Source organism: Ixodes scapularis, unplaced genomic scaffold (assembly GCF_016920785.2).
Source record: "Ixodes scapularis isolate PalLabHiFi unplaced genomic scaffold, ASM1692078v2 PGA_scaffold9__187_contigs__length_104089568, whole genome shotgun sequence".
NCBI lineage: Eukaryota > Metazoa > Arthropoda > Arachnida > Ixodida > Ixodidae > Ixodes > Ixodes scapularis.
In genome coordinates this window covers 88,087,096-88,157,984 of record NW_024609884.1, presented here as the reverse complement: position 1 = coordinate 88,157,984, position 70,889 = coordinate 88,087,096, and the positions used below count along the sequence as shown (strand labels likewise).

At 47.1% G+C, this 70,889-nt stretch overlaps 3 protein-coding genes and 1 non-coding gene across 7 annotated transcripts; 1 reads left to right on the top strand and 3 right to left on the bottom strand.

The window, feature by feature from the left end:
• Nucleotides 1-11,943: 11,943 nt before the first annotated feature.
• On the bottom strand, nucleotides 11,944-12,016 carry Trnas-gga. The gene has a single exon. It is a non-coding gene; the product is annotated as a tRNA-Ser (tRNA).
• Nucleotides 12,017-16,665: 4,649 nt separating this feature from the next.
• On the bottom strand, nucleotides 16,666-19,514 carry LOC8032696 (histone-lysine N-methyltransferase SETD1B-A). Its single transcript, XM_029989107.4, has one exon. The coding sequence runs from the start codon at nucleotides 18,671-18,673 to the stop codon at nucleotides 16,757-16,759; it is 1,917 nt and encodes a 638-aa protein (XP_029844967.1). The 5' UTR covers nucleotides 18,674-19,514; the 3' UTR covers nucleotides 16,666-16,756.
• Nucleotides 19,515-19,663: 149 nt separating this feature from the next.
• On the top strand, nucleotides 19,664-24,516 carry LOC115328039. 3 transcript variants are annotated; one of them, XM_040205321.2, is made up of 4 exons: nucleotides 19,671-19,875; nucleotides 20,999-21,108; nucleotides 23,330-23,502; nucleotides 23,791-24,516. In XM_040205321.2, exons 2-4 carry the CDS (start codon nucleotides 21,087-21,089, stop codon nucleotides 24,307-24,309), a joined length of 714 nt encoding a protein of 237 aa, XP_040061255.1. In that variant the 5' UTR covers nucleotides 19,671-19,875; nucleotides 20,999-21,086; the 3' UTR covers nucleotides 24,310-24,516. The 3 variants fall into 3 exon arrangements, 2 of the variants coding, with proteins under 2 accessions (XP_040061255.1, XP_040061254.1); XM_040205320.2 differs by having other exon boundaries at nucleotides 20,934-21,108; XR_005797877.2 differs by lacking the exon at nucleotides 23,330-23,502 and having other exon boundaries at nucleotides 19,664-19,875.
• Nucleotides 24,517-34,172: 9,656 nt separating this feature from the next.
• Nucleotides 34,173-63,688, bottom strand: LOC8032695 (succinate--CoA ligase [ADP/GDP-forming] subunit alpha, mitochondrial). Of its 2 annotated transcripts, XM_002399475.3 has the most exons (8): nucleotides 63,570-63,688; nucleotides 62,290-62,390; nucleotides 61,220-61,336; nucleotides 55,592-55,804; nucleotides 52,103-52,322; nucleotides 49,448-49,521; nucleotides 46,412-46,600; nucleotides 34,173-34,320 (listed from the first exon to the last, which is right to left on the bottom strand). In XM_002399475.3, exons 1-8 carry the CDS (start codon nucleotides 63,604-63,606, stop codon nucleotides 34,294-34,296), a joined length of 978 nt encoding a protein of 325 aa, XP_002399517.2. In that variant the 5' UTR covers nucleotides 63,607-63,688; the 3' UTR covers nucleotides 34,173-34,293. The 2 variants fall into 2 exon arrangements, with proteins under 2 accessions (XP_002399517.2, XP_042143457.1); XM_042287523.1 differs by lacking the exons at nucleotides 34,173-34,320; nucleotides 46,412-46,600 and adding an exon at nucleotides 48,906-49,118.
• Nucleotides 63,689-70,889: the final 7,201 nt, after the last annotated feature.

Here is a 70,889-nt window from a genome sequence, read left to right as displayed (position 1 = left end):
CGAAAGTGAAAAAAAAAAAAAACTAAAACAAATCTTAGTAAAAATAAATTGGCACAGCTGAATACTGAACTTGACCTCAAAGTTAAATCAGTTAAGCATACATTTTTCAGTGTAACACTTCAGTCGTTCATTAAATCGTCACCTTGCAAAATCTGGAGTCGCATTCACCATAAAACTAAGTCCCACCTAGAATCACTTTCAAATGATAAGGCCAATCTTGTAAAAACGTTTAACGTGTGTTTTCTTTCTGCATTTACTACGGATAATGGTAATACACCTTCTTTTGTTTCTTGTTCAGCTCTGGCCACATTAGGCGATGTAGTGGTTACCGAACAAAAGGTGTCCTGTAACTCCTATTTAACCTCGATATTAAAAAGAGTGCTGGCCCTGACATATACCCCATGAATTTTCAAAAAGGTACGCGGAATGGATAGCAAAGTACCTCGCACTCATCTTTAGACATTCCCTCAACACAGGAGAAATTCCCAAGGACCGGAAATTGGCTAAAGTTATCCCCATATATATATATATATATATATATATATATATATATATATATATATATATGGGAACAAAACCGAGTTTACTAATTACAGGCTTATATCTCTCACCTCAACTTGTAAAATACTCGAGCACCATTATCCTAAAACACATTTCAACCTTTGTCGAGCACAATAATATAATAAACCCTTTCCAGCACGACTAAGATCAGGCGCCAGTTCTCGACTGTTACTCAGCTGACCGAAAGCATTCATGACTTTTATACTGTAATTAACAGCAGGGGCCAGGTCGACGTCATTTTTCATGGATCTATCGAAAGCCCTCGACAGAATATACCCCGTAGAAGACTACTATTTAAGCTAGAATCTATTCTGGGAGCACGTAAAATACTTAATTGGATAAGAAACTACCTTTCTGATCGCTATCAGTTTGTGACAGTAAACGCCCATTCATCGTCGAAGGGAAAGGTTTCATCAGGTGTTCCGCAGGGATCGGTACTGGCACCTTTCCTGTTTCTGATTTACATTAATGGCATAGTTAATGTAAAAGTCTGTCTTTTTGCTGACGACTGTATGCTCTATTCACAAACCAACAACGAACAGGATCAAATCGACCTCATCAATGCACGTAAATGCATTGTACAATGGTGTCACGATTGGCAGGCGTTATTAAATTTAGATCAAACTGTATATATGACATTAACTAACATAAAGCAACCCAAAACGTTTTCCTGTATCACATAAACAATAAACCCCTGGAGCAAGTCACGGAGTACAATTGTACCTTGGCTTACATATAAGCCAAGACCTCTGTAGGGACTTACACATTGGCCCTATAACTCAAAAAGCGCTAAACAAACTTAATTTTCTAAAAAACAAACTTCAAAAAGTAGATTAACTGAGACGAAATTATTATCCTACAAAACACTAGTCAGCCCTATGCTTGAGTACGCCAACGCCGTCTGGTTCCCATACACGGCCTCTGAATTAGCAAGTTAGAAAGGATACAAAGAATGGCTGCAAGGTTTATATGTAACAAATATGCTTGGCATGATTCCCTCTCCGAGCTATGTAAGCAAGTGGAACTGTTGTCACTTTGGGAAAAGGGGCGAAAATTGCAAGGCTCACGTTTCCATATGAATTAGCTAACAACTTCAATATTCCGACAAAAAAATTATATAACCCCTACTTGTAAACGGCTAATAAAGTATAACCATGGTAAACTGTGCGCAGAACTTCCAACCCACAATAATTGCTTCAAAAATTCATCCCCCCCCCCCCCCCCCCCCGAGCTATGAACGAATGGAATCACTTGCCGCGAAGCATCGTACATTCCACTAGAATAGAACATTTTATCATTAACTTGGAAGCGCACCTGTCGACATAGCTTGCATACCATTAGTATATTCATGTGTGTATTTAAAATAAAAAAAAAAATAAAAAACTTTCTCGATGATTTATTACACTACAACAATCCCGAGTTGGATTAGTAGTGTTGGAAATAAATAAATAAATAAAACTTTCTTTGTCCGGGTAAATGAGAGATCTAGGCTTCCTACATCTATTCCTTTTAGAAATTTAAATCCCACGTCCGATTGTTGAAGGATTGTTTTTTTCGGAGCGAAACCCAATCTGTGTTCGTCCATACCAACGCCCTTTTTGTTTTTTGTTTTATTTATTCACTCAATACTGTCAGCTGCCGTTCGGTAGCCAGGGCAGGAGTGGTTACATGCAGTTCTTTCTCTATACATGTGACATCTCTTGACACGAACAAAAGCATCAGAAAGAGAGACCAATATACAGTACGTACCACTGATAGAATGATGCCTCCCGTAGTCTACGCCTATGCCACCTATGTTGCTGTACGTTCCGATAGGTCCTGCGGAAGGGGTGGCGGTGTTGCTTTATTTTTTAGGTCTGGTATTCGTTTTTTAGTCCTTCCCAGCTTACCAAACACTGAGTCACTTTGGTGCAAGTTCATGTCGATAAATTTGTTGTTATTGGGGCCGTTTACAGAGCTCGCTCCCGGTACTACCCCTCAGGTTATTTTCCGTTTCACGATTACATTTTTAAGCATAATCTTGGCAGCAGCAAATTCGTCTTGGCGAGAAATTTTAACGCACCTGACATTAATTGGGAAACACTAACGGTTGGTAGTAAAATTAAATGTGATACCCTTGTTGACACTGCTGTGCCATTCGATTTAGATCAAGTTGTTAGCGTCTACAAAAAATAATTCAATTATTGACCTTGCTTTTGTTAAACATAACATATACGGAGTCTGGTTACGATTGTAAGGTAAAGTCTTTCAGACCACAGAGCTGTTGTATAATATTCGTGCCTTACACTCAAACTCCAAAATTGTTAGCGTTTTAGACTTTAATAGAGCTACTGACGTCTCTGTTCTTCATTAGCTTAGTTTTGGCTTTGATGATTTCGAAGCCCTAAGTCGTGAATCTGGTGTTGATATGTTGCTTAACAAACTTTGTTTATTAATAAGTGACTTCATAAAACGGTTTGTCTCAGCCGAATTCAAAAAGACAAATTCAACTCAGCCATGGATAGAGAGGTATTGCAATTAACTCGTAGACTGAAAAGAAATCGGAAACCGATGCATAGTGCTAATCCTATGGATGTAAACCGGTTTGAAAGCTTAAAGGGATACTGAACCGAAATTTGGTTTTCGCAAAGTAAGGCTGCAGAAGTGTTGAACCGGACGCTACGAACTCCAAAACATCACTCGCACATCGATATCTCAAACGGACGGCCATACTTTTGGAAAAGAAGGGCGCGATCAAGCGAGTTCTTTGACGTAACTGTCCTCCGAGAGAATTTGAGAATGAGGAGAAGCGGCCTCGCTTCTCTCCTCCTCGCTTCGTTTCATCAGCCTGACAGGACGTAGCGAGGAGGAGAGAGAATGGGGATCGTGACGTGCCTTGTCTCGTCGGCCGCGTTCAATCGCGCACTTTTCCAAAAAAATACGGCGATCCGTTAGATATATCGCCGTATGATTGATATTTTTTGGTTTTTCAGCTTCCCGCCTATCCGCCCGGCCTTTTTTAGTGAGCTCGAAATTTCGGTTCAGTATCCCTTTAAAGAATGAGTAATTAGAAAAAAATGATAGCTGCAAAATATACTTATTTTTCGTGCTGCGCTCGGAAACGCACTCAGAAAAGCAGCGCAGGCAACGTAGTACATGCACTTTGGGTCCATTGTGGGTCGTGTTGCGCCGAGGTTCTCCGCATGGGCTGAACACAGTGTTTACAAACAAGGAATTCCCACGCTGGGAGTGGACACTGGGCGTGCGAAGAAACCAGGTCCGGGAGAAGCGAACCGTCATGCGCAGTGCCGAGAGCTGCGCCACCGCACTGACGTGACGTCCAAGAGGTCTATAGACCTTTTTTTCACAAGGGCGCCGCCACCTTGAATTGTCGTCACTTCCAGTGTGGGCGAAAACATTGTTTTGCCGTCGCCACGCCAATAGGGGACATTTCGAATATAAGCGTAACCGTCACACAATCGCGTTGTGTCTCCCCCCCCCCCCCCCCCCCATTTTTTTTTTTTTTTTTGTTATTATTTACAGGTGGCATTATTTTATTATTTTTTCGTCGCCCAAACCCGATACGCCTATTAGGTGGCTAGGGACGAGAGCACACAAAAAAGGTCTATATGCGAGTCGAGCAAAATCATCATATTTTACTTCTTTTTTATTATTATTAGCACGGATTGAGGATTAGGCGCCTAGCGTTGTCGAAATTGATGAAAATGATGCCGGTCGTGAATCGGAGATATAAATAATAAAAGATGTGGGAATAACAAAAAGTCTTTGTTTATTTCAAGCGGTGAACGTGGTATGCACTGAGTGTCTGAAAACGCACACAGTTTCAGGTCATCCGCCAAATAAAAACAAACTGGCAAGAAGTAGAGCTATTTGAAATTTGTGCGCATACGGCCAAAAATCGCAGTGCAACAAAAAATAATCAAAAAGTGAAAAAAGAGGTGAAAACAAAAATTGCTAATTTCGCTCCAAGACGTATTTTTGTATTTTTCCTATCGCATAACTAACTGAGCATGCGGGCCTCAATTGAATCGGTGTATAACTTTAAAACATACAGGGGGTTTACCCTAAATTCGAACAGATTAAAAAAAGAGAGAGAGAGATTTAGACGAGTGCCATCTTCACCGTGTATTTATCAGGCTCGGCGGACATTAGATGAGGGAATAACCATCAAGCTAAGTTGTGTAATTGGCTAAAATTTGTTAATTAACTTTTTTAACTATTGGTTTCGGTTTCAGGGATCCTGTTGGAATTGCAATATTGACGGTAATTACCTACTAGAGTCCAAACTAATTTAAAACATTTGCGAAAAAGGTAATGTTTTGTTGTTTTTAGATATTAATACATCAATGTTTGCGTATCTTCGCCCGATTTAAAAATTGCGCGCAAAAAGAGCGCATCAAGCCCTGCCCACAATGACAATTGGAAGAATGACGTACCCGTCTAGGTCACGACGTCACTTGCGTCGTCGTCGCACCCACCACCCTGACGAAAAAGTGACGACATGATTGAAGCGGTGACGTCAATCTTCCAAGCGTCGTTGTGGGCGGGGCTTGCAACGCTCGCTTTGAGCGCTCTTTTTTTCATCGGGTAAAAAAACGCAAAAAATGATCGACTAGTATTTATTTATTTATTTATTATTTATTTCAATACCTTCAAGGCCACACGGCATTACAGAAGGGAGTGGGGGAAAAACAAAAGTACAAAAAATAGAATTCAACACATATTAGTTAACATAATAGTTTTCAATGGCAGACTTGAATGCAGGAGCGTCTGTGATTGTGGCGATGGAGGTGGGAAGGTTGTTCCAGTCATTAGTAGTTCTTGAGATAAAAAAAAATCAAAAAAGAGCTTCGTGCGACTGAAAGGAACGTTGACTTTATGGTGATGATCATTTCGATGGGATACATACGATGGTTCAGAAAAAAAGCTCTTCACTTAGATGCTGGTTGTGATGATAAATTTTGTGAAATAAGGACAAATGAGATAATTTTCTACGCAATGAAAGATTCGGAAGATGTAAAGTTAGTTTCATGGATGATACACTGGAAAAACGCGAGAAATTAGACAAAATAAAACGTGCGCCACGATTTTGTACGGATTCAATTTGATTAATTAGAAATTCATGGCCTGGGTCCCACACCGAACTCGCATACTCAAGCTTGGATCTAAAGAGGGTCTTGTACAGTAGTAGTTTTAATGATGAAGGAGCCCTTGAGAAGTTGCGGCGTAAGTAACCTAGCATGCGATTAGCGTTGTTAGCAATAAAATTAATGTGAGTTTGCCAGGAGAGGTCAGATGTTATATGGACACCTAGGTACTTGTACGATGTCACCTGTTCAAGAACAGAACCAATGTTGTATTGAGGAAAGTTAGTACAGGCAGCTTTCCGTGAAATTCTCATTACTTTACATTTACTGGCATTAAGGCGCATTTTCCAGACGTCACACCAGTTAGTAATGGAATTAAGGTCAGTCTGAAGAAAAGACGTATCAGTATCAGAATAGATTACACAATAAATGACACAATCATCTGCAAACAACCTTATGGATGACTGGACATTGTTAACGAGGTCATTTATGTATATGAGAAAAAGAAGGGGGCCGAGGACGGAACCTTGCGGCACACCCGAAGTAACAGGGCAGGGAAGAGAGTCTGAGTCGTTTGCAGTTACAAACTGTGTTCTGTTAGAGAGAAAATTTTCGATCCATGCAAGAATGTTAGAGTCAATGTTTAGTTGTTTTTTTTTTTCAATTTTAAGCAGAGCAGTTGGTGAGGGACTAAATCAAAGGCTTTCGAAAAATCATGAAATATGCAGTCGATTGAAAGGTTATTGTCTAGCGCAGAGAGAACATCGTTCGTAAAACAAACCAGTTGCGTTTCACATGAGAATGATTTACGAAAACCCTGCTGACGATATTTGAAAAATGAGTTGGATTCAAGAAAGTTAACTAGGTTAGAATAGATGATATGCTCCAACATTTTACATGGAACACTAGTTAAAGATATAGGCCTGTAATTAAGAGGAGAGTGAGCATCACCTGATTTAAACAAAGGTACCACCTTATCCACCTTCCAATCGCTAGCAACAAACAAAGATCTAGGGACTGCGAGAAAAGTTTAGACAGTATTATGTAATCGCGTATACGTTTAGGCATACTCTTAAGGCGATGAGAATTGCCTTCAAGTGTGAAGTGAACAAAGCAGTGGTCACTCAGGCCTGGTAAAAAACTTAGAGAATGAACGAGGTCAGGAGTAGTTGTGAGAACGAGATCCAATATGTTCGAACTTGACGCGGTGACCCTGGTAGGTTGAGTTATTAACTGAGAGAAATTAAAATCTGTGCACAAATTTATGAACTCAGATGTTTCACCGGAAAGGTCAGACGGAACAGGGCACATACCAGACCATAATATTTTCGGAAAGTTAAAATCACCTAATAAAAAAACTGGCGAGTGCGGAAATCTGACAACAAGGCTGTTTAAAACGTCATGAAGTTGTGCAAAGAAAGTCAAGGAAGCGTTTGGTGGCCGATAACAGGCACAAAAGATCATGTCACGGTGATTAATGCGTACACACACGCATACCATTTTCAAGCATGATGCATGAGAGATATGATAAGAGTGCAGATTTTCTGCGACGGCTATTAATACACCTCCTCCCAATCTATTGACGCGATCAGACCGATAAATATTAAAGGTCTTCTCACACTCAAAAACTTCTTTGTTATCAATTTTGGCAGACAACCACGTTTCAGTTAGTATTATTACATCGGCGCTACACGTGTCGATTAATGCTGACAGTTCCTCTCGTGTGTTAACGACACTGCGGATATTTGAAAAAAGAAAAGGAATTTTACTAACGGGAATTACGGTGTTACGTGATAGTTACGATAATGGTACTTCATTGTCTACAACATTGCTCGAATTTTGACTTGCGTGAGCAGGTGATTCCTTGTTGGCGTATAACTCATAGGCACTGTCTGATGGGGGACAATAGATGAAGCTTTTTCTGTTAATGTACAACTTATTGTAGCGAATTGAAAACTGCTGATTACTAGCTTTCCCATAATCGAGCAGTTTCTTGCGCGAGGTTCTAGTGGAAATGCAGAAGTCCTCACCAACACTAAAACCAAACGACTTCAACTCTGCCCTGGCTGCCAAAATAGAATCTGAAACATCTGCCTGATGTCTTCACCTTAGCAAGACGCGCGATTTAACAAGGCAGGCCTTACTCGAGACGTGGCACTCACACAAACCACGCATACACTGTGACGTTACCAAAGGCAAAATTTAGCCCAATTAAATCGCTTTTTTAATGCTGAGAAAAACGAAGACACAAACTAAAAAGCTGGTGGGATGAGGAGGTCAAAGCATATCGCGGCGGTAAGAGGCATCTAGGGAGCATAGCTGGGCAAAGAAAAGGAGCCTTGCCAGCTGAAGTACCATCGAAATGCTAATCACACAGGGGGGTAGAAAGGTAGAGGGGGAGGCGGCACAAGAATATGCACCCCCCTGGAATTTCGAGGGGGTGCAGGAGGGGGGGGGGGGGGGGGGGGCTGTACCCACACCAGTCAAAGGGTACTCCGGCGTTTTGTTAGCTACCCAAACCAACTACATTTTCTGAATACCATGGATTTACTGTTCCCAAAATGCTATTTAGTATCTGGAAATTCAAAATGGTTATTAAACAAAAAACTAATTTAAACGGCAAAAAACAAAAAAAAGGCGTGCCAAGAAAATTTTGACTACGCCGCGAGACCAGCGAAATTTGCTTTCGACGCGTTCTGCCTTCGTTTCTGCGGCACTGCGCTTCCGTAAACATTTCCACGTGTTCTAAACGGCAACTCTCACGGCTTAGAAAGGGTTTTAAAGAACTTCTTCAGCGAATGATGACGAACAAGTAGGAAATATGTCTTCAGCACGCTGACGCCAGCCTCCGCAACGCTTTAAAAACGCAATTTTTTTATATGCAAGATGGCCGTCCGGTGGCTTCACTCGTGGGATCGGGAAGCATGATCCCAAAATCCAGGGCGCGGCCGTGAAAGCAGCTAAAGAGTAAGGTGGAAACTTGCTGAAAATAATCAACATCGCCAAAATTCCCGGGGGGGAAGGGGAGGGGGGGGGGGGGGGGAGGGTAAGCGTGCACCCCCTGGAAAAGTTTCTGCTAACGCCAATGTCGACGGGTAGTTTCGCTTTCAGTTTCGTCAGGTTGTGTATCTGTCGTCTGCTATCGTTTCCGCACCGCCGTGGATTGCTTTACATTTACGCGCGATACAGTAAGTACCATTTTCTTCTTTTCGCAACATATGAGACACAGCGAATAACGAAATAATTACGATTTTGCTGGCACGGGGAGCGAGCAAAAACACTGCGCCAGCGAAGTCAAGTGACCGAAGATCGACGTACGCCGAACGCTGTGCCAGCTCACTCCGTGCATTTGTTTTCAACCTCTAGAACGCCCACTGAGACTAGTATTCCTGTTTTATAAGTTATAATACCCTTGCACATGGGCGTACCAACCGGGAAGGGGAAGGAGGGGGGGGGGGGGGGCAAGCTTGCCCCCTCCCCCCAAACAACTGCTACTGGGCAGAGCAAACACTGGTCGGTGGCGCCCAAGGAATACCAAGGGCACCGCCCCCCACCCCCGGGGGGTGGGGGGGGGGGGGGGGGGGGGAGGGGAGGGGGGAGGAGGTCTGGTCTGCCCCCCCTACTCAGAAACAAGTTGCTACGCCACTGCCCTTGGAGAAGCAAGAGTGCGATCCTAACGAGTGTGAAGTCACAGGACGGGAAACAGCTGCCGATAAACTATAATCACAAACTTTATGAAACACGAAATGTTGAGGCTGAAAGACGTATGCCTAAGGAAACTGCACATTCCACAATACGGGCACGCAAACACCGAAAGTGGATGACCATTCCCGTGGCCAATTTCCTCAGAGCGACATAGCAAGAGGTGCATGTTTGCGCTTGGACGCATTCTCGTACAGCGAGGTTTGTAATGTACCGTATTAGCGTGATTGAAAATAGCGATCGGCGAAACAAACGTGTTGTAGAACTGGAGTACTAGTCTCAGTGGCTGCTCTCGAGGTTGCAAACCACTGAAACACTGTACCACTGATCATTGCCACTGATATATATGTCTTATTTGACATCGAGATCAGTGTTGCACATTGATCATGGTGTTGCAACCTGCAATCCCTGCAATAGACAGAGATCAGTGTTGCAAACAAATGTACGCAGCGAGCTGGCACCACCATTACTATAAAAAAAAAAAAAATAGATTACCTCAGTTGTAGAAGTCCCGCGGAAGGAGATAACCCCCCCCTCCCCCTCACTCCGCCTCCCGTCGTTCGAAGCGCCATCTAGATTTTTGTTTACACACTGTGTGTTCCATAGAGTGTGGTGGAACGCCATCTAGATGCTGCGCTTCGAAACATACATATTCCCACGTATTCCATAGAATGCACTGCAGTTACCATAGCAGCCGTCCGGCGCGTCGAACGACGGGAGGCGACTCGTGGTGAGCGAGGAGGGTTACTGCTCGTGCATGCAGCGTCTATGAGCAGTTTCAATGTTGGCTGGCACGGCGTTGGCGTATGTCGACCTGCGTTGACTTGTTCTGGTGTTTTCGTTCGCTCTTCGTGCTAGCAAAATCGTAATTGTTTCTTTATTCGCAGTGTCTGATATATAGCGACAAGAAGAAAAGAGTGCTTACTGCATTGCGCCTAGCCTAAGTGTGCAGCATAGAGTTATTATAATGTATGTATAATGTACAAAATGCGTACACTGAAGTAGTATGAAAAGCATACATTATAATAACTATGGTGTGCAGCAATCCACGACGATGCGACCAATGGGGGTGCGGAGACTGCAGAGACCATAGCAGGCATCAGATGCACAACCCGGCGAAACCGAAACTACGAGTTGAAAGTCTGAACCGCTAGGGGCGCTGCTATTTACATTGCCACAGAGCCGTTTATTAGGAGAGTTTGGACAATGGGCGGAGAAAAGGCCGCCGCCAGCGCCGAAAGATCTCCCCGCGGTTAGAGCGTAAACTAAAGGTACGACACAGCGTCGACTAATCAGGAGACCGCCACGTCACAATATTGCAAACAACATTTAAAGCAGTAAACACAAAGGCACAGGCTTGTGAGCCTAGCTCAGCGAAATGCTTCTGTTTGTACGAGAACTCGTGCACAGGAGGCACTTTCCAAAGCCACGCGCTCGTGCCCATGCCTTTGTCTGCACTGCCGATGTTTGTGAGATGGAGTATCGGTGACAGTTTGCTCCGGCTTGCTAGAACAGCGCCTCAGAGACTGTATGAAAGAAAACAGTGCAAAGGGTGGGGCGCGCGAGCGTCTTGAGAGATCAGACGCGGAGTCCCGCTCGGCTCGTGCGCTGGCTTTAGCAGTGCTTACTTTCCCCGTCTCAGCTGAAAGGAGACGCTGTTTCTAGCAAGTCGGCCCTGGTTTGGAGCGCACGTTCGTTTATTCTACACATGAATATCGGCGTGACGAAAACCTCACATGCCGAAAGTTTTCAGTCATCGAGAGCTAAACCTTATCACTCTAGCGACGCTAAAACGGCTTAAATTAGTCGTGTCACATATTTAGAGCTCACGACCACTGCTAGGGGCTCTTTCGAGGCCTGTGATTGGCCCTGAGATGCTCGCCTATTCAAGCCAATGTATGGCCAAACTCTCCCAATAAATGGCTCTGTATTGCCACAGAGCCACAGAGCCGCACACGCAGCTTCAGCCAAAGCTGCCTTTGCCCCAGGATCCCCTCCTGTTCACGCTTAGTTCACGCCGCCTTGCAACGACAGTATGCTGGTGGCTCATTACAAAATATTAGCCCACCTTGGGCCATCCGTAGACGGCGCCTCGCAACTCGCAACGCATCGCCGGTGTTGCCGAAGTAGGCCAGCCCCGCTGTCCCCCACTGCACCACAGTGCACTGCACTTCGGTTGCTAGGGCTGTGTTCCAAATTTTACCCAAATGAATCCGAGTTACTCCGGCGAGTCGTGTCACGTGACAACACAGATTGAAAAATGCTGGGCACGGGTAGCTTTTGGAACGCCAAGGTACAAAACCCTTACCCTGGAGTAGGATCGAGTAAATTTTGGAACATGCCCTAGGTGTTACGTCACGCGGCCGGCTTGCGGGTGCACGCTTTGGACGCTATCGTAAGGACGGAAGCTCCTACCAGCCTTGAAGATCTGTGGACGCACGCGGCCGGCTGCGGTTCCGTTCTTCGGCCTGCCACACCGTTCTTGACGCGCAGTCGTACCATGTCACCAAGCGGTAAGCGCACGGTGTTGTCGCCCCTGTATGTACGACATGTATGCACAACAATGAAATGGCTTTGTCCAGTGCGCGATTGATGCCTGGTCCGGGTATCGAACCCGAAACCTCTCCATTTCCAGTGGAGCGCTCTACCAACTGAGCCAACCAGGGGTTAGACGTCAGTAGAGCAAGCAGGTTTTATCAGCTGCCCCAGCATCAGCTGCTCCAGCATCAGCTGCCCCAGTCTAACACCAACAAGGGTGAAAGGCTTGCATTTTATGGTTATGATTGTAATGCAATTAAATGCAAAGGTGCAAGCGAGCTGGACAAGAATGACAAAGATGATTCCTGGAGAAGAAGAACAAGAGGGACAAAGGACAAACACAGCTAGGTGACTAGAGCGCGACCGAAAAAATCCGCCTGGTCCGCTATCGAACCCAGGATATCTCCATTTCCAGTGGAGCACTCTACCAACTGAGCTGACCAGGGGTTAGACGTCAGTGGAGCAAACAAGTTTTATCAGCTGCCACCGGTCTGACACCAACAAGGGTGAAAGGCTTGCATTTTATGGTTATGATTATAATGCAATTAAATGCAAAGGTGCAAGCGAGTTCGACAAGAATGACGGAAATATGATTCTTGGGGAAGGGGAACAAGAGGGACAAAGGACAAACAGAACTAGGTGACTACGTTTTCTGTGCATCGCGTGCAGATAGATGCCAAAACATCACTTTCGTGACCTTTAAAACATACATGTAAATGTCCAACTATAGGTGCCCGATCTGCTTGCACCAGGGAGAAGGGGGATTTATGCCTACACCTAGCAATCTAAACTTTTCGTCAAAGGTGTATTTCACAGGTTAGTTTTTGCTTGTAAAATTACAAAGCGTAGCTCTCTTTCTGTAAAAAATAGGGCCAAGAAACTTGCCAGGGCCAACAGCGGGTGGCGACGCAGACGACCAAGTCGAGTAGCGTGGTGGGTTTGGCTTTCGTATTGATAAATGGCGCTACCTCGCTGGTCGGCTTTGCCTTTGGACGCTGCTCCCAATGCCATCTGTCAACACGTGCGCCAAAGGCACCCTGCTATTCAACTCGGTCGTCTGCGTTGCCGTCCGCCGTTGACCCTGGCAAGTTTTTTGGCCCTATTTTTTACAAAAAGGGAGCTACGCTTTGTAATATTTGCAAGAAAAAATTGACCTGTGAAATACACCTTTGACGAAAAGTTTTGGACTGCTATATGCAGGCGTCGATTTTCACGGTCCATTTTAGATCGAGCCTGGTGACTTGGGAAACCCTATATATAACCGCTGCGCGAAACGCTAATGCACATCTTCGGGAATCCGCGTGGCGACAGCAGTTTATCATTCTCATTAGTCTTTTGCAATGTGCGAATGCACCAAATTCCCGTGCGCTTTGATTTATGCCGCTTGAGTTTTCTTTGTCAAATCTGTTGTGTAGTGTCATAATTAGCTGAATATTAATTTTCAATTTGAAGTACATATATTCATCCACTTATGGTCTTTTAATGCTTACTCTAACATTCATTTTGGTGTTTAAATGCTTATCTAGGTTTATCTGCTTCCTTTTTCTTCTTTTATAATTTATTCTTCTTTTTGGCCCCCAAGAGCGCAACAGATGGCTAAGCCGACCCTTTAGCCAAAAAGTTTGGCGACCCCTGGTTTAGATGGAAGCTTGGGCAAGTTGGTGATAAGAGTTCATATTAGCAGCAACAGCGCATAATGTGTCTTCCCCTTTTGTCCTTGTTTGTTGCACGCTGTCGCTGCTAATCTGAGCCCATTGTTTGTTTAGATGCTCTGGAGTATGAACCAAAAAGAAAGGAAATAAATGACCCCTTGTCACACAAAGGGTTAAATTAACTCTTGTTCCAGCGGTGCTGTGTTGATGTCTGTTCGGCTGGCTCCACGCTCCCCCCCCCCCCCAATCTGCTCCATAACTGCGTAAAACCTACCAACTGAAATAGAATTTAGGAACTACCATTCGTCCGGCCGGGGGCGTTTCCACTTTGACATTTTTTTGACTAGACGTAAAGAAAGTCACTTGATGCAGACCCTTAATAGTGACCATAAGGCCACACCCTCCTTGGCCATGTTTCATTGCAATCACGATACACCTAATGTGTCGCGATTACCTAAATTGTGTCACTTATGTAAAAAGACATAATTGATGCGACCTAAACGTAACACAGGTAATTTTATTCGAATTTTACCAAGTTTTACATTTTGGGTACTTAAAAATTTTGCTTTTACAACTCTCCGCCTGTGGTGTTTCGTATTTCCCTCAAGGGACATTTTTGGGTACAAAATCTTGACCATGTTTGAACTCAATCATCACTCTTAGTCGATGTCATCAACGTGCCTCGATGGAGTTGTCTCCCAGTAGAGTTTGCCGGCAATAGAGATGAGGCTCCTCCCAATGGCGACATCATGATAAAGTTTCTTTATCATTTTATCTAGCTTGGAAAGAACCCTTTCTTGAAACTTTGTACCATGGTGCACGAAATCAGAACGCAGCAAATCATAAGTGCTGACATCGGTGGTCCTGAGAGAAAGAATGATTGCAAGTTTAATGGCACAGGGACAACTAAGGCCATAGTGTGAGAGAAAGAGATTGATAGAAGAGCGGAAAAAGAAAGCAGACGATAGGTTGGGTGTGTTTGCACTGCCGAGACGACTTGAAGTTGTTCGCGCACTTGTTCGCTTTATTTCTTCGTACACAGTGCACAACGCAGGTGTTTCCACTGAAGAAGTACAAAATGAAGCTAGAAAAACAATAGGCAGGCCTTACAAATGAGATTCTCCTGCCTCTTTGTGTACAGGCAAAGCCGTATAGACTGACACGCTGTTTATAAACCAGCCCGCGTTTGCCCACACCAGGTGTGGGCACTGCGCGTGCGCAGAAACCAGATTCGCGTGAGACGAAGAAACTGCGCATGCGCTATGCCGACAGCAGCGCCACCACAGAGGCGTGACGTCAGAGCCGCGTGTTGGTCTATACAGAGAGAGTTTGGTCAATGGGAGGAGCGGGCAGAGCCAGGGCGTGCACCAGACGCAGATAGAGGGCTGGACATGCTCTCTTGGCCAACCAGAAACCAAAAATAATCTCCTAGCGGCGGTAGCAAGAAGCGGTTTTAATATATGCGTAAGAGTTAAATGCAACAACTCTTCATGGTTGAAAATATGCTGCACGTGATGATTCGATTATTATCATGCAAAAAGATGTAAGAAACAAATGTGCCAGTCTGTGTTTTGCTCGGATGGCAGATGCCTAGCCCTCAGCGCCTGGCATACGAATTGTCAATTGTTCTGCTAGTCACGCACGCTTTTTATATCTTCTATATCTTTATACATCTTCCACCATTTTGCGTGACCGTGATCGAAACATCACGTGCACTACTTTTTCAGTCACTGAGAGTTACTCCGACACACTTGTTCATTTTGTTTCTCGCGACCACCGCCAGGGCATTATTCGCAGCTTCTGGTTGGCCACATTTGAATTTGTGAAGATGCCCTGGAGCGCAGCCAGCCCACTTTCGGCCACTGGTGCCTCCTCGTTTGACTCCTATACTTCCCGAATAATGACCGAACTCTTTCTATATACGGCTCTGTGTACAGGGTGAGGCCGTAAAGACCAGCACATTTGGTAAGCCTTGCAAAATTCAAATTCTTATCGTACATCTTGAAACTAAGCACGCAAACATTGTTTTGCAAAGAGTTTTACGTTGATTTTTTTTGGAGCTACACTCAGAGGTGGCAAAATATTAAAAGAAGTGTAAAAACGGCGACCATACATTTTCTTTGTCTCATACCAGATGTTCGTCGTCTGCCCTGGTTTGCGAGCTTTCTCCCAGTTGGTCACCGTTCATATATTTAATTAAAATTATTCTTTCCTGCGATTATCCTACTCATCGCCAGCCTCTACTAGGCGTTCTGTGTTCTTGCATTGAGCAAGCCACCCGGGAACGAGCTTGCAAGCCAGTGAGCAGATGACAAACAGGCTGCTATATGACATAAAAAATACACGGCCGCCGTTTTTGCTTTATTTTTAATATTTCACCATCTTGGAGTTGAGCTTCAAGAAAATTAGACATAAAACTTGTTGCAAAACAATGTACACATGCAGTTTCAGAAATGTGTGTTTGAAATTCGAATTATGCAAGGTGTGCCAAATGTGATGGTCCTTACGGCCTCACTCTGTATATTAAAGCGTCACCAGTGATCTGGGCCCAGCGGGACCACCGATGTTTGTGTTCATGTCCTGCCATTCTGAAACTGCTGGAATGCATACTTTTGTCTCTAGATTATTATATTAACTCTGTGGATGATGCATGCCAGATCCTGCAAGCACTAACACTACCATAAATTAACCACCATAAATTAGATGATATTGCAGGATAAAAAAATGCTGGTTCCAACTACCAAAAGGTAACGAGTTTGATGAAAAAAATTTTCGCCTCACTAAAACATGCCTGGACAATGTTTCAGGTCCATTGCATGCCAAGATGGGACAGCTTTAAATGGGTATAGAGACATTGTGTAAGAACAAATCAAAAGCAAACAATGCTTGATGTCGTAATTCAACAATAACAATATCCATGCAGTAAGGTCAACAAAATTATGCGGACTTGTTCCTCCAAGTGCGCCACACTGCTAATACAGGAACAATTATGGCACATTTACATGAAAGGAAGACAATGCTAGACAGTAAAAGGATAGACCTCTGGAAAATTGTGCCAACTACAGGATAGCTCTTTTGCCTCCCAATGCAAAGCCGTCACAGCAACCCAATAAAGCAGCTGTGGAGCCTTTTTGCAGAAACTTTACTGCCACATCAAAGCTATGTACATCAGGAAGGAGTCTCTGGAACACATGGAAAGGGGAAAAGGCACCTTGGTCAGTTGAGGAACTTGCGGCATCGGCGGGCACCACACGAGCATGGGATCTTCACCTCTTCCTTCGGGAACTTGTAGTCGTATGTGAGTTCCTCGCCCTTGTAGATCTTGCGGAGTGCATAAATGATGATGTGCTTCTGGCCAAACACTGCAATCACCTTGGAATAGCAGTTGGGGTCGCACGAGTGGTTGATGAAACGAGCTGCATTGCCGTGCGTCGTGGCATCCACCACTTGGTCCTCGTCCATGCGGAACATGTAGCAACCGATGCCTCGACTCTCGTAGAGCCGTTCCCGCTTGTCTGTCAGGACCGACCGTACCACCTGTCCCGCGTACTCAATCACCATCTCGCCTGCATCTATGTTGCGCTTAGAGTAGAGCCCCCGCCCGTGGATGAGTGAGCGGTAGACTCCAACTGTGGCCTTAGCACTGTCCTTCAGGCAGTGGAAGCTGATGATGGTGGCCAGTTCTTTGTCCTGGATGCCTCGTCGCCGCTGGCCACTCTCCTCCGTCTCCTCGTCCCGGCAGACAGGTTCCGCCGTGGGGGCTTTGCGATGCACCGATGATAAAAAGTCAAACATGTCGTGCCCCCCGCGGCGCCTCAATGGCTGGGTTCGGGCGCTGCCCCCGTAGCAGTACTTGGCCAACTTGTCTTCGTGTCGCTTCTGAAACTTGAGTCGCAATGCACCGCTCTCCTCGTCCGAGTTGGCTTCGAAGGCATAGACGTCCCTCACTCTGTCCACCGCAATGGATTCCGTCGGAGGCAAACAGGTTTCTTTGAGTTGTTGTTCCTCTTGCAACTCGTATGTGTTTAATGAGGTCTCACAGGTGCTGGATGAGGACTCAAAGCTGTTGGGATCCGGCTCGTAGGTGGCGGGCAAAGGCTCGTAGGTGCTGGGCAAGGGTTCGTAGGTGCTGGGCTCGTGGGTATTGGAAGAAGGTTCGTCGGCAAGTAGGACCCTGGGGGCATCCAGCATGCTGGCATTGTCCAGGCTCGAGAGTGATGAAGCTGACAGGGGTGGCGAGCCAAAGCAGAGTCGGGTCTCCTCGGCATGGCAGAGGGGCAGCTCCGGTTCGGCCCGCAAGCTGCCCATCGAGAAGCCCCCTTCCGACTCCGGCAGCCTTGTCATGGGCGGCGAGAGCATCGAGGGCACCTCTTTGGGCCACGGCAGGATGGGTCTGGGTGCTGGCAGGCCTGTCTTGGGGAAGGGCAGTGACTCGGGCCTCGTGTAGGGTCCGCTGGTCGAAAAGGAGACCTGGCTGCTGGCATCCGCGAGCACATTCTCGAGTGGTGGGGGTGCGTAACTGGGTGCCTCGAGGGCTGCCAGCGCGGGTTTGCTCTCGACCAACGGGTACAGCTTGGAGTAGGGGTCCGACGGCTGCACGAGGGACGTTGGGCCGTTGCTCAGATACACGTCGTTCGTGTGAAGCGAGCCGTACGACGGCAGCAAAGGCTCGCTGGCTGGGGGACTTGGGTAGCTGGGCACCAAAGTGTTGTTCATGAATGACGGGAATTGCGGTTGTTCGGGCAGGCTGAACGGCATCAGCGAGTTGTTCAGAAATGCATAGTGCGACGGGTGCGGGGGCTGCAGCGGGGGCTGCAGCGGAGAGTAGAGCAGCTGCTGGGGCGCCAGGTAGCTGGGCACTTGCGCGCTTCGCGGGACCACCAGCGTGCCCCCAGGGACCTGGAACACGTCGTATTTGCTCGGGTAGCTCGGGCCGGTGCTGAGGAGCGTAGGCTGCACGTAGGACATGGTGTAATTGGCCAGAGGTGGGCCCACGACCCGGTTCAAGTCCAGGCTGCCGATGGGGCAGAAGGCGGACGCATGCAGGGCCACGGGCTGCTGCCCCAGCGGGCCACCCGCTGACATCCCGCCCGCCGTGCTCTTGGAGAGGATCACTTTGGGGCAGGCCATCATGACGACACACGGCGGCGCTGGCTGGAGTCGCGGGCGCTGCTACAATGGGCCCTCGCTGCCCATCGCAGGCTCGGAAGCGCGTCTCAGAACATCTCACGCCACATGTCCCCGGAGCCGCTGTGGGCCCCCGACCCCTCTGCGCGCGAACGCCTTGCCACAGGGCGCTGGACCTTCGCTCCTCGCGAACATCGTCTCATTCATCACAGAGCGGCGCGAACCGTGCGAAGCGAGTGACAGTTCCCCCAGTTCCCATTTGATCGCGCTCAGCCGATCACGAAACGCGGGCTGTGCAGATACCTTCTTCCGCGTGCTCGCAAATGGAAGATGCTTTGTACGAACCCACCGACGATAAACTTCCCAATCGATCAATTCGGGAATTGTTCCAAGTGACTAAAAGGAAGGAGTTCAGGTTCAGCTCCCGCGCAGTGGCGCTCACACACTAGCAACAAGGCCTGCCTTTTTTTTTTTTTTCCCTACTGTTTCCGACCCGCTTTGTTTAGAGTGGATGCACAAATTGTTGTCCTTTTTAATTGAAGTAGGCGTCAGCTTGCGTTACCTGGCGTAACTGGCGAGAACCACTTGAAACTCGTTGGCATGAAGCAGTTATGAGTTGTGACCTGTGTCTATGATGGTGATTCTGACGATATCCTACACTGCTTGGTGATAGTTACAAAAGGCTGCAAGGGGAAAAATCGCTTTTGGTTTTTCGTTTTTTTTTTTAGGATTTTTAGCAACGGGTCGTGTTCACTTCGTTCACTTTATAATCACAGGTCGTGGGTGTCGGGTTTAGGGCGGGTTGCCGTCACCGTCATTATTCATGTTTGTTTATCCCATTGATATCTATGACAAATCTCTGGTTCGCGCGTCTTTGTTGGCTTGGTCGCTGCAGCGGCAGCCCAAACCCCTCCCTTTCTCCCTCCCCCTCCCCCTCCCTCCCTCCAAGGAGGATTCGTGATGAGAAGTTGGCTAAAGCCAAGACGAGCCACAGTTAAAAATGGTGGCTCCTAGTCACAGTGCCGTGCGGCTGTGTGCAGCGTCGTGAGACGTCGGGGGAATTCTCGCGACTGCGCTTGTTTAAATTACCGACAAGACCCGAGGGGGTAGCCCTCAGGAGCCGGCGAGACGCTTCGCCTCTTGAGCTGGCTCTGCTTTCGAGGTGGCGATCCAGTTCATATAACAGCAAATCCAGTAGCTTGGACCCAGTAAGTTTTTTTTTTAGTAAGGAACATAACCGATATTAGCGAAATAGAATTCATCAATGACAGCCACCGAGACAGTTTTTATTTTAAGCGCACGCTTGAGCTGCTTTTCGCATAATGGCGAGACGCAATCTCATTTCTCCGATTACGACTAAGATGTCTCGTTTTGAGACATGACTAGGGTGACCACCCGTCCCGCGACTCGCGGGACTGTCCCGCATTGAGGGCTCGTGTCCCGCGTCCCGCAAGAAATACCAAAATCTTTAAAATGTCCCGCATTTCACATTGTCGTAGCATTCGACCACGCAAATTATGGTGCTTCCGAAGAACGGGCCACGGGGTTGCGCGGAGATGGCGCGGAGGTCGCTGATAAACGTGAATCTTGGAGGTATGCCATTTTCTATACAAGCACCGCGGGAAGCGACCGTTGTTCTTGCAGGAGTCAGACGCGCATGTGCCGTTGTGCCTCTACCCTTGATGGCAAAATATTGCGAGCGAAAATTTCCCTCCAAATTTTGAAAAAATTAACTATTGTAATTATGTGCAAATCATACTGTGTCATGCGAAAGGGTTGTTATCGGAAAGCTTTTTTTGGTGAAGACGGTCACACAAGCCAAAAAACCTGCAACTCACACGGGTCGTAAAAACAAGAGCATAAGGTTCTGATTTTGTGCAAGACCATGTTAGTATAAGAGTATATATTAGTATATATATATTTAGTATATATCGACAGGAAACAATAAGTCGCAAAAGATTTACTGTTTCTTATTTCCCTTTCATGCATTGGGGTCTGCTGCAGTCGATTTATATGTTTTCAACTTAGGCACTCATAATAAAATATGTACCATTACAATTACACAAAAGTATATCACTGTGATTGAAAATTATTTTAGCTTAATTGCTGCCACACAATTTTCAGGTGTATAATATGCTTTCGGACTGCACAGGATATCGGGGTGTGCGGGATGGTTAATTTTTTTTAATACTTATTTCTTGAGTCGTGAAATTGCCGTCGTCCTCTTACCCCTTACCCTTACCCCCCCACCTCCCTCCCCGGTTAGGGTGTCCTGCATTTCGCCTGCAGGAAGGTGGTCACCCTAGACATGATCATTCCCTGTCATCACAGGACAGCCCGTCGCTTCCCGCCCTTCAATTTGGGTCGCACCCGCCCGGGGCCAAAACGCAGAGTTCCTGTATCGGGCAGGAACGTCTGGATGCATTGCCTTCCACCTTGCTGTAAGTTCCACTTGTACATTTAGTGGAAGAAGTGTGTAAGTTTGTTCACTGTATTGTGTCACTCTCTCATTGGAGTATGGCAGATGCCCCAAAATAGGGCTCATCAGCAGCCCGACGGGTAAAGTTAGAGGACGTAAGAAGCAACCGATCTCCGGGGCCACAAAAAGCAGAAGTCATTCCTGGATCATTCAAAATATTACCGGACATAGGTAGTACCTCTGTTGAAGAAACCCCCCATACACAGATATCATGAATATAAAGGCAGAGATATAAAAATAGGGGTCTGTATTGTTTTGTTAAAACGCGTTTTGTGGAAATGCATCTCGTGGACAACTTTTCTTTGACAAATGTTTCGCTGACACTGGCATTTTGTGGACAATTGCTCTTGCGATGTTTCCTCAACAATGTATCTGTTGTTTCCTAATTGGGTTGAATTGAATGACTGGCATCATTTCATTGGCGGCTTCATTGCCTCTAACAAGGCAGTCGTGAAATCTGTTCTCATCTGTGTTCTTCCTCATTTGGTTGTCAGCTGGTTGATCGTCGGTTCAGTAGCTGAAAGTGCAGGCCGTCCTCGTCTTGGTATCGGTTGCAGCTGTCGTCATCGTGTCGGTTCTCATGGTCCGGGAATAACTGAGGAATGTAGTTCAGGGGAGAGCAGTTGGTAGCTGTCTGTGTTGCGGAACGGCCAGAACAATACTGTAAAACCCTCTATTTTCGCGGCCCCTATTTTTTCGCGAATATGTCACAGATGACATAATCGCGACCACTAAATTTCGCGAATTTTCGCATGCCCTTAAATTTTGCGAATTCTTCAATTCGTGAAATTCGCGAAAATTGAGGGCTCGCGAACATTAAGGGTTTTACAGTATATGAAAACTCCCCATTGTATTTATCCAACGCTCGTCCATTGTAACCGACGTTGTGACTTTGACGCTTGTCTCCAGTGGTCATTTCAGCTTCTTGAATGATTGTCACCGAGTAATTAACCATCTTTATACATAATCTTTAGACGTGTGTGAATTTCAACTGACCTTGTGTCTTCTGCAATGAGAAATTCATTTGCCACTCTGCTTCGTCTGTTTGTCCATCATACTCGCTATTTTGTTCTGGGGTACCATTAAAACTGACAAGCACATGAAAAATAAAAAATAAAGTGTAGCAGTGATATTAAACATGGAGTGAGTAGACAGGTGAGCTGGTTCAGGGGTTCTCAAACTGGGTTCCTCGGAACACGGGGGGAGGTTCTGCGAGCTGGTCCCATGGGTTCCGCAAACACCGAAATTGCACACCCCCTCTCCCCCGCCGCGGGATGCGCAGCAGGACCGTGCAAAGCGCCTTCATTTCACTTTGTACTGACATCGCGATTGATATGGTGGGTATGTATGAGAAGCAACACAAGCAAAATTGCCTACGATTGTCCTCGTGTTGCTTCTCGGTCGGCAAATATGGAGGGGGGGGGGGGGGGGGGTTTGGAACAATTTTTTAGGCTTCTTTGGGTTTTGTGGGACCAAAAAGTTTGAGAACGCCTGGTTTATGGTTTATGTTATACATTTTTAAAAACCGGAGACAAAAAAAGGGACAAACACAAAACGTTTCGACATGGAGATTGATATTGAGACATTTTGTGATTCTCCCATCGTTTCCTTTTTCGTCCGTCATCTCTGATTTTTCGAAAATGTGTAAGCAGTGACATTAATTTTTGGGAACAGCAGCATTTGTAGAACAGGTGGAGGCAGGGCCGTACCCAGAAAAAAATTTCGGGGGGGGTTTTCGTGGACAACGGCGGCCATTTTGAAAGTGTCTATTGTCTTATTTTCGCCTACGAATCATGTGCATCGGTGGCATATAATGGAGAGTTGCAGCAAACCGGAGAACCGGTCCCGGTTTGGTATCCGGTAGCCGACCGGCGCCACTGTGCATGCGCAGAGGTGGAGATTAAAATTGGCTGGCTGCAAGTGCACCGACCAGGGCCGTACCCAGAAAAAAATTTCGGGGGGGGTCAGAACCCCCTAACCCCCCCCCTGGTTACGGCCCTGGGTGGAGGAACCGTCCGATAAGCTAGATTTTCTACTTGTGTTTCTACAATGAAAATAAGACTTGATTTCATCAAGTCACAGGAGCTTCTCACTGTGGCAGGAAACCATGTACCATCACTGCAGCCGTTCCATTTCAATGGTCCAATCGTGTACTCATCATTTCTCAATGTGAATTGCCACAGTTACTGCGACACCTTGTGGGGCGCTCGGCCCACCACACAGCGGCCAAACGGCGACTAGCGGGGGGGCGGCTCCCGGTGCCCACGGCATATCCACGGGCTTAAAAGGGATGGCCTGTGCGGCTGACAGTAGTTGCTGCCCCGAGTCTTGGCCAGGTCGGGATCCCCGAGTCATGGTAATAAACCCCGCTTGACCCCAAGGAACGAGTCGTCTGATTGATCACCTGCGACGGACGGCGGAAGTCTAACACTACATCTGGCGCCCAACGTGGGGCTCTGTCGTCCGTCGTCGGTGATCTTGACCAGACGGTTCGTCCCCCCATCTCCTTCCCGCGGGTCTGCCCTTTGTTTTCACGAAGGGATCGTTTTGTTCGAGAGTGCCTCCGAACTTGTTTGACGTATCACAACCAGACCTGTTAATTCGTCCTTTTTCTATTTGTGCCCGTTCTGTATTTCCTGCACAGGATCATCACTTCCACCAAGAGTGGGTCCGCCACGCTCTCCATTTTTGGCGCTTGGCGGCACGCTTCCCGCCGCGCCGCGAGCGTGTCTCCGTCGCAACCTGGACCGTGCTGGTGGAGGACCGTCCGGTGGGCTGGGCCTCAGCGCTACGCTGGAGGGAACAGCCCCGGCCCAAGTGCGGCACGCCCCCGGAGACCGTCCCCGAGCCCTTCCGGGGCAACACTTTGGAGGACCGGCACCCGCACGAGCCCGCGGCTGTATACAACAAGGCGGAGTGCCGCCTGCTGTGCCCCGTCTGCGGAGTGCCGGAACTGCACCGCCCCACCCACCTGGCGGGCGCCTTGCACCAAGCCCGCGTCGCCGCGGACTGGGCTCGCCGAGCCGCGCCATCTCCTGCTGCACCTTCGGCAGCCCCCCGCCCGTTGGAAGTCGCAGAGGCCATCCGAGTGCTCCGCCAACTCCGCCCAGATCTGCTCCGCGACCCAGCCCACGAGGAGGCCATCTTAGACCTCGACCTCTAAGGGGGGGGGAGGTGTGGGGCGCTCGGCCCGCCACACGGCGGCCAAACGGCAACTAGGCAACTAGCGGGGGGGCGGCTCCGGGTGCTCACAGCATACCCACGGGCTTAAAAGGGATGGCCTGTGCGGCCGACAGTAGTTGCTGCCCCGAGTCTTGGCTAGGTCGGAATCCCCGAGTCATGGTAATAAACCCCGCTTGACCCCAAGGAACGAGTCGTCTAATTGACCACCTGCGGCGGACGGCGGAAGTCGAACGCTACAACCTTGAGAAGTACATGACAGTGGTTCGTCAGTGGTAATTCCTGCAAAGAACACGTATGCACAAAGATGGGCGGTGGAAGCTACAGTAGAATGTCATATGTGTGGTGGTGAGGCAATGGAACTGACAAGCTGACCGACATGGTTCAGTTGTTGTGCGGTTACATGCTCTATTGCTTCTAGGGAGGCAGTCATCGACTATGTTCTCGTCTTTTCTGTATTCGGCAGTTTGGTTGTCATCTGGTTGGTCATTGCCAGTCCAGTCATCGGGTCGCCTTTGGTCCCATTATCAATTGCTGCTCTTTTCATCATGTCGGTCCTCATGGTCCGAGAACAACCAGGAGACGTGGTTGGGGGGCATAAAATCAATACTGATTAAAGGTGCACTAAAGACGTTTTTGAGATCATTTGTTTTTAGTGAGAACTCATTCTACAAGATCTTAGCATCCCACAAATCGAAAAATTATGCTCGTGCGGCGTCTATTTCCTTACTAAAAATGTGATTGAAGTTTGTGCCACGCCCCTTTCTGAGCGGAAAAATCTGGAGCACAGAATTCAGTGGAGGCGCCGGCGGCGTGACGACGGGCACGCGTTAGCTAATCGCAAGCCGCCTTTCCGAGAGAGGCGGCTGTGACTGGCTGACGCGCGCTCGTCGTCACGCCGCCGGTGCTTACGCTCAATTCTGTGCTCCAGATTTTTCCACTCGGAAAGGGCATGGCACAAACTTCAATCACATTTTTAGTAGGGAAATAGACGTCGCACGAGCATAATTTTTCGATTTCTGGGATGCTAAGATCTTGTAGAATGAGTTATCACCAAGAAGAGACGATCTCAAAAACGTCTCTAGTGCAGCTTTAAATACATTCAATTGCAATTTTTTTTTTTTCGAGAAAAGACTAATTAGTTTAGTTTGGAATTATATTCTAAAAACATATTTAAAGAGCCATAAAGAGGAACAATTTTAAATAAAGAGCCACAATAAAAAGGAATGTGGTACTTAAAAAAAAGTTTTAAAAACATTTTTCTTTTTAGTTTGTTGCCACAGCAAATTCCAATCATAAGGCGATTGTTCAGCATGTTCCTTTATTATAAGTCCCTCTTTGTAACACAAGTAGCTTGTCCGTTTGTATTTTTGCACAATGCTGACAAAACGCAAATGACCTTTTTATCTTGCAAGGGGGAAGGAGCAGTGGCGTCACAAGGGGAAGGGGCGGACCGCCTCGGGTGCAGCTGGGCAGTGAAAGGGGGGTGGGAGGGGGGGCGTCGCGGCAGACCATTGCCGTGACACCCCTAGTGACGCCACTGGGAAGGAGTGTTAGGTTTACCGGGGGTAAGGTGGCAAGCTGGGCGAGTTGGGAAACACTAAAAGTGATGAAAAATTGCGTACAAAGAGACAAGGACCTCTTTTGTCTGTTTCTTCGTGTGCAATATTTTATTATGTTTACCAAGGAGCCACAAGCCGCACCTGGGCCCCCAGAGAGGCTCGCGAGCCGCAGTTCAGCCACCCCTGTTCTACACCTGTACTTAACGTCAACTATTGTGTGCAACCTCCTTGTCAAGGCTATTCGTGTAGCTTCCACAGTGCTATCCAGCCGGACACTGCTGCGAGAGCATGTGGTCGAGGCTTCTCTCATTCGCATTCCTTCGGGCAACTAGCTGACAGAGATGGAGCACTGAGGAAGCTACGCTGGCCTGGACAACATAGCACAAAATTGTTGACGCCAAGTATAGACGAGTGAGCGTGATTGGGAAGCTCAGCTTCCTTTCAAATTCAAAGGCGGACTGTAGTTGTTCCTCCAATTCGTCGTCGTTAGTCAAGGTCACTACCTTTTTGCCGAGCTCCTGAGGTTCTGATGGTCTGCGAAGCATTTAGGAGAGAAACTGCCCAGGCAGGGATGAAAGAATTGGCTTACACAGCTCATCGTCGTGAATTTCGGTCCACCTTCAACCACTGTCGGGACCATACGGTCTCGCAGTTCTTGTCCCATACCAGTTCGATCGATGGAACCAAGCTCGACGGTGCTCGGGAGGCTTGGAGTTGGCAAAGGTTTGCAGCTATACGTGGCTTGCATTGACATCGCATCAGCCGCCATTGCTCCATACCAAACTCCTGTGCCCGTACCTGCTGCAGCATATATTTCGCACCTCGGCAAGCCTTGCCGAGAAGACAGATTCAATGGTGCAAAACGTATGCTGCAGAAGGTATGGGCACAGAGCACGGCAAAGAGCAATGGCGGCTGGTACGATGCCATATGACGCCACGTGTAAGGCATGTATACAGGTAGGTGGTAGCCAGGTCCAGTGTGGTTATTAGTCTGTTTTGGTCGAATATACAAATGGACAGGGAGGGAACCTTACGTGTGCAATCAATTCAATAGCAGTCGGTTGATGGATCGATCAGCCCCCAAGCTTCAACACCATCATATGAAGGAATGGCAAGAACCCAACCTCTCTTGCCAAGTTACTGTCAAATTTAATGCTACTCTGTTGCTAAAGTTGCACAAGCCCTTACTGGTACCTTGCCTTCATTGATTTTTAACATGTAACATTGCCACTCTATCATCTGTGCCTATATGTGTAAATAACCATCATTGTGTTAGCTTTATTTTTATCCTTTGCAAATGGCCACAAGAGCTTAGAGCTACTGTTGCATAGTCTATGTAGTTGTCGTATTGATGTCTACATTTTTCCGTGATGCTGTCCAAAACCTCTTGTATTTTGCTTTCTGCATTAGGAGTGGTGCACACTCCACTACAATTGTGTTTTGAGAGTTTGCGATGTCATTGTGAATAGTTCATAATATGTGTAGCTACGTAAACCATATGCCTATGTATTCTTCGTACGACTCTTGCCGTTATATGCTATGTGACCAAGCTGGAATGCTTAAACAGATTTTTTTATTCGTGTCAAATTGTTAGTGTTTTTCGATGTGCCTTTCACAATAGAATTTTAGGTCATCGATCTCGTTGTCCACTTGCATGTCACTTCGTACGCTGCATCTGTATCCCTTCTTATTGTTAATAGATCACGCAGAATAACAATATACTGTTTAATATGTGATAAAAGTCCTGTTTGTACTTGTAAATTACGGTGAAGGCGCAGTACAAGCGAACAGAAAAGTCAAAATTTCATGGGAGCTGCCATTTTGAGAATGAAAACAATACATAAAGACAAAATATGATTAGTTTCAACCACGGTGGAAAAAACACATGTAGGTGATGACTCTGACCGCTCTTCCCGCGGGCAGTGAACGACCAGATCGTGTTCGGACCTAGCCTCGAAGCAGGAGTAGTTAGTTCCGCACCGCCACGGAGGGCGCTGAGGTATGAGGTCCCTCCTCGGCGGCCATGGTGCCGGCGGCGTAGCGTGCTCGCCTTTTTCGCAGTGTAGTGGTGTGGTGGTGGTATGCGGCCAGCGGCTGGCCTCGTGTTTTGCTTTGGTGCTGCCAGTGGAACGGCCCAGGAAAAGCCAGCCGGTACTAAAAGCACCACTGATGTCCGACTCGCTGTCCGCCTCCGCTACTAAGACATGAGTGCGTCTCATAGCGGGTCCGACGGTCACTGTATGGCAACCATGAACCAGACAGCCCCGTCGCAGTGATCGAGGGATATAAAAGTGATCACTGCGACGGGGCTGTGTGGTTCATGGTTGCCATACAGTGACCGTCGGACCCGCTGTGAGACGCACTCATGTCTTAGTAGCGGAGGGGGACAGTGAGTCGGGCATCAGTGGTGCTTTTAGTACCGGCTGGCTTTTCCTGGGCCGTTCCACTGGCTGTGCAGATTGGTGGTTTCCTTTATTTCCAATTAATTTCCAATTGGCATTTCCAAGAAATTTCCACTTGATCCAAGGATCCAGTTCATTTTACTTTAAAATGGCTTTTAGTCTGCGGTGCGAAAGCGGACCAGAGACACAACATTTTTCTTATTTCTATAGGTATCAACATATCAAATGTGTCGATCACAGGTGCACCATCGTGCACAAAGGTGAGCCTTAACCCGAAGAAGAAGGAAGACAGCGCAGATTTACGGACTCTGGCGACTTGGTGGCGGCGGTGAGGTACAACAAGAAGCAGTGAGCGAGAGAATGCGGGACCACCGCTGGCAGAAACAACCGAAGAGGTCGGTTCGGGAAGGACCCGATACTTGGGCGACATCTATCCCTGTGTGAGTGAAGTGCTCGGCGCACCGAACATAATGTGGTTGCCGCGTGGGACAGAGGATCGTCACCTCAATGTTTCTTCCACCGTGGTTCTAACGTCCTAGATGGGAGGGCGCTATAACATGATAAAATATTTAATCTAGAAAACCATGCTTTCCTTTTCTTATTTCTTGAGGTTTATAATTAGTATCCCTCAAATAATTTTATATTCTAATTGTATTAAATAAACTTTTATTTATAAAATAGCCTCACCACGAGGTGTTTCAGTTAGCACAGGCTTATTCTAGAGTGGGCAAACTGTATTATGAACTGTGGTTGCCGCCCTGTAGAAAAATCCTCCTCTTCGACGGGCGGCCAGCAACATAATATTTATATGTATGCACGCCGCCGAAGAATGCGAGGCTGGCGAGGCCATGACACGCGAGGGCACAAATGGCGGACGGAAGTGGCGAACCGGACGGACGTTCGGCCAATCGGTGGTAGTGGAAGGGGTTTCCACTACCACGTCGATTGGCCGAGCGTCTGTCCGGTTTCGGTTCACCACTTCCGTCCACCATTTGTGCCTTCTCGTGCCGCAGCCTCGCCAGCCTCGCATTATCCGGCGGCGTGCATACGTATAAATACTATGTTGCTGGCCGCCCGTCAAAGCTTTTCTTATTTATTTACAAATCGAATCTGTAGAGCATATGTCGCGTGTTTTGCTCTTGAAAACGTCATCGAACTGCCGCTATGATGTGGCATTACTAGTAACTCGTGCATGTTTACAAAATGCTCATTCACGTTTTTCATCTCATCGTCACTTCGGCGTGTAAAGGCAGAAATAAAAAGGCACAAGAAGTGATGATATTTGCTGTCGACTGTTTTGGGAACGAGCATAAGATCATGGCTTTGTGTTCCATAAGAGAAACATGTGCGTTAATCGTCTTGGCTCTCTTTTCTGCTGAAGAAGATATAAGATTAGGAAAATCTGTCTCACAATTAAATTTTATTGAATGAATGTTTATAAAGTAAAAGATTGCATCTGATTTCGAACCGAATGATCCGAGCAGAGACGCAGCCGAAGCCTCGACAAAACTAGAGCACCTGCTCCAGACGTGAAGCAATGGAAAGACATGCCCAGTAACTAAGACATCAAGGACACTGGCAACTCATACCCTAGTGATAACACGAAAGCTGCAAGTTGAAATCGCGCAGAAAACACCAATCTAACAAGGGTTTGCCTACAGTCACCTGTCGCAGCACTCGGCGGAAGAGCGGCCTAAAAAGCGCCAGCGTCGAAATGAGAGAGGGAGAGACTCGCTGAGAGTAGGAAAGAGATTCTCGAGGGAAAGGGGGCTAAGGCTACTTTCAGTATAGAGGGGCTTTAGGCCAGGTAGGTTAACACATACCTCGGTGATGCATGCATGATGAAATGTTCCTACAGCGTGCAATTGGCATAACAAGTGTCTATGAAATGTTAAGTGTCGACAAAATGTGTAATTATCCACGAAAAGTTGTCCATGAAATGCGTTTACATAAAATGCCGGGATAATAAGAAAGTCTATATTCTACCGGCAGTCGTCACACGATTTCAGACAGCCAATGGAAGGGGACTGCTGATAGAATTTCCGGGAAATTATTCTCCCAGCTTCCGGAAGAATACACGTCCTTTAAGCAAATCTAAAATGTTACTCTGGACCAAAAAATGTTTTTCTTAAATTACAGCATTTTGTGTGAAATAAAAATTTATACTGTATCTTGGTGGCGTTGCAAGTGCGAGACGCTTGGGCTTTTGCATCATGGCAGAGAAACGCTATTCTGAAACCCTCTTGCGTAGCATTTACTAACGCAAGCGCTAAATTTAGCGCTAGCATGCTCCAAAATTGTGCATGTTATTCTGAAACTCCCTAATAACTGCACCACATGGGAAGACTTGCTGCAGTCTTGTCGGTGGCATGAAACTGCCGTCCAACTAGAAAAGCAGCCGCCTGAAGTGCGAATAGCCACTTTCATGTCCGCCATCGGAACCGAGGCTCATAAAGTCTACCGAACGTTCCAGTTGACTAAGGAAGAAAGATGTGAAGGTCATCAAAGTGAAGTTCACAGTGCACTTTACGTTGCACATCAACCATGCCTGAAAGGCACAAGTTTAGCCAAATGATGCAAAAGGAAGGAGAGTCCTCCACGGACTACGTGACTGCTGCAGACTACAAGCCAAGAGATGCAACCTCGGTACATTTGCAGAACTCCAAGACCAAATCATCGTCGGCATGCAGAAAGACTATGTGAGTTTGCAAGGAAAATGAGCAGGCAACCCCTACAAATCGGACATGACGACACAGAGAACAAAGGCACTCGACGTAGTACAACCCAGAATAAAGCGAAGAAGGTAGACTACAGCCAACAAGCAAGGGAAACAGACGACGACGGCAGAAAGAAAAGTCCTTAAGAACTGGTTACTGTGGAAGTAAGCACCAGAGATATGGCAATGCATCACCTGCAACAGGACACTTTGCAACTGTCTGCAGAACAGGCAAGAGAAAACATAGAAGTTCCCACAGTCAGATGCACAGACTCGAATGAAGAAATGTCAATCTCAAATCAAGAATGCGAAGAACAACGCAAGTGACAACTGGCATGAGAATGTTGTATTTCCTTGTGGAAAGACACTAGTACAAATGAAGTTGGACACCAAAGGACAGTGCGGTGTGCAACCAGACAGCATTGCCAAGTCTCCGCCTTAAGACAACAATTGACAGTGAAATGCATCGTCTCCTACACCCAACACAGACTCGGCGTCCCCTGCGAGTGCAAGGTACGAGACCAGCCAGTCAAGATCAAGTTCATCGTCGTGGATGGACACATAGTACCAATTCTAGGAAGAAACGCGTGTGAAGCACTGAACCTAGCGAAACGTAGGCACCTGCTAAAACAGCAAGATGCAAACCTGTACAAGGGCCTAGGATGCGTAAAAGGGTTTGTCTACAATGCCGACCTAAAGGACGATGCAGTCGATGGGAAAATAGTCCGAACCAATGGTTGGGATTTTTTGAACCTGCAGGAACCACGAAAATTATCGACCTTAAAGTTTCTTCACTAGCAGGTATTGATATAAATTTTAAAATACTGAAGAATACAAAAGATATAAAACTAGAGCAAGAGTGCAAGCGAGCTACCTAGTTCAATACTGACAAGGTAACCCAGGAGTGGGGGAAAGATGAGAGACAACACAAGCTCCAACAAAAAGCTTTGGAGCTTTGTGCTGTCCGTCCCGTTTTCCCCCCACTCCTGGGTTACCATGTCGGACAGAAGATTGGCCAAAATATTTTCACACTTCTTTTTCAACTGTTTTTTTGCCATTTGACAGGAAGGTGGGGAAGATAGTCCAAATTTACAAAATGACGACATGCCTCGAATTATCGTCCCATTTCCCTAACGAGCGTCTCATGCAAATTAATAGAACATATATCCACTCCAAAATCATTCACCTCTTGGCAAACAACTGCTTTATCAACGGCTCCTTACACCGTTTTCGAAAATATTTTTTAGGTGAAACGCAACTCGCATCTTTTTTTCACGAGCTGCATGTTAAAGACCGACGACCAGACTTGAGATTCTGTAAGGCAGAAGATCCTCCTCACCATGGGGGAGGAGGAAACAGGCAACGGTGGACAGGGCAGAAGGGGGAGAGGAGGAAGCGGGGGAAAAGTGGAAAGCGGAAACTGGTCGTCGGTCTTTAACCTTGATTCTAATATTACAACTGATGCCATCTTACTGGACTTTGCTAAACAATTTTATAAGGTTCCTCATAGATGTCTCACATTGAAGCTTTCTCGACTGAACTTAGATTCATCAATTCTTAACTGGATGATTAACTTTCTAACTCGCAGACAGCAGCACGTTGCCGCCAACCAGGTTTTTTTGCCGACGTCACATCAGGTGTTCTGCAAGAACCCGTCCTCAATCCACTTCTATTTTTCTATGTCCCTCAAGGGCAAGCTCGTGTATTTTACTCGTCACCCTGAACCTATTCCTTCCCTTGTATCTTTCCTTTCACCCGATCTTTCCTGAGTCACTCATATCAGCCATACCATCCCCTCTGCCAATAGCTCTTCAGGGTTTTTGAAGTGGCCCCTCCTCACCTAAAACAGCTTGTCATCTGTCCAGAACCTGAATACACATCTACCATCTGAGACCAGCCTATCTTAATAATAGTGAATCAGTTTAGCATCAGGCATTATGTTTCATTTACTTGGATCCTTTTCTTACAAGCGTTCTTCGAATTCATGCCAATTTTCACATCCTCTGAACGTGGCAAACTGGCTAGACTATCTCTCACAAATGTTTTTACAGCCCATGCCTCTGGTCATTATACATGGTCCTTTGAGAACGCTGTCATGATCGTATGGGCCATAACCTCGACCCAAAGGCAAGAAGCATCAGTTTCCAGAGCTCCTGCTTTTCACGTCGATTGCAATGGTCTTCCCCAGAACATTTTAACTACTCGTGACTCAACTGAGAAACTATTACCCAATATTGCACTTTAGGTCTAATGGAGTGGATTTCTGTGTTTGTATACTTAGCCTCATGATGTTTGTTTTATATTTACATGCATACTTGTACCTGTAACATTGCACCTTTCTTTCGTTGTTATCCACCCCCTAGGATGTCCTTAAGGTATTTAAATAAATAAATTGCCAAATGGGTGAGTGACTGCCTAGGCTGGGTGTGTAACCGTTGAGCTGAATGGCTCTCCAACCAAGTAGCAGAACCTTTCGGCGAGAGGTACAGCACCAAACTGCCAGTATGAAGATTGCCCACCTAGGCTCCACGGGGGGTAAATCATGGAAAAAAGTCTTGCCAATGCTTGGCACCACCTCTGGACATGGTGACAGCCTTTGACGGCGTCAGAAAAAGGAGACTGCATATTCTAGCAGGTTTCCCGATTGAACCTACGTTGCCTGCCACTGGATTTGGAGCCGGAAAAGCGGCGGTACGTCGAGCTCGTCCAAGCACGGGACACCTTCAACGCTGCGACGGACGACGCAAACATAGGTAGGTCTGTCGGGGCATCGCGTGACTGACTCGCCTTGTAAACAGTAGTGTGCAAAGTAGGAATCATCGGTGGGTGGCTCAAATGCACTAAAACAAAACCAGAAAAAAAAAAAAACACTGCTTTAGGGCACTGACACTTGGGGAAACCATCTCTGGGGAACCCCTGGCTTCTTAGGAAGCCAGCTTTGAAGCCCATACTCGACGAGATACGTGTGCGAAGTGCTGCAACAGGGTTACGCTGGACTTCTGACTTGTGTTGTGGGGCCGTAAAAAGTTTGCTTTGCCTCAAGAGCTGGACCTGACCGGCGGCGCCACTTTTAGCAGGTCACCGATATGAGTGCACTTAGTATAATACAAAGCATCACTAAGCCACAGTTCTGCCTGAACCATACAGGCACAATGTATGAACCAGGTTGGAGTTTTTAAAACAAGCCTTTATTCTTTTTTCGTTAGAGCAAACACTGCAAAACCCAACTGTACAGCAAATTAATATGCACAAAAGCCCACACTAACTATGCCTTGTCCTTCACAGAGTTATGCCAAGCCACGCTTCTGCATTTCCTGCAAGGAGAAAGAAGCAGCCAAACAAAAGGAACGTCAATAGGTAATTCAATGAGTGCTTCAAAGTACTGCGCAGGGCGATTCACCCAAAGTCGGCCAAACTGCTCCTGCCACAACAACACATTGCACAGAAAAACCATTGCTGCTGCGTTGGTCACTGCCCAAAGCGCAACTTGGCTAGGTACATAGCGTTTCAAATAATTAGGCGCTTAATTATATTTCCTTGACTAACACTTTAATTAGTAGAAATAAACATGCGGTTAATGCTGTTCCTCTACAACAAACTGACACATACATGTATATTGGTGTTCTTCTAACTAAAACCTCTCTTGGGACAGTCATATTAATTCAGTGGTGTTTGCTGCCAACCGAAGCCTAGGTTACCTCAGTCTCAACTTCACATCTGTTTCAAGTAACCTAAAGAGACTCCTTTACATTTCCTTAATACAATCGAAATTAGAGTATGCATCCCCCATTTGGCACTTTCACCTTTCTTCACTAACAGACAGCATTGAGGCTGTCTAAAAGCGTGCTGCCCAGTTCATTCAATCTGACTACTCATGTTTTTCTAGTGTTTCTCAAATGAAATCGGATCTTTCTCTTCCTTACTTGCTACCTGATGGGAGATTTTTCGTCTCTGCCTTTCGCATGGAGTCTATTATTCGCCCCTGCTACATCAGACTCTTTTCATTCCGCCAACCTATTCATCTTCTAGACTAAATCATCCTTAAAAAAAAACCCCGGTTACAATGTTTTTTTACAAAACATAAAAACGCTCTTCTCCCCGACGCAACTGCGGACTGGAATGGCCTTCCCGGTGACACTGCAGCCATCAAGGACCCCACCAGATTTTGCGAAGTGATTCGACAATATTGTAATATGTCACCCACACCACACACCTCACGGCCCCGTAAGTATTGTAAATAAATAAATAGATTCCTATTATAAACTTGCTGGGCATCATTGAACACCACTAAATTTTAAGAAGACTGAGCACAGGGGAAGCATGGGGTGTGCATAAGTTACCGTCTGTGCGGGTGGCACAAGGCTGGTGGAGAAAAATCGCTACATACTTCGACAAATAGTCTCCTCAACAGTAACCAATAGAGTACCAATCTTACTTCTAGGTGATGCGAGGATTTTAAGTAAAAAATGTAGCCGGCATTTCGCGAAACACCAATGTAAAGTCGGCGTATTTCTTGAGTCACAAAGTGGAACATGGACACGAGGAAAGGGTGTGTCATTTGGCACCAACATACACTTTGACGAGAAAGCACCGACACATCGGAGGAAAGCCCGCATGCAGACACCCCCCCGTGAAGCGCTTGTAGCACCAGGCACCTCTCTCTATTTAATCAGGAGAGCACTCACTATCGCGCTCGAATATAGGGCAATCCTTTATAACGATGTACTGCTTATAACGATCAGTTTGTAGAGTTTCAAGTCCAGATACTGCCGAGACTGGTTATAACAAAGTCAACGGGAATCGGAAATCACCTTGCTATATATCCGCTATTTCGTTATAACCGACTTCGGTTAACGAAGTGCAAAAGGGAATGGGAAATCGTGATCGCTTCCCTGCAGCCGCTATTTCGTTATAACCGACTTCTTTATAATCGGTCTCGACAGTACAATGATAATCAGATGTAACGACCGAGTTTTCAAGTTTTCTCATTATCGTTATAAGTGGATTGCACTGTAGTCCAGCATTCGCAATAATAAAATGTTTAAGCTTGATCAGGCTGACAAAGAATGTGTGTGGTTTGTGCTAGATCTTTCATTGTGCACCCCAGATGTTAGCCAGGCAAAACCAAGCCAATTAGCGCACCGCACGAGCACTACCTTATATGGCTCTTGCACAATGCGCGACGTCAGTGAGGCGAGCGGTCACATGGTGTGATGTCGGACTGCCAGCATGTTTTGTCAGGAGCACGATGCTTCCAGAGTAGCTGTGCTACGCAGCTCAGCTACTATTCGCAACTCCAACGCCCTATAAGTGGCGGGGCGGTATATCTAAGATGGCGGAAGAGGCGGGGATAGATTCTCCAGGGTTTCCCGTGCGCCTGCTCGCTGATGCTGGTCAGTGCACTAAAAATGATTTATTTGTCTGCAAACGCAAAGTGGTTAGGGCAGGATCATATTACAGGTGACGGAGATGTTGATGTGCGTTAACAAAATGAGCATGCTGATATTTAAAAGTTGCAGAAACCTCGACTTGCGAGGCTTTATGGTGGGCGAATGCGTTTCATGTACTGGCCCCGTCACTGTTAGTGGCAGAATATTCTTGAGGGTGATGAAGATATCGTGTTTGCAGTTTGCCTGGTCATGAGTGCTCTAAAAAGTGAGCCGCGCACAATGACCGTCAAGCTTCGGAAGAGCAGCGTTCACAGTATTGATGTCTTCGTGTCACAGGCTCGCAACTCGCTGTTCACCGTCTCAGTTTTAGTGTATAGGCTGTGTCTACAGTGCCGTCCGACGGCACTCCACTCGCACCTACAAGTGCTGTCCGAAAGAGAGTTGGACGGCGCGTGTATCACTGGGGAGCTTGTTAACACACTCCCCCCCCGGCATGTGTTCACGCCGCTTCGTGGCGAAAGTATGCGGCTGCTAATTACGAAACTATTGACCCATTTGGCCCTGTCGTACACGCCGCTTCGCGGCGTCCAGCCGACAAACCAAGCCCCGCTGTCCTCCATGCACCTCGGGAAACAAAGTCCCATACCACTTTGTTCAGCGAAGTTTCGGCGACAAGATTCGGTTTTGCCAGTGTTAATCATAAAAAAAAGATGTAAATATCACCAAATGCGTCGACGAAAGAAAATGTTAAAAAAGTAAGCCCTCACAGGGGATCGAACCCGGGATCGCTTGCTTATGAGGCAGATATCTTGCCACTAAGCTACACAACAGCTTCGAAAAACTCTTTTTGAGAATGCGTATTATACGAGACTTTCGGACGGCACTCAAACGCGTGAGTGGAGTACCGTCGGACGGCACTTGAACGCTCTGCAAGAGTGCCGTCGGACAGTACTCTAGACACTACGTTTAGGGTATTGTAACAAGTGATCAAACTGCTCTATGGCTATTGATAGGAAGTTTGTTACCGCAGGCTACAGTGCAGTGTAGCACTACAACCGGAGGCTCGCGCTGCGCCTTTGAAGCACAATTTTCAGCGCGTGCCAGGAGCGTTGCTGTACTCACGGTAGCCAATGGTACTGTTATGCTAAAACTGCCTATTACCATAATCGGTGTGTTTAGGGGTTCTATTTATTGCTCTACCAGAAATGCATATTTTAATATACTGCTATTTTTTTTTTTTTTTTGTATTGTGGTTTTTTTTAACTTTGTGGTTCCTTTTGCCGAAACTGCCCGTTCTAAGCTCTCGTCAAGAACGACTGGCTAACACGGATGCGCTTGAAATGCTTCAGGCATTTCTTTATTTTCTTTGCGATTACCCGAAAGCAAGTACACATATGCTATCTTTTAAAAGTGCTTGGAATAAATTGTCATGTTCCTACGGCCTTAAAACGCAAACCCATTCCTGACGTGTATTGTTCGACATATCGTTGCGCGGCCACTTTTCTCCTACTTAGGGCAAAGAATACACTTTTCGTAGACCGTACGCTAGAGCTGTACATTATTAGCGGGAGCGTTTGCCGTCACGTTGAGCACAGATTGAGCTGGCAGTCATGCACATGACCAGAAATCCGCAGCTCGTGCGATATACGAAAAGTCCCTAGTGAAATTAGACATCCCGGTCCTTCGTGCAACGCTGTTGCGAGGCGGTGCAAAAGAATTCCTATTTTAACGCGCTCACTTTTTTCGTTAAAACGGCTTCACACATCAAGGCCGACAGCCCCTTCCACCATTTCCGCGCCGCCGCCACTGCTGCCGTCCCCGTTCCTCTAGTTCTCCGCTTGTCCGCGTAAGGGCGAGCGGCGGGCTGGAGTTGCGAATAGCATCCGACTGCCACTGCACCGACCCACGTTCGAGCCCTGCGTCTTTATCAAGTTCTTTTTTCTTAATTTTTAATATATATATATATATAATTTTTTTTTTAAACTTTGGGAAGATTTTAACTCCCTGTAACAGTCCCAGCATGTCTCTTGTTCACAACGGTCGTCCATGTAGAGCGTTTACGACGCTCGTTCCCGATGCTCAATCAGGGCGCTCATTCATGAGAATTTTCTCATAGAAAACAAATGATAATACACATTCTGCATTAAAAGGTGTCCAGTACCCATATTACCACTAAGACAGCATGGCCCACTTGTTCTAAAAACAAATATCTTCATACCGACTTTAGCCGACGATTCGAGCACTCAACCGTTGACTGAGCAAGAGTCAGTTGTGATCTGCTTGGGGAGCCATACTGTACACCGTTTCAAGTCCCTGGGCAGCACCAATTTCAATGACTGTAGCGCCGTCTATCTTCATCCGGGCATTTTCAAGAATCCAAAGCCTTTCAGTCGACCTACTGCCATTACAACCCGGATTAATGTGCGCATCGCGTAGCATTGGTACCGTCACAAATCAACCTGCCGTTTGTTTTGTCCTGCCCTCAGGACTTGGTTTCATCAAATTTATTTATCGTATCAGTGAAACTTCAATGCTGAGAGCATCTCTTCTTCCGTCCAAAATGCCTAGTGGCAGCTGCTTCTGCCGCCTTGATTGGTGTAGCTGGTAAAGCCGGATCATTATCTTCGCCGAACTAGCCGGTGCTGTTTTCCACCCTTAGTAAATTATACGAGCGTTAGATCATTCGCATCAAGTCGTTAATAGTTCATTAGCGACATCAAAAATATACTCCCGATACAATCGAATTGTGGATGCTCGACGTTTCAATTTCAGTGGCACATTTTTGTTCCTTACCAAATGTCACCTACCAATTACTCTGCGAAAAAACTATACGCAACCGGCAATGCAGTTTTGCACTACACGTTGCACCATCTAGCGGCTGCGAAATAAAGAAACTGGGTAGGCCAGGCCAGGATGGGTCGCGGAGACTGCGGGCAGGCGCATTTAGAAACCACGTGTGAATGTGGTATTTCGGATCGGCGTGTGCCTTTTTCCAACCATTTTTCGTTAAAGTCCCAACTTCACGTCTCTATGACCTCACCGGGTTCCTGCAACATCTCGCCTACTCCTTGAGTTCCCCAAAAAATAAACGTCGCTACTGCTAAGTGAAACAACTGCCACGTCGCGAAGGTGACTCAAGTGTCAAACTTTGCCGCTTCCCTTCGAGATTTTGGGAAGCGACACGGCGACAGAAATGGATTACTGCAGTGCGATGCATCGAGTAAGTGAATTTTAAATTAATTGTTGAAGTGAACGAAAATAGACGTGGAGGTTTGGAAAGTGGTCTGACGAACTCGTTTTGCAAACTAGTCGGCAAAATAACATATTTATAGAAGTTGTTTTACGAGTCACTTGAACAGCCACATAGAAAAATACGGTAGGAACAATCGGGCCGATTGTTGCTTCACTGTGACGTCGAGAATCAGGCGATCAGGTCTTCAAGCGAGAGGTCCGTCGGCCCGTTTCGGCATTCGTAGTTGTACGCTTGCATAGCCATTCGGCACGCGCGGTCGCAACCAAAACCTTACAAGCCTGCAAAATTTCAGATAGCGGATTTTCGTAGCACAAAGTTTTGTTTGTTTCGCCAACCAAATTTAATATTGAGTTTGGTAACAAATGTGACGGCATGCGGAAAACAGGATGCAAAAGTTTTTCTTCGGAAAAAGCTCATGCGAAGCGTAAATATCCTCACACGTACACTTTGTTACCTGTCGCCTTTTTACAGAGGCTTGTGTACTGTTCTCTAGCATGCAAAGTTTGGTTCTAATTGCCCACATTTTATTCTAGTGTATGGGGCGTCGGCAGAAGAGGACGGGTGAGCGAGGCTTGAGCGGGGGCCAGCCGGCTAAGAAAGGGGAAGAGCGTGCTGCACGAGGCTAGGGCCGGGCAGGAATGATAGATCCGTTCTGGCTGGTCTGGCCCATGGCGAACCCCGGAGAAGTCCACCAACGAGGTTCGGATCAGGACCGGCGGAAGCGGCGAGCCCCGACCATACCGGCCTAGTCCATGACGATTCCGGAGTGGTTCTGCAGCGAGACTCTGGCTGCGATAGCCTGGAACAGCTAGCCTACGCAGCACTGGCGTGGGAAGGACGATCCGCAGGCCTGGACATGGGCTCGGACTGTGAGCTTTGAACGACGGGCGACAACTAGGGTCAGCGGGTCCGGACTGCCGGCTCTTGAAGACGGGCAACCGGGATGTGCAATAAACCCATTTGCTGCCTTCTCGTTGTGTTGCGTCACTTCCTGGGAGACAAGCGAAGCACAGACCGATCGGGCGGCCACAAGTAGTGAAGACAACTCAAACTGGTGTCCAAATGACGACTCTAGAATATTCTCTAAACACTTGGACCTATCAAGGCTCCCGATGGTTTTAAAAAACTGCATGAAAAAACCAGGGACATGGCACGCAGGTGCACAGGGGGACTGCTGAAATCGGGGTCGCCGCCGCTCGCAGCAATCCGACGGGCAAACTGGCCGCCCCATTAACAGAGACGCCACCACTTGTGGCGCTGAATGCAGTACTATCGTGACGCCGCCTGGCCATTGCCGGCTGGCTATAGTGATTAAATTAGAGGTCCAAGCGCCACGCCACTGCTTTGCTCAAGACCTAACCTGGGCTCCGCACTTCGGTCCCTGGTGGAGAAGGACGCCCAAGAAATGGTTTCTGATCTTCGATGCCTCTTGGGTTTAAAGTAAGCAGTCAACGGCACTGTACATCCTCAGCGACCGGAAAATGGTGCAGCCTAAGCATGCCATATCCACATTCATTCTGTTGGGCAGTGTTTTATTGGTACACCGTTTCACTGGCCTTTAACCCCTTAACCGTTTTGGACAAGCCTAGCTCGTCCCGCTACAGCCCTTCACAAACTGTTTAGGACGGGTATTAGCTCGTCCGCGCACCCTACCTCGTGTTTTGATTTGGACAACCCAGGATCGGTCAGAGCTTAGGTAGTTTGCGGCACTGCTTAGAGGTGACAGCACATTTTCCTGTGCCTTGCTTTTGGCAAGCCCTCCTGGGGCTGTTGGATTTCATGATCCATGTGAGGTCACTTGTAGCTTCTGCCTTCTCTGCATAATTGTCTGCTGAAGCCATCGATTCGGCAACAGCTACTTCCAGCTTCTTTTTCTTCTTTCTCAATCTTTCAACTTCTTCGTCAATGCAGCGCCTTTTCACCTCCTTGCATCTTCAAGCTCCCGCTTCTTCTTGGCTTCCAAAAAAATCACGGTAAAGGTGTCTCGCAGAAGCCACAAACGTCCCGAGTCCCTTCGTGATTTCTACATTCAAGATGCCACCTGCCTTGTTTGCAGCGTCGCATACAATTCCCTGCAAGATGTAGGAAATGTCTTTCATATTTTCCACAGCAACCTGCCGATTGACACTGAATCCTCTCTCAACACTCGCTTGTCCGTGACTGAGGACAAGCAGAAGCTTAACGACTTCCCACAGTTCACTGTGTGATGAATTGATCTTCAGGAGGTCATAAAAAAACCTGTCCAAGGTGTCCGAAGTTCTTTCAAACTGTTGCAAATCATGCCTTCGTTCTTGCAATAGCTCGGCGTATTTCGCGTGCACAGTGTCTCTTTGACGATCACTGATCCTTTTTGCCGCAGTGAGAGAGTTCAAAACTTCTTTGATGCCTTCCAGACACTCGTCTGGCATCGAGCACATTTGCCTGGGGTCCAGTGATGTAAGGCCTCTTACTATGGGCAATCGTAGCGGGCTCTTCTCAAGTATCTTCTTTGTTATAGCGACAAGGAATTGCTTACACTGCATCCTAAATATAAATGCATCTTTTGCACTTACTTTGGAGCATTTCAGAATCTGTTGGGCTGCATGGCCGATGTCCACTTTCTCAAGTGGGGAGTGGTTGTTTGGATCGCCCATGTCAATCTTGACCATGCTGGTGATGCCTGTTGCCGAGCAGAGAACCGAGCATTTCACGAATTTTGTCACCAGCTTTCTCACCACACTTTCAAGGTCTTGCAGAGCCAAGTTGAGCTTTTCAGCACTAACGGATCATCGCAGAAGTTAGACGGGCATTGAAAAAAAGCATATTTTGGAAGATTCACATCTTTCTTTCTGGCAGATTCCACATACTTCTTTAGATCAGGCCAAAGAAGCAAAGCACGTTCAATAACTTAAAACATTTTCAACAAATCCATGCGCAACAAACTTGCACAGGAACAGTGTCTGCTCCGTTACAGTTAAAAAGTCCTCCCTTCATGCTGGGGCGTCCTGAAACAATGTGTTTAGGCTTGAGAGCAGGCCATCTAGTCCCCACTTGCTGGCTGTGATGCCTGCTTTGTAAGCATTGTGTACTGTGTGCAAGCCACAGCTGCCCAGATGCATACCTGCTCACCCTGTGGACTTTCAAATTCGTAAAAGTTCCGCAGCCGCAGCGGGGTGGGGGGGTGACGCGAAGCGATGTGCAGTTTAATGTCAGCCTGGCCAGCGAGCGAAACGCTTACATCACACGTGCACGTGCTATAGAATCCAAACCTCTCTCGCTTTTTCGGCGGCACGAAGCACGGAAATTTCGACGTGTAGGACTTAAGGAACACCTGAAAGTACCTCTTTTGAGGTTTGGAGTTCGGCATTGCACCGCGAAGCCACAGTGACCAGGAAAATGCTAGTTACACGTGCAACAAACACAGACGCCATACTTCTCGCCTCGAAACTGGCCGAAGCAACGAGGCCCAACAACGTCTGAGCACGCCGAACCAACGTGCACCCGTGCACCGCCGTACACACGAACAAAGGCTTCGAGCTTTGGATTGGTTTTCGATCCGTGGCCACCGGATAGACGGATAGTAAAAACCACGACGCTGCTGTGGACGGTATCTATCGTCCTCTTGTGGCGGTGCAAGATACCGCCCCCCCAACAACGGAATTACAAAAAACAACAACAACAACAAAAAAAAAAAAAAAAATGTTTTTCGTAAGATTTGAAGCAAGATTCGTAAAATCGTAAAATTAATCCCAATTCGTACATTTTACGAAAAATTGGGAAGAGTTGGCAGGTATGCAGATGTAAACACTGAACCCGATAATTCAGCTGCAGGTGTTCTTGCAGACCCTTTGAAAGCCTTCAAGTTGACATTCGGTCCATCCATTGACAGTTGGACGATCTTGTCCAACGGCAGAGGCTCCAGGGCACTCAGCAGTTTCTCTTCAATTCTTGTGCCTTTGAATGGCCCATAAACACAGACGTGTAATAGCATGTAGCGACCTTGTGTGACGCATCCCAGTACCTTGTGCGAACATCCATCTGCTTCTGTTGCAAGTATTCATTCAGAGACTCGTCGAAGAGGACAACATAATAGTCGCACAAGTCTACCTCTCGTTGGAGAGAAGATAAGAAAAAAAAATTGAGACCTTGGCATGCGACGTACAAAAACTTCTGCCTCCGCAGGAGAAGGCTCAAGCAACTTTGCTGTCGGGAAAGATTCTTCTGAACAAGTTACTTGTCTGTGAGCAGGACTTGTAGGAATAGTGCGATGCAGTTACCTTTAGTGTCCACAAAGTCTTTGCATCAGTCACTAGCTCATGCTTCTTGCACACACTGTCCAAGTCTGACGACTGTGATTGCGTTGGATCCAAGACGTTGGGTTCACGGACGATTCACTTCCAGAGGGCACCAAGAAGTTCTTGATTGAATTACTCACTGCCGCCTTCACAATCGTGTCGTGTTTGGCGCTTTTCAGGTGACTTTTCAGCGCGACTCTCCCATAGCAGCGATGTCGAGCGTTTTCGAGCAAGGCTCGCATTTAGCCCGATTTGGATTCGGCGGGTCCGGTGCAAGCCAGTGCCTATAACTGTCGTTGCTCAGCCGCGAGCGTTGGAACTTGCATTTCCCTGGCATTATTTCTCACTTGCAGTTGCTGCAGTAATTCTGACCACACACATTACACACCAGTTTACATTCGAGCAATGCCGGCAACTTCTGATCTCGTACCGGAAATAACACAAAGGAGTGGATTGGATGTGGATCTGGCTATGCCCTTCGGAACTGAAACTGAATCCAGAGTTGTCAGACGTTCATAAACATCTGCTAAATGCCGTCGTCAAACTCGAAAATCAAGAAATTTCAAGGATCTGTAAAAATTCCAGGACTTTCAAGGCCTTGAAAACGCTACTTTTAAATTCAAGGGTTTTCAAGGATTTCAAGGACCCCCATGAACCCTGGGTTCAAGAGGCGTTTTTTCTCTGTGCTGACCTAGCCTTACACAATGTATACCTGGGGAAAACTTTCTCGAGAAATGCAGTCTAATCAATGCACTCCATTTCTTTCCCGAACTGCCACAGACCCAGAGTAAAGCAGACCGCTGGAGTAGCGTCGGCACCGGTGCCTGGACAATCCCGCGGGACTGTCCCGCCTCCGTCAGAACGTCTGACACAAGGCTCTCAATCCTTGCCCAAAAGAAGGCAGCTAAAAGCTAGAATGACTAGTTGAGAAAGAGAAAATTCCCATCTAGTCCAAAGCTCTTTCTTTCGGCGAGAGGCTGGCTCACACGTCGGACTGCGACCAAGTGCTTTCTCATCTGTTGTGACCGCTTACAATGTGGGGAAACAGATCTGTGACCCTTTCTACGGAGAGTTTGACCGATAGGTAGAGCCTGCCACCAGATAAAAAGAGTGGACTTTGCGATGCCACAAGATGCAGGTTTCCTTTATTTTGGCCACTCCACTCTGTGTGCACTAGTCCCAAATCCCGGTTAGAAGCTGTTTTACAAAACACAATTTCTTGTGCACCGACATTTTGTTATGCCTGCAACTGATTGTCTGTCAAAGCGCCGGTCATCCTTTATTCATCTCTTAAAACAGAAGTTACAAGTAAGCTTTTTCCTTTAAGTTTTAAACAAACCGTTGCTTTCTCAAACAAAAGGGAGTCGGGCAATTGAGCACGCGAGTTCTCGGCAACTCTCAAAAATGGCGCCTTTCGCGGAACTGAATGCTGGCGGTGGTCATTTCGGAGAGATACAGTAGAATTCGCTAAGAACGCCCACCGAAAATGAGGAGGTAAATGGTGAAAACTATGGGGTGGGTGATGTTTTGGGGGTGTGACAGCAAAACATTTTTAAAATTTTGTGATAAACACCTGGGCACCCGCTACAAACCATATGACACTGGAACCGATACTGCAGATCGTGGATGCAGCGGATTCGCGTTTCACGGTGCGATAAACACGCAAGAACCCGCTACAAACTTGCGTGTCACGGGAATTCTCGCGTCAAGCTGCGATAAACACACAGGAGCCCGCTACGAGCTCACTCGTCCCACGTACTGGTACCGCAGATAGCACGGTGGATGCGATTCCCGTCGAAGGATGGGCGATGTTTCTTAATTTTTATGTTATGGATACCTAGCCAAAAAAGCAGCGTGGGCGATCTCTTGGGCGAGGGGAGAGGAGAATTTACACAAGACTTTACGGTAATACTGAAAGTATTACTAATTCACTTTTCAAAAAAGAGCAACAAATAAAAGGCGACAACCTTAAGAGATTGTAGCAGATAAGTAAGTTTCATCTGTTAATTGCGCGTTAAGTGCCGAAGACGCTTGCACTAACAAGAAACACGTTAATTACGTCGACAGACCAACACATTTCGGGCGTGCCTAATTGAGAGTGGGTCCGAAATTCAATGCCACAAAATGGTGGAGGCAAGATCCCTTCTCCTGGTTGCCAGACTCCCAGCCGTAATTGCTAAACCTGTCAGTATCTTCAAAAGAATGCCAAACTCTTCCAGTATGAAGATCAGTGGAACCCACTGGCACCACCTGTCAGGTGGGACTGCCTATAACTAGACTCAAGGATTTGCAGTATTTGCGAAACCAAATCTACACACTCTACGAGAAACGGTCACTTTTTATGACATTATCGGAATTACTGCAAGCCCCGAGTGATGCGTCAAAAAAGAGGAATACAGCTTGCAGGCGTTCTGGGGCTAACCAACAGATAACGCATTCTATCTACATATACGGTCAGAGTTGCGTGACCTTCCGAGGGCGCCTTTACCTGGAGCATTGCAGCCCCCATCTGGGCCGGCGACTTGGTGACCGTCACTCCAGCTGCCTTGAGGGCCTCGATCTTCTCCTTGGCACCCCCTTTGCCGCCGGCGATGATGGCACCCGCGTGGCCCATCCTCCGCCCAGGCGGCGCCGTAAGGCCGGCAATGAACGACACCACTGGCTTGGCACTGGTACCCTGGTACAAACAAAACACTGTCGGTAATTATCGTTGCTCCGCGAGCGGAACATCCGCGAAAGGCAATCTATCTCCGCTTAATCCCTCTTTCCCCCCTAAAACTGCTCTTATGTCTTCTTCCCCGAGAGACATCGTACTAAACCGCACTTACACCGAATTTTCGCTCCACCACTTTATATTCCACTACGCATCGACCATCCATTCAAAGTGGGCGTCCCTGATTGTAAGACTAACACATTTTGCTATTCATTTGTCCAAAGAACTCGTTTGGAATGGAACTACCTTTTGGCTTTCATTGTACCTATTGCTAATGATCAATCGTTTAAAACACTATTAACACCCTTCACTGCTTTGAGCTTCCGTCAAATGAGCGTAAAATTACTTTCTTTAGTTTTCTATTGTTATTATAATGCCGATGGCCCCCGATGTAAATACATAAATAAATCGGAAATGATATGCCTGCAACTCGTGGTCTCAACTATACCGCAAAATCAAAGTTCTGGTACGTCCACACAGTAACGGTGGTCGTCGGATTGTGAGCACACCCGGATGTTTAATTTTATTTGCAGAACTGAAACAGTATGCATGCCCTACTTCAACCTGGGACGAGGAAAACATGGACACTTGTTGCCCTTGTTTCTGGTTCGAGTATGAAAGTAAATCATTAACATACCTGCGTTCTTACAGCCAAGCTGTATACCTCTACCAGCCAAGGAAATTTTCGGGTTGTTGGCGTCGTAAGCAAAAAAAACTCCCAGCGAACAATTGAAGGCAAAACAGCATATCTCCTTTGAAATCAGGCATGCAGCATACAGCTCGGTATCCGTTTCAATAAAGAAACATGATGGATGATAAGGCGCGTGTGAGCAATAGGAACACCCTCCCACGCGTTCCGGTGAAGATTAGGTTTGCAGCTGCTTCGAAAGGGGTTGATGTCATTCGAAGCCCTCGTGTGAAGTGCAAACCGCATAATGGATGATAGCGGCGCCTGCAAACAATGCGAAGCACGTTCCTTCTCCCCGCGTGTGTTTCCCGGTGAAGATTACGGTTGCGCAAGCTACTCCGAGTGGAAAAGTACCCAACAGCATAGAAATCACGTAGTGACGTCACAACGCTTTCATGTATAAAAGGGTCCCTTGTCTCTGGTTTCACTCTTCGTAGAGCAACGTGTGGGAATTTTAAAGTGACGTCACAATGGGTAATTGTTGTGGGTGTCGTTTGCAGCTTCGCTGTCTAACCACTTTCACAACGTGGATTGTAGCCACAGTTTGTTTTCTGTCATCATTAATTACGAAGGTTTAAAAAGAAGTTTTTCTTTAACAAGTAAATCAGATTTATTTGATTTAAATCGGGTTAATTTTAATTAAATTGCCGTAGCCATAAAAAGGTGCCTTTTAATCATGATGCATTTTTAAACATGGCAGATTGATTGATCAATCTGTCCAATCACTAAAAGCAATGCTGAAGAAAGAGTTACATACTGTAAATTTAAAGTGGTGTCACTAACTGCTTTTTATTGAGTAAACCCTTCAACAGAAAAAAAAACAAAACACCTTGATGTGTAGCATTTGCTTTGTGCTTTAACTTTTTTTTTTCCACATGCCACCGTGGCCCCCCCCCCCCCCCTCCTCCTCTCTCTTCTTGTTGCACTGTATTACTATATCTGGCATTTATAATGTTTTGTGTAACTTTTAATACGAAAGCATTAAAGGGATTGTGAACCGAAATTCGAATTTAAAAAAAACGACGCTGGAGATGTAGGCGGGACGCTACAATCTCTACAACATTACTAGTAAAGCGATATCTCAAATGGACGGCCGTATTTTTTGGAAGAAGACGACGAGATTGAACCAGGCCGACGAGGCGCGTGACGTCAAGATACCTAGTTTCCTCCTCTCTTTGCTTCGCTCCCTCAAGTCCGCGAGGCCGAGAAGACGCGAGGCCGTTCCCTTTCCTTCTCGGAGAAACATGACGTCAACATTCCTGTCAAATGCGCCTCTTTTTTTTAAAAATATGGTCATCCGTTCGAGATATCGCTGTACAAGTGGTGTTTTGGTGTTTGTAGCATCCCGTTGCACGCTTTTGCCGCATGTTTTGTGGAATCCAGATTTCGGTTCAGCATCCCTTTAAGTGCCCCAGGGAGCAAACCGACGTCATCAGCTTTGAAGCCACGCCAAACGCCCCTTTCCCCAAATACAGAGAAGTGAAGCTGATATCTGATGGATAGGCTCCCATTGGCTGGTGTGCACCATCAAGGAACGAGGCTCTTATTGGCTCCTTTGCGGCGTAGTTCCAAGCAAAGCCACCAGAGAAGCCCTCTCTATGGTGGCGCAGCGCACGCAGTGACCTGGCAGCCGGTAAGAGGGAGCAGCTGGCGCAGAGCCTGCTGGGGCAAACTCCGGAGAGGCTGCACGGCTGATCTCAGCGCGGCCACTTCACGAGAGAGTGTGCTCGTCCATCGGCAGGAATCTCCGCAGTAGCGCAACGTGGCTGTCCATGCCACTACGCTGCAGACGTACTAAGGGAGCGGAAGAACGACATTCGTGCTTTCACATTCACAACTCATAAGAAAAGCTTAGGTGTCCTCGGACTTTTTTGTGTGTGTTTTCTATACATAATTTTTAATATATTTTGACCTGTTCCCTTTTTACTTTTGTGTTGCATTGTTCAAATGGTATTTTAGTTCTGTATAAACATTATATCCACTCCTGCTCAGGCCAAAATATTAACCTGCAATATCCTATAAATAAATTAAAAAAAGGCCTCATTGTGCCTCTAGGAAAAAAGCATTTGCAGAAACATTCCTTTTGTAAGAGGAAAGCTCCAGCAGACAAAGATGGCACTGACCGAGTTGTGCTTCTCGAGAAACTCGGCAGCACTCTCCTCTGCATTTCCACCGATTTCTCCAATCAGGATGATGCCTGTAACAAGAAGGTCCAAACGGTCAAGGGTGAGACTTTCAAAAGCAACTTTAGGTTAGTTTAAAACAAACAATACTATAAGCATTCAGTGCAAACTTACAATTGAAATTTTCCCTCGCACTGCTGAAGCAGCTCGCTCAAATCATTTTCCAAGAGCAGTCACAAACCACCCGACCCACGATGAAAGTGCAGAGCGGTGAATAGCTGGGTGCACTTTCTAGAAATGTTACGATTGTTCCATGTTTTGGGGCTGAGCAGCCACCACCCAGAGGACTGATATGGCAAGGAACATTTTTCAGTTGCTGTACCTTTAGCACACCACCATAAGAGCTTGTGTGCAATCGAGGAGTTTCACGGCGGCACTGAAGGTTGGGCTACCCAAAGATGCGAGTCATCTGTCGCCACATACCAAAAATAGGCCTTATTCATTATTAGCGCCATCTCTCGGCGGCTGCATGCACCATCAGAGCCTCAATGCCAACTTCGAGACTTGACCACTTTCCCCGCCATCCGCCGCAGTACGGACCCCTCTTTCCACCCGCAAAGCATTTATTGATATACTGATATTGTATACAGTATATTGATGGTGTCGGCCGTTGGAGAAAAAATTATGAATATTATCAAGCTGAAGTTTGTTGATGGCTTTTTCAATGAGAAGTTTGTTTTATTAAAAAAGATCTTCATTTGAGCACGAGAGCAAGCATCCTCACAGATTTGTTTCAGAATCGTATAAAATACTCGTTCGACCAGCGGGTGATGCTAGTTTGCACAAGGGGGAGTTGCGCGACATACTACGCAGGGCCGTCAACCCGTCAGGGGCAGTTCATCTTCAGTTGGCATTTGCAGCTGCGGATCTGAAGAATGCAAGCAGTTCTTGACCCTTGGCACTGCGTGTGCAGAGCAGATATGTGCAGACCTATGAGGGCAGCGTTGAATATAGAACTTTGGGTTGTTTTTAGATTAGGAATATTGCGTGTAAAAACCTCCCTCAAAATCAACTCATTGTACCTCTCGCACACACCAACTTTCTTCTTTATTTACTAATTTGCACAGCGTTTTTTATCGAGAAGACATTTTGCTTACAAATGCACGCATGTGTAGTTCCCAGATTATTTTAGGCACACACATGGCAGAATATTCACATTCCAAGTGAACTGCTTCTCTATTCAAACCTTCCAGTATAGCATAAAGATTGTACTGAGCACAGAGGAGGAGGCCTTTTGAATGCTATTAAAAGTTTAAAGCCATCTGCTGTGGAAGTTGTCACTAATCTTGAACTTGTTTGGGTCCAACTTAAAATATTCTATTTAATATTTGTTTTGGGTGTTTGTAATTACCACCCCGTCTGCTGCTGCCCCCACCCCCCCTCCCCAGTTTTGGAAGACTTTGATGATGAAGTTGGCACCAGCTTGGAAAAAGTGTTTTTAATGTACTCTATGTGGAGAGCAAGTCGTCTGCTTCTTATGCAAGAGTTGCGGTGACATCAGAATGATGCTGAGCTCCGATTGGTTTTGACTGAAAGAATAGTGGGTAGACCGCAACGCTAGATTCCTCAAGGTCTCACCACTCTTCTTTTTTTTTTCAATCAGCCAATAAAAGATTGGTGTTCTAACATCATCGCGACCCCTGTTCAAGAAGCAGACAAACTTGCGCTCCGCATAGCATTATTATCCTAACACTGGATTTCAACTCCCCCGGTATTAACAGGGCCGATGGTACTGTTCATCCTACGTGTAACAATCCTTTCGAGCAGGGGTCGCCAACCCACGGCCCGCGAGGCACTTTCATGCGGCCTTCAGCATGACACCAGAAAAGGCCCCCCCGGCCGCTTCCCCACAGACTGAAGGACCGCACAGCAGTTTTGACCTCAAATGGGGTTAGACGAGAACAAGGAACACTTCCAATTGGCATTGTCTGGCATCCCCTTCCATACTTAGGCAGAGAATGTCTTCACTTCCTTTCTGCCTTTTCTTAGACTGCCCCTTACGCTTATATTGGCGAAGAGCGCTTTTAGTATGATGGAGCTCCATACAGAGGTCGGCATTTTAGGTCGCCCTCACTCACCCTCACCCTCACAGCCACACTCACCTAAGCCCCTCACTCACCCTCACCCTCACAGCTACACTTACCTGCAGCTCTTCACTCACCCTCACCCTCACAGTCACACTCACCTTCAGCCCTTCACTCACCCTCACTGAATCTCACGCCCCTCACCGCCCTCACGCCCCTCACTCACTCATGGCCCTCACGTCCCTCACGTCCCTCACGGCCCTCACGGCCCTCACGGCCCTCACTCACCCTCACACTCATGAATTTTCCTGGTTCAGAAACTCACTCACCCTCACCTCACCTGTGAAGATGAGGGTGAGTGAGGGTGAGTGAGGGCCCTCATGAGTGAGGTTTGCCGAGGTATGGCTCCATAGTGGTCTAGGAGCTGGTTCAGAACGACTCTTTGGAAGATTTGAAAGGATTGAAGTGGTCAAAGCAACAGAGAGTGTCAATTGTTAGCATCTATGTCCTGCTAGCAGGCGGGAAAGGCGCTCCATGGATCCAGTGACTTTAGTCTCTGTCCGAGACGTACCCTTGGTCTCCGGGTCGTGAAGGAAGATGTCCAGGCAGTCGATGAAGTTGGTCCCATTGAAGGGGTCGCCCCCGATGCCGACGCAGAGCGACTGCCCCAGCCCCACCTGCGTCGTCTGGTGTACCGCCTCGTAGGTGAGAGTGCCCGACCGAGACACAATGCCGATCTTGCCCTTCTGGTGGATGTGGCCCGGCATGATGCCAATCTTGCACTCCTCGGGCTGAAAACACATCCAGGGGCTGGCTCAACTCGTTGCCAATCATCCGGGCTACTTGCTCACCCAAAAAGCTACACGAGCCTTCAATAGGGCCGACAAATTCAGGGGGAGGAGGACACCAGAGTGCACGGGGACGTCGGAACATCGAGCGCTGACTGGAATCATTAGTGGCGAGATGCAAAGCTAGCTGCCATTGTCCCCATGTGCTCTTATCTGATCTTCGCCTCCAATTCCTCGCCGTAGAGGGCGGAGAAAGGCGGTCAAAAAGAGACGGGCTGTTTATCCCACGGTGCAATGTAGGCTAGTGCAAACACTTATTATCTTCGTTTTTTTGTCCCTTAAGAATAGTTACGGTATATCATTTAAAAAATATGCCCTCCCACCTTAAGAGGGGAAATTCTGGGATTACGGGTGATTATCGTATCAAAACGAGTACTAATGAACGATTTTATGTCATCCATTTTCCGGAAAGTTAAATGTTTCCTTGCAAACCTTGTATAAATGAAAATCACAAAGCGAAGCCGAAACCTTGCCCGCAGTAGGCAACATTGATTCTGCTCGTCAACTACCGGACATCACGAGGTACGGAGACGTCGGCTATGTCATCAACAAAAGCGGCGGACGCCCCGCACTCTCTCGTTTTTCTTTCTCACCCTCCGCACCTTGAAAAAGAAGAAACAAACAAAACAATTCTTCCAGTCGTAGACGTTCCACGCAGTGTTGGCTGTCCACACAGTGGCGCTGACTGCGCTGCTCAGTGCGTCGCCTGCGAGCTTGGACGGATTTTGTTGACCGAGGAGCTGCTCAGACTTCACTCGCCGGCTTAAAAAATGTTTAGGCGGAATTGCATCGTAATATTTTACATGTAGGCATTTCATATGACATGACGTAGGACTGCATCGTTTTCCCAACATCGAAATTTGACCGGCGTTGCTTTTTAAAAAGAAAAATCTAACCGATTAAAAGCCAAGATCTATGTCATACAAAACTGCATAGAAGGCGAAAGGGGTAGGTGAATGGCAAAACTATGACATATAGTTTTTCTCCGGACTTCTCACTTTAGCACAAACAAAAGGAAGGTCCAATGTGTTATGACTTTGTTAATTTAACACCTTGCCTGCTCACTTTTGTCTTGCAGGTGTGGTATCTTGCTCTAAATGGACTTCTGGTCTGAGTCTCACTGATGTGCAGACGCCAAAGTTGATAAAATGCTTGCAGAATTCGCATTGTTTTCATCACTCCTGTCACAGTCCATCAATCTAATGTCAGATTCCGAAAATTCGAAAAGGCTCATGGATTTGTCGTCACATATGCCTCAGCATTAATCACTTTCAAAAAAAAAAAAAAAATTGCATCTCTTTATTGGCTAAAGCGGACCTCCACGCCAAAGCCAGTTTGCTTAAGCGCAAACGCTTACAAACGACCGCTTTGTTTCTCCTTGGCTAAATGGAGCGTTCTCTCTCTGCCAAACAGCACAACAAACAAGCAAACAACCCAAGGTAAATGTAGCAACAGGTATGCTTTTGCTATCTGCCGGAGAGCGTGCTAAACAAGCGCCGAAACCAAAACACGAGTCACACTCGTGGGCGGGCTTTATGGTCCATAACGGGTGGTTCTCATTAGTAGGTACAAAGTTAAAAAGTGGTCGGAATATTTGCTACAGGCAGTACTAAACTGTTCTGCATGGCAATGCATGGTAAAAAAGGTAAAAAAGACCACGCGAGAAAATAACCTGAAAGACCATCCAATGTGACTGCCAGCAGTTGTCTGACAATCTGTGCCTTCACAAGTGAGATGCAAAGGATTATTGTTCAAGGGGCTCTTCTATGATATTTGAGCTTCTGCCATTTGTATGTTAGTATTACCCCATTAGTGGCTACTCAAGAAACAAGTAGTAGCCATGCATCCTATTTTACTTCCATCAGGCAAAAACAGTTTAACGTCTGGTGGCACCACAGCGTGTTGAAAAAGCGTGATTGGTGGCACAGTGGTGACGTCATCGGCAAGCCATTCTGCAAATGGCAGTGTTGGCAAGAGCTGTCAGAACTCTCTTATGCAGGCAAAACGAAGTGCACATTGTAAACCATCGTTACTCTTTTGAGAAATACTTATTATTGAGCGAGAAAGCTGGAAAATATAGAAAAAGATGTTTCACATGTGCAAAACAAGAAGAAAAAGAAAAAGTGACAAGCCTGCTTTTTAGCAGCGGAACTAGTGAACTGGCGCACAGGTGCACTAGCGCACTGAACGGTAGCCCTCGCATGAGCGCCCCATTCGGAAATAGGAACTTTGGGACCAGTGTGTGGTACGCCCATTTCTGCTATTTGAATTTGCCGTCCTTGCAGGACGCTTGGACGGACGCCATATTGTGATCTTTTTCTTTTTTTTTTGCTGACATTTGTGTGACATTCTGGAGAGAATAAATGCTCACTTGCACTCATTAGCCCCATAATTTGCTTCGTTTTTGAACTTATCATGGTGCAACTCCTTGCACCAAAATGCTGCTTCGATCACACCACCGCACTGGACTCGCAACATGTTTGGTCAGGCTCTTCCAAGAGCAGTGGGGCACGGCAAAGTGGGTAACAAGCGTCGTTCTGCATGGTACGCATTGGGTTCGCTGAAACTGAAGTGTGAACAGCCCAGGCTCGTTGGTGACGCCGATCGCGCTTGAAGCCTGAAGCTACGATGATGCAACGGGCATTAGCAATGAGGCAACAATGTGTGCACATCCTCAGCGCAACAGGCATGGACCTAACTTGCAGCCAATTGGCCAGCAGCTTCACGCAACCCTCCAAACATTGAACTTTGCCGAATGTGTCAAAGAGTGGAAATGCTTCACTTGTTTTTGTAATAATAATTTGCTTATAATTCCCAAAATAATGTAAATTTCTGAAAAAAAAAATTTTTCCCGTGTTTCTACAATCAATGAGGTCCGTTTCAGAGCAAATTTTAGACCAGTCACAAAAATCCTTGGAGGGCCCCTTTAAAAGAATAATGATTACAAGTTACACAGTGCTTCTAAGTCTCACGCAGCCTGGTAAAAAAAAAGGGGCAGGGGACATAAGACCGTTCTCTTCCAGTCACTGGCCGAGCAATGCCTGGCACTGTAAAGCGTTTCTTGTGGACCTGACGTTAATATATGACATGCTGGACAAGCTCCTTGCACTTTAGCAGTGAATGCTGAAGAAAAATCATGGCAAGAGCTTTGTGGGAGGGGCTCGTACTGCAAGGGCAGGTGAAGAAGGAGGCAACTGAAGCTGGGAGCCCACCTTGATGATGCCTGGGCAGTTGGGCCCCACGAGGCGCGTCTTGCTTTGCTGCATCAGCTGGTTCTTGACCCGCACCATGTCCTGCTGGGGGATGCCCTCCGTGATGCAGACCACCAGCGGCACCTCCGCCTCCACCGCCTCCATTATGGCCTTGGCCGCCACCGGTGCCGGGACATAGATCACCGATGCATCGGCGCCCGTCGCTGCCCGAGCCTGCAGTGGGGCCACCCCTGTCAAGCAGACACCCCAGACGCCCCACAAAATGGGGAACAATAGGGCAGACTTTGTTCCACCTGAAGAGACCACGTATGTTTTAAACTTCTCATGATCTGCAGTTCATATCTTAACTAGTTTGGTTTATGTAAAAAAAATGTGTATTTGTGCAATGTGTGGCAATGTCATACATGCGAATATTTCTTCTGCCTTTTGCAGCCGAGTGATGTGAAAACTGGGGGCTGGGGTCCCGTCAGAAGACATGCTTGTCTTCTTTTACCCTAGCCCCCTCAGTACCTTCGTCTGAAATAAGGCATATGCATATACAGGGTTCTCAGCAAAACGCGGAAAAAATCATTCCTGCTGAAACTATGTATCGTACAGAAAACAGGCTTGTGATGTTCTGGTCCTAGGCCGCAGTTAGGAAAATTATTAAAGGTGGGATAATTAAATTGCTCATTATTTTTCCGTAATTAACTTTTCTAATACTGTGTTTAAGGGCATGGTTTCAATTAGAAAATTGGTGAGCATCATCGAAAAACGCTAAAACAATAAATTTCAGAACGAGACAAGACATGCGCTGCATTTTACTCCTTTCTGAAAAACCGCACAACTTTGATGGGTTATTCGGTTTGGGTTTGCAATCGAAGCGCTTCTGTGCAACCAACATCTGCTTCGCAGTCTTCGCCCAACGCAGCAGAAGCAGGTTACACTATTTCTCCACGGGGCGCAGTGTCGTCGGTGGCAAGAAGTGCTCTGATTGCAAACCGAAACTTAAAAACCTGTCAAAGTTGTGTGGTTTTTCAGAAAGCCATAAAATGCAGCACGTGCCTTCTATTATTCTGCAATTTATTGATTTAGTATTTTTCTATGATGCTCAGCCAGTTTCTAATTGAAACCATGCCCTTAAACACAGTATTAAAAAGTTAATTATGCAAGAATCATTAACAACTTAATTATCCCAAACTTTAATATTTTCCTAAATGGGCTCCTGGCCCAGGACCAGAATGTCACAGGCCTTTTTTCTGAGCGATCAGTAGTTTTGGCAGGAACAATTTGTTCTGCATTTCGCTGAACACCCGATAGTATACATAACACAACATGCTCCTTTCCTTATCTTCCTCCCCATTTAGCCTCTTCCCTCAAACATCCTGTCTCAAATGTCACTGTTCTCAGTCCTCCGAGATGAAATGAGAAAAAATGGCAGACTGCTTTGACTAGCACACATTTAGGCTTGTACATCACCCTTTCAAGTAAACCATGATCAACGCAACAAACTCCAAGATAACCGCATGCTGCTTCTGTCTTGCGCTCATTGTCTTGCTAATCGCAAGAGCAGATGACACATTCTAGGCACATAATTGGAATAGATAAAAGGAACCCATAGTGTTTACTGTAGTCCACTTTAAGGAAATAGAGTATAGTGAGCCTTTAGAATAAAATATTTTTCCTTTAGCAATGATACTGTCAGATGTTCTTTGCTTTTTGTCTATGTTCAGCGTGTTCAAACAAAGAATTTACAGGGTTTTTCTCACCACAAAAATAAACTATGCATTGCCAAACGTTCATTCTCTGCCCAAATATAGCCCTAGTGGTCGGAACCAGATGCCAAAGTTTCAGAACCAAACATTATCTCATTCAAAATTTATAAGTGATCTTCTAAACATTTTAATGGGAAAATGGGGCCCGTGTTTGTTCGTTTTTGATAACCGGCGTCATTCAGCTCTATGTACCTATTTGAGAGTTCCGTCGACAGCCATTGTCCCATTAAAAATTTCAGAAAATTGTTTATAACTTGTGAATAAGATAACGATTAGTTGTGAAACTTTGGCATCTGGTTCAGACCACAAGGGCTACATTTGGGAAGAGAATGAGCCTTCAACAATGCATAGTTTATTTTTGCAGTAAAAACAACCTTTTTTTTTTTGTTTTTTGTTTTTTTTGTTTTTTTTTGGGGGGGGGGGGGGGGGATACTGTATTACATGTTGATTAATGCTTGATAACAAAACATGATGTGCCAAACAATAATGATTGTCACTTGAACAAAAAACAGAACTTTGCATCGAGCACAACTGTATAACATCACGATTAAAGGGCAACTCCGGCCAGAACTCAAAAGGAAATAAATTACTGGTATTCATTTAGTTACACAAAATACAACCCCAGCCAAAATATTATGTAAAGGGGACACCGCATTCCCAAGTAATGCCGATAATAAAAATGCGACCCGCTGCGAGCAGCCGCTCCTTAGCGGGCCGTCAGCGGGTCACCGATCGCTAAAGCAACCTTGGGCCGTGACGTCATTGTCATTCTTTTTTTTTTTTCCTCCAGTCCGGACGGGCGTACACGTACAGTGTAAAGTGCGCTCCCTTGAACCGCTACCGCCGCTACTTCGGCTGGTGATTGGCGTGCTTAGCCGTTGCTTTTATCTGTAGCCCGTGTAGCTTTAGTATAGACTTTTTTTTTTATTTGTTTGAGTGGACGCCAAGGCTCATTTTAGCGAGCAACTCGGTGCGCACTCCCACGAATCGTGGTGTCAGAAGCACTCTCCCTGTGAAGTTCGTCAGAAGGTGGCAGTGGGTCATGTGCATATGGGTCAAGGCTCCAGCTATCGTAGTCTTCGATGTCTTCACTAAACAACGTGTCTGCTAAAAAAAAAAAAGAAGCCCATTTGGTTTGAACATTGGCACATGACCTTCAAGATCAAATGCTTTATTTATCCCATATAAAAAAAGAAAACAAAAATGAAAGCAAAAAAAAAAAAAAAAGTTTGTGGGTTCTTGATATACGTCCGGCATTAAATTAATGAAATCGATGATTCCAGCCGAACCACACTGAAGTTGTAAAGTAAAACATGCAGTCAACATAGCAATGAGCTTCGCATAACTAAGTAACATGTCGCACACAAAAGGTAAACGTGATAAAAGTACCCGGATCAATAAAACAGTCATTGTCATTGTAAAGTGCAGTGTTCAACATGGAGCATGCATTCACGCTCCGTTGAGTGGGGAATGGTGGGCATGTAGACTACAACCACTAACTAGCTCCAATAACAAGTTTTTTTTTGTTGTTTTTTTTGTAACTTTTGAGTGCGGCAGGGCTTTTCTTTGATATTTTTAGAAATTAGATCCACCACCTAGACGAACTTATGTGGTAAATTACAGTGTCATAGCTTGCAAATTATGTTTTTACGCACCTGAGGAAAAAAAGAACAAAAAAACAAACGTATACAGCCCAGCACACGCGTGCTCGGACGCCGCGGCCCGCGCCGGAGAGCCCAAAGCTTCGTGTCTGGGACTGACATTCAGCGCAAAAGCGAGAGGTCAGGAGATGAGCACGGACATGTGTACGCACGGCGATTTCCACCCGAGTACTGTACGTACGGTACGCCACTGCCAGCGCAGCGTAGAGCAACGCCGCTCCATCCACAGAGCCCCGATCACTGTAGCTTAAATGGACAGCGTACTCATTGAACGAGAACGACCATGACGTCACAGGCTGATTTCCAGTGTTGCCGGGGCCTCGAGCGGCTAGTTTCGGTTTCATTGACCGCAGCCCAGACAAAAATTTGAGGCGTCGATATCTCTAAAACTATGCAGAATAACGAGAAAAAAATTGCACCTTGTAATTCAGGGACGCTGACTGCGCTAAAAGCAGTCATAATCCAAAAATCAAAACTATGGACCGGAGTTGCCCTTTAAAGCATGCTGCGATAAACAAATATAAATAAAAATATTGGCAAAATGTGCCATAATTTCTGGTCATAACCAGGCAATGCTCGTCCCAGACATTTCGGAAAAGTTATTTCAGTGGAACAACACTGCCATAAGCCAACAGTAGCAAAAAAGTGGTGGTGAGCAAAGCTGGTATAAGTTTACAGCAATCTCCCAGGCTGGCATAAGTTCACATTTGGAGCACCAGCTAACATGTATGATTCTTAAAGGGGAACGGAAACTAAATTTTAGGGCTCATTTCATCGCTTAGGTATACACCACGTCGCATCAGCCCCTGAGAAACATCAATCTTTCGTTTGAAAACGCAAGAAAAGTAATTTTAAAATGAATAAAACGATTTCCCACTTGCACCTGGTAATTGGGGGGCCGAAGCTTTGTTGGGGGATCGTGAAGTGTTGCTCCTCCCGCAGTAGCGCCACCCTCGGCAGTACACCATACTCGTGTAGACACCCAACCCATGAATGCAATGGCACAATCGCACTGCTTTGCGCGGCGCGCGATTGTTTTGGTATCGCCGAGTTGTTTCCGCGTTTATTCATTACGTTTGCATGCAGGATGCCGCTCTATTGTGCAGCAGAGGGCTGCGGCAACAGCATGCTGAACTGCGAGACGCCGGACCACGGGTTTCCGAACGATGAGAAATTTTGAAGCGTATGGATCTGTCTCGCGCGCCTGTCATCTTTTGGGCGCCGGTGAAGACTGATTGCCTGTACGGTGACCATTTTCGCAATGAGGACTACAAAAGGCGACCCACTCCCCTCGGGAGTCTGAGTCTTCCTACCATGAATATTCGGTTGCAACCAGGGGTTGTGCCGACTATTTTTTTCCAAGAAAAGAAAAGCAGAAGAGCTCAGCGAACAGCACGAAAAGCGAAGCAAACTGGTAAGTGAGCACTCTGTTAATAAAAAAAAACACTTAATAGCCTTTAAGGTGGTCAATCATAGATAAATGCAAGGCATTTCTTGGTGACCCCGACCCCCTTTAGATTTTGTCGGGCGGACAGTCGGATGGTTTGTATGGTTCTAGCCCGAATCGCGTATCTATCGCCATGTGCAAGAGTGACTACTCATCCTCGCTGACATCTTCAGGGTCCCCTTGGTAGCTGAAATCAGCGTCCTCTCGAGTTCATAGATCAGGGCGGAACGCATCGCTGACTACAAGTGCTGGAATGAATACGTCACGACGGTCGTCGTGCAGCTGTGCATTCCTCCGCCGCTCCAAACAACAAATTGTGACACGCAAAAGCCACCGTGTGGCGGCGCTCATAATCACGCCAGCTTTTGGCTGTACTGAAGAGCCTGATGTCACGATTGCGACGGAGTTCCCATGACACATCGCATGCCTCGATGGCAGATTTTTTTAGCGCTCGCTAGAGCCGGACTCTTGAAACGAGAAATATAGCGATCCGCTCAAAATACGAACGTGCAATTGTCATTTACGGATATGATAGGTCATATTTCACCCATTCTGGAAAGACTTCCTTATATTTTTATTTTCGTTTCCATACCCCTTTCACCAACTGACACAAGTCACGCATGTGTTGCACACTTTCATACTGAATTAAATTTTGGCCCCAATGGCTTGACAATTGTTGGCCTCCCAAACGCCACTTTGCCAATAGGGAAAGCAGCCTGGAATAGGGAATGGGTCCCAAGGCTCTGAAGGAAACAAACGGCCATACCTCTTTGACACTGTTGAAGACGGGCAGGCCTAGGTGCGTTTGGCCCCCCTTCCCGGGTGACACTCCCCCGACCAGTCGGGAGCCATACTCCAACGCCTGCTTGCTATGGAACGTGCCCTGGGCGTGCACACACTCTTGTTAGATCGCTTCTTGCAAACACTTTATCTATCCTAATGCCTCTGTTCCCTTTCCTCCGTCTGCACAAGTGTTCCAGTGTACAGAAAGCTTCTCATGTTGCCACCTTCTCATCCAAATATTTGCATAGCCTTAAATTTCAATCAACTAAATTTGCTTAAAATAGAAGGCTAAACACATATAGAGGGTTTTTCAGCCTCCTGACAATAGTATCCTAAAGGTTTTAATTTCAGTGTTCATATGTGCTGGCTAAAAATGGGCAATATAAATAGGAAAAACATATCCATATCAAAGAAATCTTACGCACCAACTATATCCAGCTGGGGTATTATCAAAACACTTGAGAGGGAACACTTGTTTAAAAAGCAAAGCACCTTGCTCCGAGTAGTAGAAAAACCTTTAACGGAATCCAAAACTAGAGGCATTTCGGTATTACTCAAATGTAATTCTGTTCATAAAGCATATATCCCTGGGCAATCTCATTGAACCCTTTGCAAATTATTTCTTGGCATCTCCCAAGCATCCATGATAGCCAGGTAATGGTATAACCTGCATATGCCGAGCACTGTTCCTTAGAAGCCTTTCATATTACCACAGAGTGCCCAAGATAAACAATATTTGCATATTTGGATTTCTTAAGAGACTGATTCAGTCAGTAGTGTGAGAAAAGCTGGTAAAAGTTTACACCAATTTCGTAAGTTCATATTCGGAGCACCTGCCAACGTATCATTCGGAACCAACTGACAAGTCATATGTGTGTTGCACACATACCTATGACATATCTATGTCGACAAGGCTCCTATCGTGATTAGTAGAGCCTTCGGTGAAAAGAAAGCAGTAGCATGTCCACGAACACTTCAGGGTTCTAAAGTCCAATCGCTGCACAAGCCTCGTGCGAGAGATCCCTCAAAATGAAAGGTTGCAGCACTTCTCACCTGCTTGCCGGTGAAACCTTGACATATTACTTTGGTGTCCTTGCCGATTTTCAGGGCATTTCTTGTATTTGAGTAACATGTTCGAACACCTGCTGGGAAGCCTGTCGTGCGAAACAAGAGGTGCGACGAATTTTACAATCTTTCTGTCTCAAAAGGTCAGCCACATATCAATCAAAACAATAACTCGGCTGCCGAGTAAAAAAAAAAAAACAATCTGCGGGAACAACTTTTGTGCGGAGTAGGAAATTTTAAAACAGTCTTGAAACTAGAAATTAATTACCAGTTTTTCTGAGCTATCGAGTAACTCAGTAATTAGTGAGCGTAAGCGCTCATGTAACGAAACACAATTTAAAAAAAAAAAATATTAAAATTGCACGTTTTTATACACACGTCTACGGACCAAATTTAAGAAATCAACGTTCGCTGATAGCGGATTATTATATCCCTGTTGACGTAGCCTTTTATGACCTTCTTGTGATAGTGGAAAGGACGTCCACACACTGCTAACACGCGTCCAGATGATCTGGACCAACAAATATACGCTCGCGGGCGAGTCACAACCCCACTCTACTTATGCCGGTTGATGGTCATTATTTCAAGTAGGATCCCAGCAAAGCATAATTAGGCCCGAAATTTCTCCGACACTAAGCCTGCACGGAATTTCCCCGACACTCGTGCAAATGAAACTAACTGGCCCAGAGCAGCAAGGTAGGAAACGTATTGTGAGCTTCTCCGGGCGCATTTTGAAGCTCGAACAACACTGGCTCCAGGAAGCGGCGAGGTCGAATACCGACGTTCCCTCTGCTACTGATTATTCAAGGACAAGACAACGGAAATGCGCAGCGAGGACCCCAACTAGCAGACAAACACAAACGGGTGAAAGTCAACACGGGCTAGTTTTTCTGGTCGTATCCATAGTTACTATCATAGCTATAATTTGCCCGGGGGGTTACACTTTGAAGGTCCCGAACCGGTGCTTCGACTAATACCGATACTATTCGGTAACAGTTCACTCTGAACGCCGCCAAATAAGTGCTGGTTCTGTTACTATCTCTCGTGGAAGTGATCACTAAACTGCGATCCCCGGAGTCGTGAACAGCTCGAATAATTGAGCAGAAGCAAGGCGTGGAGCAGCGGCGACTTATCAAAGCAGATCCCGAGTTCTCCAACGTGGTCAAACAGTTCGCGCCGACCTGGTCGATCCACAGCCTACCACGCTTGGACGTTCCCTCGGAGAACGCGGATGCAACGGAGAAAAGTAGTCCAAGAAGCACACTTACTCGCAGAAACCCTGGAAACGAACCTGCAGCATGCCATGTCTCCCTTCGACCCCGGGGATGAAAAGATGAAAAATACAAAAAGTGAGGGCGGCAGGGTCGATGCAGAATGGACATAATGGATAGACGCTAACGGCTGTACCCTTCATAACTGGTGGTAGCTTGCGTCATCTATCCTGGAAACTAAAAGGAGCAGGTCACGTGGACGGTGCGACGTCTCCGTGACGTCGCCGTGTCGTCTGTTGCGTGATGCCGCTCAGGCAATTTTTTTTTTTTAAATTACGCCCTTACATGGCACGCAACTTAGCGCAAATTATCCTAAAATGCTCCTTTATTATGTCAAAAATTATTGACGTCCTTTCCATCCCCACAATATTGAAGAAACAGTGATTTTCTCACGTTCCCCATGCATTTCTGATCGGAGTTGGAACCCCAGGGCGTTCGCCGCTAATCGCCGAAAGATGGCGTTCTAGATTGCGCTACTCTGCGCTACTCTCTGCGCTACTCTTGCGCTACTCCAGCGCTACTCTGCTCCCTTGAGTCTCGCGAACTTTTGTCAAAGCGGATTTTTAGGTCGAACTTTCGGGATTTGACTGGGTCGAACCGGTTCGACGAACCTTTGAAACTTTTCACCAGATTCGACCGGTTCGACTTTGCGAACAGTGTGGCCAGACCTTGATACAAGCCTGTCTAGGTTTGGTAAATTTATTTTTATGCAAAAGTTTTTTTTTTCTTTATGAACATTTGCAATTAAAAGAAACCAATTCTAACCACTGAAGAAGTTATTAACTTAATTTTTTGTACCGTATTAAATAAAATAACCAATCAGCGGTTCCCTTAATTCATCCCTTAGTCATCACCATCCAATCCAAAGCCAACTGGCCAGCCTGTCGCGCATGCGCACACGAGTCGAATCTCAATACAAGGTTCATCGAAATTTTCACAAAAAGTTTGAAAAAGTCGAGCCTGGTCAAACTCGAACCTCGGCCGGTTCGCAACACCCCTTATCGCAATGACAATTGAGATCGTGGGTTCCATCCACTGGTTCGATCGGTGGTCGAACCTGAGTCAAACCATGGTCAAACTTTTCATAAAATACGAAAATTCGAACCTGGTCGAACTCGAACCTCGACTGGTTTGCGACATCCCTAAACAGGAGTAGGGGTGTCGCGAACTTTTGTCGAACCTCAAAGTTTGACTGGTCCGCCAACTTTCGACCTTTCACTAAAAAGTAGGAGTGTCGCGAACCGGCCGAGGTTCGAGTTCGACCAGGTTCAACTTTTTCGAACCTTTAGTGGAAAGTTCGACGAACCTTATATTGAGGTTCGACTCGTGTGCGCATGCGCGAAAAACTGGCCAGTTGGCTTTGGATTGGATGGCGATGGCTAAGGGATGAAGTAAAGGCAGTGCTGATTGGTTATTTCTAGGGGTGTCGCGAACCGGCCGCGGTTCGAGTTCGACCAGGTTCGACTTTTTCGAACTTTTAGTAGAAAGTTCGACGAACCTTGTATTGAGGTTCGACTCGTGTGCGCATGCGCGACAGGCTGGCCAGTTGGCTTCGGATTGGATGGTAATGGCTAAAAGATGAATTACGTGCAGCGCTGATTGTCTATTTTATAGCGAGTTCGTTTCACGGCACTCGTGCCCACGCGTGCCCACTCGCAGCGTGGAACGGGTTCGTTTCGGCCGGCACTCCACGAGTGGTTGCACTCTCCGAGTTCGTTTCAGCGCTGACACCCCACGCGTGCATGCACTCGCTGCACCGAGAAAATCGGGAGTGCGCCAAAATGCAATCCCGTCATGCCTCGCCCCGGCGGGGCCGGCGAGGAGCGGGAACAGACGACGAGGGTTCGTCTGCTACGATGTGTCGCGGAACCGAACGGAAAAAATTTAGATTTTCTTATAGAAATCGCGTCCCACGGGCCACGAAATCAAACGCGAGCTTGAATTGTGAGCGTCTGCTATTTCCCGAAGGAAGTAATTGACAACCCGTGATTTATTTGCAGGTTTTAAATAGCTCGGTTGCCGCACAGACGCTGAAATATACCAATGTGTAAAGGAATGCTCAGAACAAACGTAAAAGCGGCCCCCGAGATATCTATCACCATCCGTGTGCGGGTGAAAAATTTAACATTTGTCGACAAAGCTCTCTCAGCAGAAACCTCTGACTGCCCAATAAGCATCAGAGAAAGCTAAAGATGGTAACTTTACCCGAGGATTGGGCAACATCATCATGTTTAACATTTACCTACGTCAGCTAACTTGCCCCGTCGTATTTTGTTCGAGAATGCTCTCGTTCTCGACGCCCTCACCGAGGCATAGGTGGATCATCTGATCCACCTATAATGACGATCCAAATCGAAAGTCCCAGTTTTGCTGGATATTCCAACAGGCTAGTTTTAAGCCGCACACTTTCAGTGGTTCACGCACAATACCATGCTCAAACGGATCATGCTTGTGCTCGGACAGCATCATCAGTTTTCTTCAGTGTAAACGGTTATAAGAATTGAAAGATCGGAACCAGCTGCTTTGTAGACAGCTGGTTGCGGAAATTTACGCCGTCTGTAACTATCTCTACGGCAGCCGAGCTGCTTGAAGTCATCGCAACTATAAACTACAGGTTGCAGCGACCAACGTTAGTAGATAAACGTTGGTAGCGACTGCATTCTCGCATTCCCACGCATCACTCCGATCAGAAAGGCGCTAGTTTCGGTTTGAAGTAGGTACCTTTTCTACAACATAGATGGCGGCAGCATCAGTCTTCTGCCAGAGCCTCTTCTGCACTAGAGCACTATATAGCTCCTACGGAGCAGAGTAGCGCAATCCTTTGAACCTCGTGTTTTTCCGACAAGATGGCCGACAGAGCGGCTCGGCGCGAGTCACGTGGTACTCAGGGTTCCAAGAGGCGGCCCGCCCTATGGGAGAATACATGGAGATCGATACAACACGGCTGATTAAAAAATGAACGGCGAGTTCACACTTTTCAAAACTAGTCTGTCGTGAAGTTAGTAAAGCACTAAACACTTTGTCAAAGTTTTAATAATATCGGATGCGTGTGCAAATTTTGAGAAGGCAATTTCCAAGGCAATGGCGTTTGAAGCAGACGATTTTTGCTCGCAGCGGAGATGGGCTTTTCGGGTTGGCCGGAGCGGGTCACGTGAATGGTGTGACGTCGCCGTGTCGTCTGCTGCATGATGCCGCTCAAGCAATTTTTTAAAAAAAGTCAGGTTCTTGCGGGTCACAAAACTTAGCGCAAATTATTCTAAAATGTTCCATTATTATGTCAAAAATGATTGCCATTCCGTATATTCCCACAATACTGAAGAAACAACGATTTTCTCACGTTCTCCATGCATTTCTGACCGCAGTTGGAACCTCCGGGCGTTCGCCGCTAGTCGCCGAGAGGCGGCGTTCTAGATTGCGCTACTCTGCTCCGAAGGAGCTATATAGTGCTCTATTCTGCACTCGGTGCATTTGGCGAGTTCGTTTGAGTCCAGTTTTCCGTGCAACACTCTGTGAGTGCGATGCATTCTGGGAGAGAACTCGAACGGTGCCAGTGCGTGTGGAACGAACTCGCTATTAGTCAATACAGTACTAAACATTAAGTTATTAACTTATTCAGTGATTAGAATTAGTTTCTTTTAATTGCAGCTGTTCACAAAATAAAATAACCCCTTGCATAAAAAAAAATTCTTCAAACCTAGACATGCTTGTATTAAGGTCTGGCCACACTGTCCATAAAGTCGAACCGGTCGAATCTGGTGAAAAGTTCGAAGGTTCGTCGAACCGGTTCGACTCAGTCGAACCCCGGAAGTTCGACCAAAAAATCTGGTTTGACAAAAGTTCGCGACACCCCTAGTTATTTCAGTTAATGCAGTACAAAAAATTAAGTTATTAACTTCTTCAGTGATTATAACTACAGGTTTTCCCGCTCATTTTAAAAGTGGTGGCCAATTTAATCCCGGGGTCACTCAACTTAATCCACAATATATATATGCACTTATTGTGTTCAGTGGTCGTGTTTTGCTTACAGATTTGGTAACTTAGAACAATTGTTTATACACTTACAATTTTTGGGGGGCAATTGATAATTTGGTCACTTATGTGATTACTTCGGGTTACTAGTCTCACTATAAACGACGCTTGATTGATATGTTGGTTACTCTTTTTAGAGCGCAGCTCTTAGGCACCCGTTTCCTGCTTGAGCGGCGTCGGCGTAACCACGCGGTGCATGATGGGTAAATCCCCCCGCTAATTTTATCAGAAAAATTTCCCCGCTAAATCTAGCGGAAAAATTTGCCCGCTAAATGTAGTGGAAAATTTTTCCCGCTAAATTTAGCGGAAAATTTTCCCCACTAAATCTAACAAACAATTTTCCAATTGTTTGTTAGATAAAGAAACATACACGACACACATACACATACACGACAAGAAACATACACGACAGGATGTCCTGTTTTGTATGCAATGAAGCGAAGCTAAGGAGTCAACCTTGCCGTGAACAAACAGAAGGAAGTGTGGTGAAAACTTTTCTTTTCACCTGATAAGTTGGTGAAATTACGCCCAAAGAAAGGCTCGAGGTACACCTAAGCACTTCTTATGAGTTGTGAATGTGAAAGCATGTGTGCCGTTCCCGTGTGTTGTTTGCGGTGTATTTCCATCGGCCGTGCGAGCGCTCTCCCAGCTCTGACCTTGGACGCTTCGTGTTACAGGCGCGCTTGCGGCACTAGGGTGCCTACATGTCTGTCTGTCTCAGGGTGAAGACATCCATTGTTGCCCTGAATGTGCCAGCGCGTGACGCTCTCGCGCACTCGGTGCGTGACTTGGGCGGTAAAATGGCGTCTATGCATTAGCCAAAGCTACGCGCTCGAGCTGAGTGACACCAGATTGCGCGCGCTTCAAAATGCATAAAAAAACGATTGGGCGGAAAAATGGCTGAGATGTCACCACTCAAGCAAAAGCGCGCGTGTGTATGAAGGCACTCTATGCGGTGTAGAGGTCGCAAGTGGCGCCCCCTCACTCTGTCGCTCCTCCGTTGCGAGTCTATATAATCGGCGGCTCGAATAAGCACTTCACTGACTTCACTTGCCGACTGGAATCCGATGCGTCTGCGTCATCTGCGTGTCACTCAACTCCGCGACATGGTGTCAGAAGCGGTCACGACAGCAGCGGCGTAACGCTCGCTCGCCCGCCCGCTCGCTCGCCTCGCCTCACCTCGGCTCGCTCGCTCGACACGGCCGGCATGGCTACGCCAGCTACGCAGCAGGAGACAAGGCTTAGCGGACAGCCGCTCGACAGTCCCCACACGTCCCTCCCGTCGCCGCCTCCGTTCGACTTCGCGAACCCCAGCACTTGGGAACAATGGATTGCAGACTTCGAAGACTTCCGCTTCGCTTCGGGACTACACCACGCCGCCGACGAGGTCCAGGTACGGACTCTTCTCTACCTCATGGGCTCCCGCGAGGCTGGGCGCGTACTCGAGACATTCGGCCTGTCTTCGGAAGCGCTACTGTCCTTCGACGCCGTCAAAGAAGCCTTCACACGCCACTTCGTGCATCCTACCAACGAGGTATACGCAAGCGTCGTGTTTCATCGTCGCATCCAAGAACCGGGCGAAAGCGTGGACGCGTTTTTCACGGGACTCCGGTCGCTCGTCAAGAAATGCGGTTACGCGTCGACCGCAGTTGAAGACCGACTCGTAAGGGACCGCTTCGTCGTGGGGCTTCGCGACAAGGCACTCGTCGACAAACTCTGCCGAAGTCCCAAGCTATCGCTGGACGAAGCCCGCCTCCAGGCTCGTGTCCACGAGGACGCCGGACGTGCACGTGACACGCTCTTCGCAGAGTCTGTTCCCGGCCACGTGGTCGCCGAGACACGTAAGCACGACTCCGAGGGTCGACAGCGCTCCGGGAAAAACCTACAGCGCAAGAACACACGCACTGGCAAACACGCGGCCCGCGACAAGCACGACGGCGACAGCCCCTGCCGTTACTGCGGTCGCACCGCTCACCCCCGTGCGAACTGCCCGGCACGGGACGCCATATGCAGCCGCTGCAAGCGGAAAGGTCACTACGCAGCCGTTTGCGAACAGCGGGACCGACTTGGCTCTCTTCAGCTGCACGCGGTGACGCCGCGCCCCTTAGCCAAGTTCACGCAAGTCTCCGTCGACGGTCACCCCGTGAACTTCAAGATCGACACCGGCGCCGAAGTCACAGCCGTACCCGAGACTTTTCCAGGCCTCCCTCCACAACTTCAACCGGTAGAAGGCCAGCTCACGGGACCAGGAAACCACGTGTTGACAGTTTTGGGCACTTTCGACGCCACTCTCACGTGGAAGGGAACGACCACGGTCCAGCGTATATACGTGCTGCCAGCATCGACCACGCCATTACTTGGGTTCCCCGCAATCCAGGCCCTGGGCGTCGTCCGGTTCGCAGATGCTGTCACAAGCTCTGAAGGGCCACAGCAGCGCACGCCTCTTTCCCGAGACATCTTCGACGGGTTGGGCGAACTGCGAGAGGAGTACGTCATCCGTCTCCAACCCGGGACACGACCCTTTTCGTTGAGCACGCCGAGAAGGGTTCCCCTTCCACTCCATGACGCTGTCCGGCGCGAACTTGCGAAGCTTGAAGCCGACGGGGTCATTCGCCGCGTTGACGGCCCCACAGAGTGGTGCTCCGGCATCGTCGTCGTTCCGAAGCAGTCTGGCGACTACCGAATTTGCGTCGACCTGACCCGCCTCAACCAGGTCTTCCTACGAGAGCGACACATCCTCCCCTCCGTCGAGCACACCCTGGGACAACTTGGACAAGCCCAGGTCTTCTCCAAACTCGACGCAACGGCGAGCTTTCATCAGGTGAAGCTTGCAGAAAGCTGCCAAGAACTGACTACGTTCATCACCCCTTTCGGGCGGTTCTGCTTCCGACGCCTCCCCTTCGGCATCTGCTCGGCGCCGGAATACTTCCAGCGACAGATGAGCCGTGTCCTGGAAGGCCTCGAGGGTGTGGTAAACATGATCGACGACATATTGGTCTTCGGCAGCACTCAGGCTGAGCACGACCGTCGCCTGAACAACGTCTTGCAGCGTCTCCAGGCAGCCGGGGTCAAGCTCAACCGCTCCAAGTGCGTCTTTTCGGCGCGTGAAGTCAAGTTCCTGGGCGTCATGGTCAGCGACAGAGGCATCAGTCCTGATCCGGAGAAGATCAAAGCGCTCGCAGATCTCGAGGCTCCCTCAGACGTCAGTGGAGTGCGACGACTGCTGGGGATGGCCAATCACTTGGGACGTTTTCTTCCCCACTTGTCGGACACGACAGCACCCCTCCG

What these genes read in the sequence shown, in the direction of transcription:
- LOC8032696 (XM_029989107.4), bottom strand. Translation starts at nt 18,673, where the DNA reads ATGATGGCCTGCCCCAAAGTGATCCTCTCCAAGAGCACGGCGGGCGGG.
- LOC115328039 (XM_040205320.2), top strand. Translation starts at nt 20,976, where the DNA reads ATGATCATTCCCTGTCATCACAGGACAGCCCGTCGCTTCCCGCCCTTC. An exon ending in GCATTGCCTTCCACCTTGCT is followed by an intron (nt 21,109 to 23,329) that starts GTAAGTTCCACT and finishes GAATTGCCACAG; the next exon opens with TTACTGCGACACCTTGTGGG. An exon ending in GTCGGGATCCCCGAGTCATG is followed by an intron (nt 23,503 to 23,790) that starts GTAATAAACCCC and finishes TTTCCTGCACAG; the next exon opens with GATCATCACTTCCACCAAGA.
- LOC8032695 (XM_002399475.3), bottom strand. Translation starts at nt 63,606, where the DNA reads ATGGCATGCTGCAGGTTCGTTTCCAGGGTTTCTGCGA. An exon ending in TTCTCGAGAAGCACAACTCG is followed by an intron (nt 46,601 to 49,447) that starts GTCAGTGCCATC and finishes TGTTTGTACCAG; the next exon opens with GGTACCAGTGCCAAGCCAGT. An exon ending in TGGGGGCTGCAATGCTCCAG is followed by an intron (nt 34,321 to 46,411) that starts GTAAAGGCGCCC and finishes TTCTCCTTGCAG; the next exon opens with GAAATGCAGAAGCGTGGCTT.